Source organism: Octopus sinensis, linkage group LG1 (genome assembly GCF_006345805.1).
Source record: "Octopus sinensis linkage group LG1, ASM634580v1, whole genome shotgun sequence".
Taxonomy (NCBI): domain Eukaryota; kingdom Metazoa; phylum Mollusca; class Cephalopoda; order Octopoda; family Octopodidae; genus Octopus; species Octopus sinensis.
The window spans coordinates 113782305-113854393 of NC_042997.1; the positions used below are offsets into that span (position 1 = coordinate 113782305).

Genomic DNA, 72089 nt, shown 5'->3' on the forward strand with positions numbered 1-72089 from the left:
TTATAATAAATTATTTTTGAAGTTTGTAAATTCAAAAATGAATAGTTATTTTAATTATAAGACATATTTTATGTTTGTGCAAGCATGTGTGTGTTAGGATGAACATAGATTTTGTTGAAGCCAAGTAATTATCCATTAAACAGGGTTTAAGATGCATGCAAATATATATATACATACATACATACTTAAATACAGATTTCCACAGAGTGTATGCTGTTGTGAAGAACATGATAGAAGCAGGAAGTTCATAATGAAGCATCAGCTTCAAATAAATATATATGTCTGAACAAACAGGAGGGAAAAGTACTCAATGCAGTAAAGTTTATCCATTTGAAGGTTGATGGTTCACTTTGTGGTACTTTGAGTTTCCTACATCTATGTGCTGAATAAATACATTTACATAGAAGCATGAAACCTGAAGTGGCAATGAAATGACTCATCCTTGAATGAATACACATAACACACACAGACTTGCACCATCATGACCCATTCAACCCATGCCAGCATAGAAAAACCAATGTAAATGATGATGATGATGTGATAATGATAGTAATATAAAATATAGGAACCATTTAGACATCATTATAAAAATTTGCAACTGAACAGTTTCAAAAGTATATCTCTTAAGAAAAGTAATCATAATTAGATAATTAGTACTAGTTCATCAGGCCTAAATTAAAAATAAATGAAATTTGTTGAGCTATATATCTTTCTATACACACATACACAACTAAACCTATTTTAATGGAGAGAAAAATGAAAATATTTATATTTGGCTGAAGAAATCTATACAGTGATGAAATTTACCATATAGAAGTGCTTGTTCCAATTTCATTCTTGTTTAACCAACCCCACCTCCTGCTCCCTCCCAATTTTTTTTTTTAATTAATAATTGATGCAAATATATTTTAACAGCATATTAAGCTATGCATCACTAAATAAGCATCTTCACCATGGAAACTTTCATCTTTATAATCAGCAGGTTGAACCAAGAAAAGATTTTTTTTTAATATTATTTTGCACTTATTGAAAACTAGCGATGAATACAAGAAAAATGCTTGCTTTCTATTCCACTTGAATATGTCACACTATATAAAACAATTACATTTTTCTTCAAATTCTATATCAATGGATTTAAACTTACTGTTAAAAGTTTTGTTTGTTGTATTTTTGTTTTGTTTTTATATTTTCTTTTTCAAAAATGTGAATTTGTAAAAGCACAATATTTAACTTAAAGAATAAGTGGTACATAAGTCTATTTTTACTTATTTATTTTGAAGGGATTTGGGTAATTTTAAATTTTATAAACACTCTTTTGCAGCAGTTTTCTCAGACCCTTTTTGTATATAAAACTCTTAGCTCAAAAGGGTCAACTAAAGCCAATGTCATTTTCATGCACAACATTCTCTGTCTGTGAATAAAATTTTTATATATATATAAATTAAGATTGTTGTTCTTTATTTGGTATCTTGGAAAAGTGTTTTCTCCAAAGCCTCATGCCAACCAAAGCCTTATGAGTAAATTTGGTAGATGGAAAGTGAAAGAAGCCCCTTGTATGTGTGTGTGTGTTTCTCTCCTTGTTTTGACATCATGTGATGATTGTAAATGAGCACCATTATCGTATGAATAACGCTGTTCATTTCCAGTCTTTCATTATAAAGATCTGGTCATGGGGAAATATTACTTTCTTTGGAAATGGATAAGAGTTGACAACAAGATGGGCATCTGACTAGAAAATCTACCTCAGTGAATTTCATCTAACCTATGGAAAAGTGGATGTTAAATAATGATGATTGCTTACAATATAGAGAACACCTACAAGTAACCAAAGCACATACTTTTTTTTTTTTTACAGTTTCATGAGAACTTCTTTGGATACAGACAATGTGACTGGTGGTTTAGACAATGTAACAAACAACCACAAAGCCATGCATATTCACAATTAAGCAAAAAAAAGACACTGTACTATATCTGTTTCACTATTTTCTCTTTTTCCTATAATTTTTTTACATTTTGATGCCACTTTAAAAAAGCTTTATTTTTTCAAGTGGCAATAAAATTTTTAAAGTATTTTTCTAAATAACATGGCCAATAACTATCTGTTATTGTTTAAGTTCAGTTCAGTCAAAACTGAGTACTTCTATGACCAGAAGTGTTCCCGCCATGACTCTTATGCTGATGATTCTGTATCTAAATGAAGAACACATCACCAACTATGTCCTTTCTGTAAGACAGTAAAGTATTTGAGTTAGTTACAAATCAGGCAAAAGTACAGTACATCCCCATAGATAGGACAACATCACAGAGCAATCCCACCTCCTAGTTGTTGATATTCATTCTCAGTTATGTGGACTGGAGTAACATGAAATGAAATTGCTTACTCAAGAAAATGATGCACCACCTGGTGTGGGAATCAAAACTAAAACTTACGGTTGTGCATCCAACATCTTAAACTCTGTGTCAATCATTTAGGTTTTATTTGAGTGAATTTTGACTGTTATTTCTAGTGAGTCCAACAGAAAGGCTCCTTCATTAGCTCAACCACTAATAAGTTAGTTTAAATCAATAGACCAAAACCGTAGCACCACCTTTAAGTATTATATTGATATGACAGAAAGGCCATTCAAAAGATTTTACAATTACATGGATGGCACATTTAATGCTATTGGCTATCAACTTACCACTAATCCTCCTCTAAGAATTAATCTTTAGAAGTCATGGACAAATGTGTGAGTGTGTGAACAGTATGTAAGAAAGCACTGCTCTTATTTTTTTACCTCATAGAAACATTTAAAAGCTGAATTTCTATTTATATAAGGTCTCTAGATTTGTTAAAATTTTTAATAATATCTGAAAGTAATGGGAAATGGACTCCACTAAAATCTCTACAGTTTTTTTGTTTTGTTTTTTTTTGTATTAATTTAAGTTGCACAGAAGTGAATATTTATCTTTCAGTCTTCCAGCATCAATAAAATCAATGCCAGCTATGTACTGGTGTTTATTCAACCAAATTCCACCAGTCTAATGAATATGTAGCCTTGAACCAACATAATAAATCAATGGAATAAAATAATTAAAATTACATAGGAAAGAATGGCATTCCATAAATAATATCTACTAATATTTATATTGATATGGCAGAAAGGCGATTCACAAGATGATATTACAATTACATGGATGGCACATTTAATGCTATTGGTTATCAATTTAACACTAGTCCTCCTCTTGGAGTAATATATACTAATATTTATTTGCTCAACTTTAGCTGTCATGCATGCAGAATGTGTATTACAAAAAATTTATCTCTGACACAAAACTTACATTGAAGAACTCATGATATAAAATAAGCAACCTTTTGAAAATTCAATGAAAAAAGATTATTAATCAAAAGATTAATGACATTAATTAAATTTCTTTGTATTCCTCATAATGTAAAACTAATCATTATTTATCTTGTGTGCACACACACACACCATGCCATGCGTGCCACACACATGCAGTGACATGACAAGCAACACAACACACGCCACGTGCAACAATGCACATACCACACAACACACAAGCCATGTGACAACACACACCACACAATGCACAAGCCATGTGACAATGTGCACCATCCAACGCACAAGCCACATGTGACAACATGCACCACACAATGCACATGCCACGTGACACATGCACCACACAACGCACATGCCACATGCTACAACATGCACCACACAACGCACACACCACATGCAACAACATGCACCACAATGCACGTGCCACGTGCAACAATGTGCACCACACAATGCACATGCAACATGCACCACACAGCATTTCATGTACAAAAATATGCCATGTGCAACAATGCATACACCACATGCGACACATGCACCACGCAATGCATATGCCATGCGCATAACACGCAATGCATGAGCCGTGCAACACACAACACATAACAGACCTTGCCATGTGCAACATGCCATGCCACACCACACACACATGTATTAGCTATTACTGAAAACACAGATTAAGCTATGGAAGGATACAAGGTAGTATCAAAAGTTCCTGGACTAGTTATGTAGCATGCCAACAGATGGCAGCACGCAGTTGTGTGCACAGTGAGAGCTAGCATGAGGCAGTGTGCAGAGTGACATTGCTATATTCACTTTGCAAGTTGTGAAATTTGTGTTTTTGTGATCATGTGTATGCTGTAGTCCGAGATAGTCATGGACAGGATGTTGGAACAAAGAGCCAATGTGGAATTTTACATAAAACTTGGGAAGTCTGCTACAGAGACATTGAGTATTCTTTGGAAAGCTTACAGTGATGAGGCAATGGGTCATATGCAATGTTTCAAGTGGCATGGGTGCTTCAAAAGTGGAAGAACCTCCCTGGAAGACGAAGAGCAATCTCAGAAGACCTGCTATGAATAACACCTCCAGAAATGTGGAGAAAATTCACCAGCTTCTGCATGAGGATCATCAGAGGACAGTCAATGACATTGCTGACGTTGTTGGTCTGTGGTATAGGTCTATGCAGGAAATCCTAACATCTAGATTGAACATGCAGTGTGTGTCTGCCAAGTTTGTCCCCCACCTGCTGACCACTGAGCAGAAAGAACATCGCATTGAAATCTTTCAAGATCTCCATCAGCATGCCACTGACGACCCATTCTTCATGTCAAAGATCATCACTGGTGATGAGAGTTGGGTCTAAAGGTATGACCCTGAGATGAAGCAGCAGTCATCACAATGGATGAGCCCTTCATCTCCATGACTGAATAAGGCACAACAGAGTCACAGCTCAATCAAGAGCATGCTTATCATTTTTGTTTTGACATCTGCATTATTGTGCATCAAGAATTCACCCCACCCCCACCCACCCCGTTCCAGATCATCAATTGAGAGTTCTACTGCAACATTTTGAAGATGAAAAGACAGGCCAAAGGTCACCATTTTAACACAATTGTTGAAATCCAGAATGAATCGCAGAAGGTCCTCAACTTGCTTATGGAAAACAACTTCCAGGCCAGAATTCAAAAATGGCAGGAATGCTGGGACCAGTGTATTGTTGTGCAAAGTGACTAGTTTGAAGGAGATGATATTAAAACTTAGGTAAATAAATTATTTTTTATTAAACATAACTAGTCCAGGAACTTTTTGATACCACCTCATATAATTCAAACATCAAGATTTTTCAACTTTAGAAGCAGTATTGAGATGAACTTAACAATTTTCTGGATGCCATAAAAGATTTAAGTACTAGCACAAACAAATCCTTTAGAAAAGCTTACTTACAAAAGCACAGGTTTGTGCTACTGCTCTTTTTAAAATTCAATGTTGGTAGAAATATTTTTTACTTTTTATCAATGAGAACTTTGATAAAGGAGGAATTTCCCTAAAACACTATATTGGTATGACAGAAATACCATTCCAAAAAAGACTTTACAATCATACATTTTCCTTCAGAAACATTGAACAAAATATAGCAAAAGTAATGAGTTACATTTGTCTTTAAAAGGAAACACTGCAGATTACATTCCCAACTGGAGGATTGTTGAGAAATGTGATCTACAGAAAAAACTCATTGCAGCCAGAGATATATTCAAATGTCAAATCAAAAGCATTCAGTAAATATAAACATGTCCCATTCAGTATGTACACAGCTGCACTGAATGAGATTCTGTATTCCTGCAGGTCTGGTAAGTGATCGTAGAGATGCAGATTTCTTTTACGGAGTCTTCTCCTTTTAATACTCTTTAGCTGAAATGTTTTTCCTTCATCTTTTTCTATTTTATCTATTTATCTCTTATTTCCTTCTCCGTTTTAAAATGAGACTATCATTAAACTAAACCTTATGCTTTCTGTATCAATCTTATTATTCAATCATTTATTTTTTAAGTAACATTTAACTTCTTTTCAATACAAGTCAACAAAGGCATTATTACAGGAGTTAACACCTTCAGATTTATTCATAAAGGATCTCCTCTTAAACAAACTTGTGGTTTAAAGTTAGTAAGTAAAGGAAAGAAAAATATTTCAAAAACCCTGAGTACAAATGAAACTAAGTCTTATATCCTTTGTACCAAGAAGTAGTTATGCATTCTTCCCAAGAACCCTATTAGCCTGATATACATTGGAGTGCTACCAAGTTACTTGCCAGGGTCATTTAGATTCCCACTACTTGATGTGTGAATGTATGAGTGTGTATGTTTTATGTAGATGTAAATGAAAAACAGTTGGGTATTTAAATACAGGGATCAGTCAATTGTTTTCAGAAGAGTACTCTATATGTTTTACAAAGAAAAATTTCAGAAACTGATGACAGCAAGTAAGTCAAAACTTCAATGTCACTGTTATCTTTGATACCCTTCCTAACATCAACCACTTTGAGAGTGTAGTGGGTACTTTCTATGTACCACCAGCACATAAAAAGCACCCACTACATTCTCAGAGTGGTTGACATTAGGAAGGGCATATATCATCATCATCGTTTAACATCCGTTTTCCATGCTAGCATGGGTTGGACAGTTCAACCGGGGTCTGGGAAGCAAGGAGGCTGCACCAGGCTCCAGTCTGGTCTAGCAGTGTTTCTACAGCTGGATGCCCTTCCTAACACCAACCACTCTGTGAGTGCAGTAGGTGCTTTTTACGTGCCACTCACACAGGTGCCAGGGGAGGCTGGCAGCAGCCACGACCGGTTGGTGCTTTTTACATGCCACCAGCACTATCTATCTATCTATCTATCTATATATATATATTTTATTTTTTTGTTTTTATTTTATCTAGTTTCAGCTCACGAGCTGTGGCCATGCTGGGGCACCGCCATTCGGTGTTGCAACATGATTTTATTTCACAAATGCTTTTTAGCAATTGACATTTGGTGCATGAGAGAGTTTGATGCAGCTGCCCTCATCTGCACCTCCTGCTGTGAAGTTGGTTCATCTGGGACACCTAACAGGAAAAGGTCCAACTTTATTTTAAAGACATCTGCATCCACCCCATGCAGGTCTCTCAGGTCCTTCGGGAGGATATTGAAGAGCTGTGAACCTCTGAAGCCCAGGCTATCACAGTATCTTGTCCTACATCTTGATGGCAAATTTGGAGTCCTTGGCACTATGCAGTGGCATCCAGTTCTAGTATTTGTGCAACTCTCGATGCCAAAGTTTGGGACAAGTCCTTCCAGGATCTTCCCGATGTATATTATGGCATATCTTTCTTGCCTATGCTCTAAGGAATAGAGTCTTAATCTCTTGAGTCTTTCCCAATAGCTTATATGCTGCACAGAGGCTATCTTCTTTGTGTAGCTTCATTGGATCGCCTCCAGTTCTGAGATTAATTTGACACTGGTTGGTGACCATAGCCGAGAGTAATAGTCAAAGTGGCTTAGGACAAGTGTCCTCCAGAGGACCATCATGGTTTCCTGGTTTCTTGTTCTAAAAGCTCTAAGAATCCATCCGGTCAACCGCCAACATTTCATTGCCAATTTAGCAACATGCACATGAAAGGTTGCATCATTACTCATGTAAATACCCAGGTCTCGCACTGATTGTGCCTCTGGGATTGCAATCCCTCCAGGTCCAGTGTATTTATTGGGTATTGCATTTACTTTTGCATGCTGATAGCATAAAGCTTGAAACTTTTCAGCATTGAACTGCATGCTATTCTTTTCAGCCCACTTGTATATTTTGTCCAGGTCACATTGCAGGTGCATAGTATCTTCAGGGTTCTGTATTACCTGTGAAACTTTTGTATCATCTGCATAACTTGTGATCATGGCTCTCTGCGTGGCTGAGGGCATGTCTGAGAGGACCATTATAAACAGCAGTGGTCCCAAAACAGTGCCTTGCGGGACACCCGCTCACTATTTGCATGTTATTTGAGGTGGCCCCATTGGCTACTACCACCTGACTTCTATCCTTCAGAAAGTCATATATATATATATATATATATATATATATATACACATACATATATATATACATACATATATGTGCTAATGACCTGCTTCTTAGAAGTATTTGATCACAGAGTAACAGAAGCTATTCTAATAGCAATAGAAAAGGTAGTAGAGATTACATTGAGTGTACACTCTTCATCAGTCATCTTTATCAATCTTTCATGCACCCCTGCACCATCACTATATAACATGGGACAGTACTATCCATTCTCCCTTCTCTCTTTCTCTCACTAACTCCTGACTGTTCTTTCCTTTCTATTAAAATCAAGTCTCCTCTGTTACTTTCTCCTCAAACATCTCTCACAACAATAAATCTGTTCATTCCATCATACTTTCACTTCTCTCTACACCTCCTCTAAAACCATCACTATTTCATATTCTCTCTCTCGTTCTTGGAACTCTACAAGGTGGCTGGAAAATCAAGCAGAGAAAACGTAATGTTGAGAGGACTCTAGTTTTGCTGAAGGCATGACAACCTCTATAGTACTGGTGCCATGAAAAGTGGTTGATGTTAGGAAGGCCATTCAGATGTAGAAATCAAGCCAAAAATGAAATGCATGAACAAGGCACAGTGTTACTACCCATCTAAGAGGGCAGTAAGTTCAAATAAAACCTGATTTGGACTACGATGACCCATCAAACTGATGCCAACATGGAAAGTGAATATGAATGATGATGATGATATCACTTAAACAAGGAGACATGGAAGTGCTATTACGAAAGGTTACCGAATGAGGAGACTGCTTAAAGGAGATAGGATCCTTGCCAAAGTAGACCCAATACAGAGACTGGCCATTAAAAGTGACATTTGTATTGTTACAAGTACAATTAAGTCTCTGGGAAACCAAATGGTAGATGAGGGATAGTTGCTGAGATGCTTAAAATAATCAGCAAAATAGAGTCACTAACACAGTGACTGGTACAGCAGTATTTTCAACTGTTGTAAAGGAAATGCACTTTAGAGCAGCAGCTTCAAAGGTATTAAACTGATGGGTCAGTTTATGAAAGTTATGGGAAGAGATAGAAGACAACTGATTAGAAGCAAAATTATTTTTAATGAGATGCTTAATACCAAGAAGCGGTACTACCAATATTGTCTTCCTAGTAAGAGAGGTGGCATATTTAGTATTTATATTTTGCATCCATCAACCTAAAGGCAACATTTGAAAGAGTTCTACACACTGTAATTTTATGATCACTAAGGAAAGTAGGGGATCGATGAATGGTTTGTGGGGGCCATGCAAGTCATGTACAGCTGTGCAGTCAGCAAAGTGAAAGTCATCAATGATCCCAATGAGGAATTTAATGTGCAACAGATGTCCATTAGGACTCAGTTCTCTATTTATTATAATCCTCCAGTCCTAACAGAAGAGTTTAAAGACCAGTTGTTTGTAGGAATTGAATCTGTAGAAGAGTTAGATAAAAAAAATTCTAGACATACAACCAAAACCTAGAATCAAGAGGCCTCAAAATAAAGTGAAGACAAAAGTTTTACTTGGTAGGTAATATGTCAGGACTTTACAACTATCAGTAAAACAGATGCGTTCAAAATGCAAAAGTGTTAGTAAAAACTCCATATACAGTAATGCCTCAACTATCACAGGCGTTATGTTCCAAAACGCCCTGTAATAGGTGAAAATCACGAAGTAGAAACAGTACTGTACTGTATATTTTTATTTTTATTTTTATAATTTGTATATATTTATTTTATTATAAATGCAAAACAACACCATGGAGGAATCAACATAAGCTTAAATAAGAAACCATGATATGGCGAGGGATTACTGTAGTGTACTCTATGTACAAGAAGTGTGGCAATGATGTTAGACTTCACATGTAGCAGGTGCATAAGAATAGGTAACAGTAAGAAAATATGAGAAATAAATTCCTTCAAATACTTGGAAGGCTCCTTGAAGTAGTTGATAGTTTTTTTGTTACCTAGGTAACCTAATTATCATTGAAAGAGGCTGTTCCAAAAGCATACTAACCAGAATAAGAAATGAGTGAAGAAAGTCGAGGGAGCTATTACCTCTTCTGTTAGCAAAAAAGTTTCTCAGAGTAAAGGGGAAAATTGTATAATACTAGTGTAAGAAGTGCAATTGTGTAAGGCAGTGAGAATGGGCTTTGAACACAGAAGATGTGCGAAAACTGGAAAGAAATGAAATGAGTATGCTCTACTGAATGAGTATGCTCTACTGAATGCATGAACAATGAAGCACAAATGAACTGAGAGAACAACTGAATCTAAGAGGAATGAGATATAGTGTGCAGAAAAACTACACTGGTACATGTTCTGCATATGGAGGACACCAACTGTTTAAAGATGTGTTATGTATAGAAGAGAGAGGCCAAGAAATATGCAAGTATGTTGTCAGGCACATATACATTTATACAGACTGGTATGTACATTTACATGTATGTATAAACATATGTGTGCATATCACTGCATGTGCCTGTAATACAGACATGTATAGGGAGTTAAGCCTAGTGTGTATATATGTGTGTGCATGTTTTGGAGAGACTGTTAGCGTGAGTAGTAATAATTTGGTCATTCTAACTGATAGTATACTAGATAGTGAATCAGATCACAAGTTGATCAAGACAAGACCCCACTTCCATGTCACATATTACACCCTTTTACCTCTTTTTCCATCCACTATTTAATATTGTGCACATCTTCAGCCACTATGTCACTTCTGGGAAAAAGATATATATTCACATTCACATCAAAACTAATGTAGTAACTGAACATACTCACCAAGGATAAAGATAAGATAATTATCATTATATATACAATTTTCTCATCACTTTTTCAGTAAGGATGGTAGTCTATGCTTTGCTAACGATGTCTAATAAGGCTGAAACATGGTCAGAGTTATTTCCTATACTTAGCCCAAATTATTAAAATAATATTTATCATCAAATAAATGTTATCTTTTCTTCACTGCATTCTTTTACTTGTTTCAGTCATTTCACTGTGGCTATGCTGGAGCACCACCTTAAAGAGTGTTAGTTGAAGAAATCAACCCCAGGGTTTAGTCTTTGTAAGCCTAGTACTTATTTTATCGGTCTCTTTTGCCAAACCACTAAGTTACAGGGACATAAACAACCAGCATATGTTCTCAAGCAATGGCAGAGGAACAAACACACACACACACACATATATATATATATATGTCCGCATGGATAATGGTGCACTTGCTTTTAATGATTCGGAAAAGAAAGATGCTTGGAGGAGCCATTATGAAAGACTGTTGAACGTGGAGAATGAGTGTGAGGAGGAGAGCCTGCCAAATGTTGATCCAGTAGAGGGACCAGCTATCCGAATAGACAGCACCCTGGTAGGTAAAGCAATTAAGGATATGAAGCCAGGAAAAGCCCCCGGCCCATCAAGAATCACTGCTGAGATGCTTAAAATATCTGGTGGTGTGGGCTATGACTTAGTCACTCGTATTGTAAACAAGGTAGTTCATGATGGAGTCATATCCAATGATTGGCGTAGCAGCACCATAGAACTAGAGAAGAAATTTCAGGTTTGGAAGCAAGGTTTAGAACTGAAGGGCCTTAAAGTCAATGTTGCAAAGACCAAAGTTCTAGTAAGAAGGAAGGCGAACACATCACACACCCCTTCAGGTAGGTGGCCCTGCTCAATTTGTAGAAAAGGTGTAAGTAGAAATTCCATAAGATGTACCCAGTGTAATCTACGGACACATGAGAGGTGCAGTGACATCAAAGGAAGATTAACCAGGAAGATAGCTTTCACGTGTAGCAGATGCACAAGGGCAATAAACACTGAAGATGAAAGAAGAAAATAGACTCCATCACATGCAGGGGGAGAAACTAGAAGTAGTTGAAAGCTTCCACTACCTAGGTGACCAAGTCTGTAGTGGGGGTGGTTGCTCAGAGAGTGTTACCACTAAGAATAAGAATAGGCTGGGCAAAGTTCAGAAAGCTTCTACTCCTACTGGTGACAAAAAGCCTCTCGCTCAGAGAGATAGGTAGATTTTATGATACCTGTGTGCAAACTGCCATGCATTACGGCAGTGAAACATGCGCCATGACTGCTGAAGATATGTGTAGGCTCGAAAGAAATGAAGCTAGCATGATCTGCTGGATGTGTAATGTCAGTGTGCACACACAACAGAGTGTAAGCGTCCTGAGAGAAATGGTAGACATAAGAAGCATTGGATGTGGCGTGCAAGAGAGACATGCGTTGGTATGGTCATGTACTGCGGATAGATGAGAAGAGCTGTGTGAAGAAGTGCCACTCCCAGACAGTGGAAGGAATCCGGGGTAGAGGGAGACCCAGGAAGACATGGGATGAGGCAGTGAAGCATGGACATCAAACGTTGGGTCTCACAGAGGCAATGACAAAAGACCAAGACCTCTGGAGGTATGCTGTGACTGAGAAGACCCAGCAAATAAAGTGAGTCCACAGCTGTAACCTACACCAGTGTCGCATAACCAGCCCACTCAAAAGTACCTTGGATTGTAGGGCAACATGCCATGCTTGAGGAGAGCTATTGAGTCAAGTACATCAACACCAAATCAAATGGAAATTGTAGTTGTGAGCCCCATGCTGGTAGCACATAAAAAGCACCATCCGTACATGGCTGATGCCAGTGCCACCTTGACTAGCTTCCATGCTGGTGGCACATAAAAAGCACCATCCGAATGTGGTCGATGCCGAGTCAAGTACATCAACATCAGCAATATCAAAATCAAAACAAATGGAAATTGTAGTTGTGATCCCCGTGCCAGTAGCACGTAAAAAGCATCATCTGAACGTGGTTGATGCTAGCTCCTCTGGCCCCTTGTGCTGGTAGCACGTAAAAGCACCCACTACACTCTCAGAGTGGTTGGCGTTAGGAAGGGCAACCAGCTGCAGAAACACTGCCAGATCAGATTGGGGCCTGGTGCAGCCTTCTGGCTTCCTAGACCCCAGTCGAACTGTCCAACCCATGCCAGCATAGAAAACGGACGTTAAATGATGATGATATATATATATATCATCATCGTTTGACATCCCTTTTTCATACTGGCATGGGTTGGATGGTTTGACTGAGGTCTAGAGAGTCAGCAGCTGCACCAGGCTCCAATCTGATCTAGCAATGTTTCTACAGCTGAATGCCTTTCCTAACACGCCTTCGTTCTAAGGCTTAGGTTTTTGCTAGATTAACCCTAAGGCTTCTCGATTCTAGACCTTGCTTCTACACCCTAAACTTCATCTAGTTCTGGCAGTGACTCGGCTATTAGAGCAAGGTCATCAGCATAGAGGAGCTCCCAGGGGCAGCCTGTCTTGAATTCCTCTGTTATTGCCTGGAGGACTATGATATATATATATATATATATATATATATGAAAAAAATTTGAAAATGCAATTTTAAAAGATGTTTATTTACTTGACCGGTTTCACTTTTTTAGAAAAAGATTGTCAAAAGTAACTTGTAAAAGCCTTTTTGTGTTAGGTACTGGTTGTCACAAAATATTACAATACATATATACATTCTTTGATAATAATAAGAACATTTTAAAAACAGTTTACAAGGGAAAATCTTAGGAAAATATTAAAAAAATTTGATAAGTTCATTAAAATATTGGGTACAAAAGATTACAATACATATATACATTCTTTGATAATAATTAGAGAATGTTAAAAACAGTTTACAGAAAGAATTATTAAAAAGTTCAGAGGAATATTGGTATTGTATCTGTATATATATATACACAGAAAATTATAAGTTCAAAAAGGTTACATTTTGGTAAATATACAATGAGGGTTTGAACTGACCTGATTCACCAACACTGTCCCTTGAAATAGAAAATAGTCTTTTACGATAATATGGTGAATCAGGTCAGTTCAAACCCTCATTGTATATTTACCAAAATGTAACCTTTTTGAACTTATAACTTTCTGTGTATATATATTGATACAATACCAATATTCCTCTGAACTTTTTAATAATTCTTTCTGTAAACTGTTTTTAACATTCTCTAATTATTATCAAAGAATGTATATATGTATTGTAATCTTTTGTACCCAATATTTTAATGAACTTATCAAATTTTTTTAATATTTTCCTAAGATTTTCCCTTGTAAACTGTTTTTAAAATGTTCTTATTATTATCAAAGAATGTATATATGTATTGTAATATTTTGTGACAACCAGTACCTAACACAAAAAGGCTTTTACATGTTACTTTTGACAATCTTTTTCTAAAAAAGTGAAACCGGTCAAGTAAATAAACATCTTTTAAAATTGCATTTTCAAACCTTCTTTCATATATAATTCCACTCGTGCGGTACCTTACAACTCCACTTTGTTATATATATATATATACATACATACACATGCACACACATACACAAAGGGCTTCTTCCAGTTTCTATCTACCAAATCCATTCATAAGGCTTTGGTTGGACCAATGCTATAGTAGAAGTCACTTTCCAAAGGTGCCACATAGTGGGACTGAACCTGGACCCATGCAGTTGAGAAGCAAGCTTCTTACCACTTTTTTTTCATTTTTGGTTAACTGCATTAAATATGTTAACACTACCAAAAACATTCCCTATTTAGTAGTTTCCTCACCAAAGACAGTTGCCCCAAAAAAGCCACTAAAGAATTACTTTATACACCAAACTGACATGTAAAAGTCAATAATCACTTTCAAAGTTAAAAAGAAATATAATTAAGAAATTTGTAAAGTACTTAAAAAAAACTAATGTAAACCAACAAATCTCCCTTAAGGTCTGTAAAAACTAGTTGACAGCTGACTTTCAATAGCACTGTGTCACTCATCTGAATGAACAATGAAACTGACTCTTTATACTTTATAATACTACCAGGAAATAAAACACAATCTAACAGTATATGTGTGTTCTAAACAACTTGCATGACTTCATCCACGATGTAATTGTTTCAGTTTACACTACTTACCAAGCAAGTACAATACTCAAAAGAGTGAGTGAGTGAGTGAGTGTGCCTGTCTGTGTGTGTGTATATATAGACAATTTCAGGTATATCAAGTATCATACGATATATATTCTTGATTTATAAAAATTAACTCCACCACTGGAGGATGCAACATGAAATGGTAATTGAGAACAGTGCCTTATGAGAAGGGAAGACAATCTTCAGACTCAAGAATTCTATAAAATTAGCTTATCATTAACCTGTTGATGGTAGGAAAGGGGCACATGAATGTGCATGCCAAACAAGTAAAAACAAAAAAAATATCACTTTTTCTTAAGGATAATTTTAATACTTATTTTCACTTTAAATAAGAACATTATCTATAATAATTGTTGGTCTTTTGCAGAATAAAATTTTTGAAAACCTCAATTGATGGTGTCAGCTGTTCTCTAATGAAACATCAGTTGATGATAAGGGTTTAAGAAAAGGACAGGTTTAGTGTCTAGAGATGAAAGCACAGTAGTAGACATGTTTCTACCTCAGCATGACAATTGTCCTACTTTATCTTCAGCAGCCAAAGGACATAGACATATACAGAAAGAGTAGATCACATTTATGGTTTAGACAATTTTCATAAATTAAACAAAAATTGGCAGAGAAATAACTCAGAGTGGATAGCGGCATGTACATGAACAACACAGACAATTATAAGAATATCAAAAACCATACAACATAAATTCTTAATTTATTAAAATTATTCTCCATTGAAATATCACATATGTACACAGTCAGCATGTGTGTATGTTTGTTAATTGGTTTAAAGATAATCAAAAATGACTTTGAAAAGTTATTTTTTGTTAGTGGGGGGCAGGGGTTTAAGTTAATCTGAAAATAATAAATAGACTGTGAAAAGCAATAAAAATAACTAAAATTTACCTAAAAATGTTTGAAGTGTTCCTTGCTTTTTAATGATATTCTGAGAAGTTGACTGAGCATTTCTCTTCTGTCTAAAAGCATTTTCCATTTCTCTTTGTGAACGAATAATAAATTTGCTGAAAATTTGAACAGAGAAAGAAACAAAATTTTAATACAATTTTATCAAACCAGACTGCAATTGAATTTTGAATATTCAGCATATATAAGGCAACGAGTTAGCAGAATTGTTAGCACACTGGACAAAATGTCTAGCAGCATTTCATCCATCTTTACATTCTGAGTTCAAATTCTGCTGGGGTTGACTTTGCCATTCATCCTTTCGGAATCAATAAGTACCATTTGAACACTGGGGTCAATGTAATTGACTTATCCCTGCCCACAAAATTGCTGGCCTTGTATCAAAATTTGAAACCAATATATATTATGGGTAAATTAGGCATTAGGTAATCTGTTCTTATGTTTTCAATTCAAATCTGGTGTTGTTTCTAAACCTCAAGAAGTTAGAAATAGTGTCCCTTTGATGCCAGTGCCCCTTGACTGGCTCCCATGCCGGTGACATGTAAAAAGTACCATCCAAAAGTGGTCAATGCCAGTGCCCCAACTGGTTCCCATGCTGGAGGCACATAAAAAGAACCATCCGAATGTGGTCAATGCCAGGTCCGCCTGACTGGTTCCAGTGCCCGTAGCACATAAAAGCACTATCCAAACGTGATCAATGCCAGGGCCCCCTGACTGGCTCCCATGCTAGTGGCATGTAAAGTGGTTGGCATTAGGAAGGGCATCCAGCTGTAGAAACATTGCCAGATCAGATTGGAGCCTGGTGCAGCCACTGGCTTTCCAGACCTCAATCAAATCGTCCAACCCATACCAGCATGGAAAACAGACGTTAAACGATAATGATGAGGAGCCTGATCATAAATGTTATCCTATCCTAACACTGATTACATTCTCATCAATATCTATAAATCTGAAATCTACTTCAAATTATGAAAGATCAAACCAACCCCACACTTCTCACTACACCCAGTTATTGCTTCCCTGAACATTCCCCCTCTCCTTCTAGGATTCCCTACCTACTCTTTGTCTTATCAGAAAATGTTGACAAACGTTTAAGTCAAACGTTAATGACATTAATTTCGCTATTCTGGGAGAGTCTGCAAGAGCAATAGCTACTACCTCTTCCTCCAAACCAAGCAATTTAAAAAAAGTAACAATCTTTAAAATTACCTGAAGGTTTAAAAGTCATAAATTGAGTATTGAATGACATATTACAAACACAAATAAATTGTTAATTGAAGCAGTTTATACTAATTATACAAACTGGTATTGTTGTTGTTTAGCCCCAGGCCTGTTCTGACTGACAGGCTTATAATCAATGGCATTCTTTTGGTGACTATTCTCTTTGTTTTAGATGAAATGTGTCTAACACTACATTATGCAATGTGTCCTTTCCTATTTTAAAGAGCTGTGTGAATATGAGGGATAACCAATCGTGGCCGTTGCCAGCCTCCCCTGGCAAATAAAAAGCACCATCCGTATGTGGTCGATGCCAGCGCCACTATGACTGGCTTCTGTGCCGGTGGCATGTAAAAAGCACCAACCGATCGTGGCCGTTGCCAGCTTCCCCTGGCACCTGTGCCAGTGGCACATAAAAAGCACCCACTACACTCATGGAGTGGTTGGCGTTAAGAAGGGCACCCAGCTGTAGAAACATTGCCAGATCAGACTGGAGCCTGGTGCAGCCATCTGGTTCGCCAGTCCTCAGTCAAACAGTCAAACCCATGCCAGCATGGAAAACAGACATTAAATGATGATGATGATTTCTAGTAGGTTGAATGACCATTTTAAAGACTTCACTGGATCAAACTATAAAAACTACTGATATATAATGTAACCATTGAAAGACTAAGTGAGAAAAAAAAAGAAAGAAAGAAATCAAGTGATTGGTGCATACAAGAGTGTGTTAGCATCATCATGTATTGAGAGAAATTGTATAGGAGCAGATTAGATATGTGCAAGTTTAAGAAAACTATATTATTAGTAAATGACAGCTTGTAAATTAAACTGTGTGAATGAAGTGTTGTTGATTTGAGACATATATTGATGCTATTCAGATCATATTATAACTGCTTCTTCTGTCAACTACAAATTATACATGTGTCAAACATGATGGACCACATATTCTATGACTCATAGAATTTATGTGGCATTGTTCTATCATTAGGTCTTTCAAAGTTAATAATAACTGGGATCACACCAGCTTCTGGGGCTTACACCCTCATCTGTTCTTAAAGCACAAGCAGTACTAAGAAGATTTGTTCAGATTTCTTGACTGCACTGTCTCACTTGAAGAAACTTGGTAGACATTAACATCAATTAACAGAATTGAATCCAATACTTTACTGGTATTTAATTTTATCAAATCTCAGAGGGATTTAAACATTAAGGCACAACTAAATCGTGCAAGGTATTTTGTCCACGACTAATTTACTATCTTATACCATACATAACAATTATGGATATCAAATTAGTCATAAAATCTAGAAGATATTTACAGGTGATTAGTGAGAAATATATTTTCATAGTTGAATTTTTTTAACCAGAAAGATGGAATTTCATCTTAACATCTTTGACACCTTCAAAATCATTCTGAATTCCATTTTTTATATTGATTCCATACACAACTTTAATGTAACAGATTTATAAAAGTAAAAGAAATTCAGTAATGTAAGTGCCTTTTTCAAAAGTGTTAGGAATGTTAGTGCAGTCTTAATTTAAAGTCATGAAAGAAGACAAAACAACTGAATTAAGAGTAATTACACTCAGATAAAATTCATAATATAGCTAGCTCTCCCTTTCGTCAAACATACAACTGACCCTTAATTATAAAGTAAACAGTGGGGTCTGAGTAAATTAGTGGACTGTGTCAGCTTATTATGAAAACAAGAAGTTAAAAAATGGAATAAATTGGTTTGTCCAGAAAAGGTAAAGTCTAACAATTTCAGATAGTATCCTTCATCACAGAGAGATTATAAAAGATTTTCTGATGGTACTGAATAGAAAGAACTCCTGTTCAACAAACAGTGTGACATCCATGAAGATTTCAAGAACAAAACAAGAATGTAACCTATTTCCATGTAAGGTAATAGTTTCCCATTACTGGACATGTTTTTGCAGATTACTGGAAATGAATGACATTCATTTACAACAACCGCACAATGTCAAGACAAGAAGATAAAAAACACACACAACAGGTTCCTATAAGTTTCCATCTACCAAATCCGCTCACAAGGTATTGGTTGACCTAAAGGTTATCATAGCAGTCCAAGCTGCCATACAGTAAGACTGAATCCAAAACTATGTGGTTGGGAAGCAAACTTCTTAACCACACAATCACACCTGCACCTTTTATAAGTATACAGGTAAAGAAGTTCAATGGAGACAATATTACAAGCTTATCATTTCAGTCTCATCTTTCTTTCCTTCATTTCTTTATTTTACCTCTGTCTTCCTCAATTCAAATAATAGTCATCCCCCACCTCAAAGCCACCATTCCCTACATCTATCCTTCAAACCCTACCCAATCTTTACAATTGTTGCCTACCTTCCATTTCTTCATTCTTTGCTCTTCTATGCACCCTTAGCAAACCCTCACCCCAATACTCTTAATAATTCTGTCAACTCACTTCTACTCACCTCATACATTGAGGAGTCACCTGGATAGCTCATCACCATTATTTTTATTTATCTCTTTGCAGTTCCTCCTGGATAATTTCAACCTCTCTTCTAAATGTGAGTAGCCATGCAGTTCCTCTACACCAAGAACCTACTCTTGTACTTTAACCTTCACTCACTCACACAGACACCCCTAACATAAAACTGTTCCACCACCACCTCCTCAGCTTTCATAGTTTTGTGAGCTGCATGGCAACCTTACTAATACTGGTGGTACAAAACAAAATAGAAAGGAAAAAACGCAGTCAGTACATGCAGTTTTAAAGTGGTTGGCATTAGGAAGGACATTCAGCCATAGAAACCATGCTAAAGCAGAGAGTGGAATATGATGCAGCCCTTGGACCTACTGCATTCTATCTAATGGACCCATTCGATTCTAACCCATGCCAGCATGGAACATGGTGATGATGTATGCATATCTACTTTGCTTTTTCCCCTTTTTCTCTGCTATTGAAATCTACTTTTATCTAACCTATTTTGATTACTTAAATATATACAGTTTCTCATTTAGCTTATTTTGTTTAGAATGTTTTGTGTTTTTCTTTGTTTCTTTCTTTGTCACCTTTAATATTTTGCTCTTTCGTAACACTATCATGTGAATACCATATCAGAATTTATCAATATTTAATATTGATCTTCTGATATTTCTATTGAGTTGTCCTAATGACTACAGACATAAATACAAAAAAAAAAAACTTAATTGAAAGCCTAGAGAACAACTTGAGGACAGATATAACTTAAGAATGACATTTAACACAATATTTCTCTCTCGTGTGTATATATATATATATATATATATATATATTATATAATATACATCCATGCACATTAATCTGAACAAAATTTTAAACTGCATTTTTTTTCCAGTAAGAACATCTGAACTTGTGTGACCCCATTAGTGAAAAAAAAAGAAGAAATCATTAAAATTCCTGTTAACAATCCAAATTACAAATCATTTCAGTGGAATATACTTCATAACTTTCAATGAATTTTATCAAATATCTTGATTTGCAGTATTTCCAAAAATAGGCAAATTTAAAAGTATGACCTATAATTATTTAAATTTTTTTAAAAATCTATTCTCACTCAAAGCTGCAGATTTTAATTTGTTTTGCATTATCAAATATAACATTTACATGACCATTATATTTTAATATACATCTGATGATCATCATAAAACATATGACTATCATATCACAAAACCTCTAAGACATTTCATATTTGACAACTCAGCATTTCTGCGTAGAATAATTCTACGGGGAAAGGTGCATTATATAAATATGAGTCAGTTATGAGATTAAGATGTTAGACAAAGTAAAAAAACATAAGACTGAGATTTCAAACCTCTCTACAGCTGGTGTATTGGGTCCCTAGAAATGATACATAATTATACTTATGCCTGTGTGCAAGGCAGCAGACAGCAGGTTTCACTTATGTTTCAGAAATGAATGGTAAGTAATGGAAAAGAAAAAACAAAAGCAAACTCATATATTAACAATACGTAAATCTATATTCTCAAAAATCACTTCACTCCTTCTAACAAAGAAATGGGAGCATGCTTGTGTGTGTGTGTGTGTGCGTTTATGTATATATGAATTATATCTATTTGCATAAAATATGTATATAAAAAAAAAATTTTTTAATAATAAAATCTCGCTCAGTGATTCTCTCCCCTTGATAGAAGTTTCTCCCCGCCCTTCAATTTCTTATCAAACCCTATTTCTCTCTGCCTCTGAGGCTGAAAACAACCACAGGGGACAACAGCAGCAACAAAGGTGGTTACCAGTTACATTTTACACACACACACACATGTATATTTACATATACTCTTATTCTTATATTTGTTTCAGTCATTTGACTGTGGCCACTCTGGAGCACTGCCTTTAGTCGAGCAAATCGACCCAAGAACATTCTTTGTAAGCCTAGTACTTATTCTATCAGTCTCTTTTGCTGAACAGCTATGTTACAGGGACATAAACACACCAACATCGGTTGTCAAGTGATGGTGGCAGGGACAAACACAAGCACACACACACATATATATACACAACAGACTTCTTTCAGTTTCCATCTACCAAATCCACTCACAAGGCTTTGGTTGGCCCAAGGCTATAGTAGAAGACATTTGCCCAAGGTGCCACACAGTGGGCCTGAACCCAGAACCATGTGGTTGGTAAGCAAGCTACTTACCACACAACCACACCTGTACCTATAAACATAGCCATATATGTTATGTGATGACCTGTCAAACCAAGTAATATCATAGTTGTGGTTGACACCAGTGTCGGCTGACTGGCACCTATGCTGGTGACACATAAAAAGCACCATTCAAGTCATTGGGCCTCATGGAGGCAGTGACATCAAGTCAATGAGATCGTAGTCATAGCCAATGCCAGTATTGTGCAACTGGCCTGTTAAAAACATCCTTCAATCATTGGGTAATATGCTATACTTGGGAAGGCTTGTTGAACCAAGTGAAATCATAGTCGTGGCCAATGCCAGTGCCATCTGACTGGTACCCATGAACTGTTCGAGTATTGGGCCTCATGGAGGTAGTGACAGGTGAACAAGACCCTTGGCAATATACCATGCTTATGTAGACCTGTCAAGCCAAGTGAGACCATAGTCGTGGCCAATGCCAGTGTGGGGTCAATGACACCTGTGCTGTGCTGTCAAACATTAAAAAACCCATTACACTCTCAGAGTGGTTGGCATTAGGAAGGGCATCCAGGCAAATCAAATTGGAACCTGGTGCACCCCACCCCAGTTTTCAAACTGTCCAACCCATGCCAGCATGTAAAGCAGACATTAAATGATGATGATGATGATAACTGTGTGTGTATATATATATAGATGAGAAAGTTGGTTTGTGAAAGCACGTAGTTGAATATATAGAAAATAGTAAAAAGTGAAAAAACTACAGAAGGCTTGTTTTAAAAGGTTAAAAAATATATATTTGAGTCAATATGTCTGAAGAATATTATAAATTTTTTTCTTACAATGACATAGTTTAGAAGAAATGACCGGTTTCGCGTTTAGCTTTTCAAATTTCTTACAGCGTTATGTTTATGTTGTGAAGAGTTCTAGATAAGGGGAGGTAATAAGTGATTTCTTCCGGTGTAAGGGAGATAATCGCTTAAAATTTTTTGTCTTTCCTTTGGAGTGAATTTCTCTGTATAAGTATGTTGGAATGGTTAAGTCTGGGCTTGTACTTTTCAATGAAGAATGTTTCCTTGTTTAGTCTAATTTGTGTTGGTGTTCCGATAGCACATTGGTAAAATGGAAAGATTAAAAATTGTGGTAGTAGTTGATTTGCGCATTTCTCAATGTGCTCACTAAAAGGTATCATTCTGTATTCTGGGAATGCAATCTGTTGTCGATGCAGTGTGCATCTACATATACATATATATATATATATATATACACACACACACACACAGTGTACTGGGTGCGTTTTTCATGGTACCAACACTAGTGAGGTTACCAAGACAAAGAAGTTTCTCAACCAAGTGAGGTTGTAGTAATGGAGGTGGTATGTGGATGTTGTAATGCTAAAATATGAGAGAGATAGGCACAGCTATCTTGCAGGGCTATATTACAAGACATGAGAGTGAGTGGGAGTAGCTGGAAGGAAAATAAGGTATTGATGACAAAGTATCTGAGCATGCTCTCAAGGTACATGAAGGCAAGTATAAAAGAGTATACAAATTGAGGATAGGGAGGTTGGATGGATAAGTTCATAGGAATGCAAGGGGACAGTGACAGGTGGCTAGAAATAGGGTAGAGGTTAACACAGTAAATGATGTACAAGGGAAAGGTATGGTTGCTGGTAAATTTCAGTATGGGGGAGAAGGTAAGAGAAATAGCTCAGGAAGGAGATGATAATTAACAATACAAGCAACTGTAGATAGATAAGAAAATAAGGGAGAGTGGGTGAAATACAGAGATATATGGGGACACAGATGAAGGTCAGAGGTACAGAATGGTGGCTCTAGTGAGTTGGTGGGGGGTGGGGGACAAAAGTAGGAGACATTAACAGTTAAGAAGAGAAGGTATTGAGAATGATGGCAGGTATACAAGAATGTTAAAGATGACAAGTGATTCCAAGGAACAGAGGGAAGGGGGGTAACTAGCAGCACAAAGGAGAAAAAATATGTACATCTTCTGCTGTCATGATTACAACAGCTGAATAGTATCACTGTTAGAAGAGTGATAGAGCGATGGGTGTTAGGAAAATGAAAGTAGAGAAAAACTTGATGGGGATAGACTGAACACAGGGGAAGAGACTAATAAGTGTATAGACATAAACCTAATGCTTTTAGGACCTCACTTTTGCTGTGGCACCCAACTGTAGTAACCTATGCTTGTATGAAAAAAAAACAGGCATAATGTACAAATATGTAGATACATATAACAAATATAACATAAGCATTCAAAACAGATATATCACTGTCCTGTAATCTACACATTTTGATCTTTCACCAAACATATTGTAGTTAATATATTATAGAATATTAATGGTGTTATTGGTGATGTCCAACATCAAATACTGAATATTTTAATATAAAGTAGATAGTTTGGCATGGCATACACGCAAAAACAATGTATAGATGCAGATAAAATTTCTAAAATCAATAGTGATGACGTATTTTGAATTTCTGCAGAAATCAATAACAGTGAATAATGTTGTCACGCTAATTGGATCATTATATAAGATAAATTACATCATTATCAAGATAACAACTAGCAATATCACTTTATGTTATTCGTGAAACAAACAAACAAAAAAACACTTTCACCTGTGATATTTCCTTTAAGAAATAAAAATGAATATTTCATTGATTCTTTACCTCATTTATATTTATGAAATAACATATTTGGCATCACTTGTTGATTGATATAGAAGAGAACAATGATGTCCAAAACAAACAATGGTCACTACGGGATTCCATAAAAACCAAACAGGTCAAGTATTGAAACAAACTGATCACTACAAGATACCAGAGAACAATGAGATCCATTATCGGAATAAGTAGTGATCACTACAGGACACTAATGAACAAAGTGCTCAAGTATGAAAAGAAACAGTGGCAGCTACAAAACATTGTAGTCAAATAACACCTAAAGAACATTCTGTTAGACTCAACATAGTTTGGACCACCAAAGATGTCACCACTAAAAGACTTGACTTGTCACTTAACATTACCTCAAGAGGATGACTAAAGAATGTAGCAACAGCTTACAGCTCTTTGGAGATCAATGTGAAGGTGGAAAGAAGCTGACTCATTTAATAACATTGAAATCTAAGACAGAAACAAACGAACAATAAGTAGCATAAATATCATCTTGTAGTTTAATGACATTAATACATCTTGTAACTGCTTTGTATTTATAGAGAGAACATATGTAATCTTTCATCCAGACATTATCAATGTAGTGTAAACAAAACATTTTATATATGGGAATGTCATTCCTGGACTGGGTGGCACATTGTGTCTTGAGAAAGTGAGTTCTTTTCATGTTGCTCAAGTCTGCTAAACCAAAAATGAACACCATCTAGTGCAGCCAAACCCTGCCCCCCCCCCTCTCTCTCTCTCTCTCTCTCTCTCTCTCTCTCTCTCTCTCTCTCTCTCTCTCTCTCCAGTAATCACAGCTGAATGTTTCATAAGATTAAATGCTTAGATCTGCCTGCAACAATGTAGGTACCTAAAACGATTCAGTCATGCTCACTTATGTGTGTAATGATTTGGTTTTAAAATGGAATCAATAGTTTATTTTTATTTATCAAGTTAAAACAAAAATATATTCTTTATATTTGTGTTAATTTCAATATATTGGTTAGAATTGTCCAGATCAACAAATTCAAACATTTATATCAGTGCTTGTTAGGTCAATCAAATAGATCAGTGATATTTAATGAGATTGAATAAAACGCGAAAAATCATAAAATTGATATTTATAAATTCTACACCCATCACCACAAGAGTAAAGTGGTGCATATATTGGCATTCTTGTTGACTTCATGACGAGTCACTCCACACTTTCAAAGATCTGGAGAATAAAGATATCCCTTAACTATAAAAAGAGAAGGCTGGTGACAGGAAGTACATCCAGTCATAAATCCTTTCTTAAATTTCCAGTGTGCATATAATCTGTTGTGTGAGCATGCTGACATTGCACATCCAGCAGAGGACACTAGATTCATTCCTTTCTAGTCTTGACACATCCACTGCATTCAAGGCTCACATTACTGTTTGTACAGAAGTCTCATACAATTTGTTTTTCACTCTGAGAAAGAGAGAGAGAGACCGTTCATTGTTCTACTGAGAATCAAATATGATTTCCAAGAAACTACTAATTACAAAGAAGTAGAGATTATTTTAAAACCAGGGTGAGCATGTGAAAATGAAGCCAGTAATGGATTTGCTCTTTCATCAATTGATGACACGACTAGTGAAAAGAAACTGTCAGTCGGTCAATATGGTAATTGCTAGGAAGAAAGAGGAAAGAGGCGCAGGAGTGGCTGTGTGATAAGTAGCTTGCTAACCAACCACATGGTTCCGGGTTCAGTCCCACTGCGTGGCATCTTGGGCAAGTGTCTTCTGCTATAGCTCCGGGCCGACCAATGCCTTGTGAGTAGATTTGGTAGACGGAAACTGAAGGAAGCTTGTCGTATATATGTATATATATATGTATGTGTGTGTGTTTGTGTGTCTGTGTTTGTCCCCCTAGCATTGCTTGACAACCGATGCTGGTGTGCTTATGTCCCCGTCACTTAGCGGTTCGGCAAAAAGAGACCGATAGAATAAGTACTGGGCTTACAAAGAATAAGTCCCAGGGTCGATTTGCTTGACTAAAGGCGGTGCTCCAGCATGGCCGCAGTCAAATGACTGAAACAAGTAAATGAGTAAATGAGTATATGAACTAATGTAATAAGATGTGACGAATGTTATGATTTACATAAATTAATAAAATTACAGATAACTGATATGAGTCGGTTATCTATAGTTTTAATAAATGTTAAAATATTATTACAAAGAAAAAAAAAACGCCCATGCGGTGCCATGTAAAAGCACCAGCTCACTCTGTGAAGTGATAGGCATTAGTAAGAGCCATAGAAACCATGCCACATTAGACTGGAACCTGGTGCAGCTACCCAGCACCAGTCAAACCGTCCGACCTATGCCAGCATGGTCAATGGATATTGAATGATGATGAAAAAATGTTACTGACATCATCATCAAACTTTAACATGCACTTTTCCATGTTTCCATGGGTCAGATCGAATTTGTTGAGGCAGATTTTCTACAGCCAGATGCCCCTTTTCTAGGCAAGCAAGGTAATATTTTCCTCTAGGCAGACACATTTTTCATGGAATAGAAACGAACATTACTTATATGACAGTGATGCTTGCTTACAACTATCATGTGATGTATAGACAAGAGTATACACAAAAGCACACGATATATATATATATATATATATATGACAAGCTTCTTTTTTCAGTTTCCATCTAACATATCCATTCACAAGGCTTTGGTGGGCATGAAATTGAACCCGAGATCACATGGTTGGGAAGTCAGCTTCTTAACCACTCAGCCACACCTGCATCTGTTACATATCATGCAAAACTAGACTAGCACCAATTTTATATAAACTTCCTTCACAGTCTAATATATGTATAAATTGTGTTATAAAATGTATAATATGAAGGTGTATAATTAATTTGCAAAGTTAATACACTGCCCACTAATTTTATGGGAGAGAGTTTAAGTCTTACTAATAGATATACTGAGTTGTAAAATGTGCATAATTATGTTTGCTCCAATAATGGGCTAATGGTTGTCATGTTAATGAGTGAAGGTTTGGCAATCAGACAGGAGTAAAGAAGAATATCCAATATAAGCCACCCTTTACTTGAAAGTATAGGAAAATGCATGTAAAACAGTATAAAATAAATTACTTCAACCTGTCTACATAATAATCTTAAATAGGTTGTACACACCTGAATGTGCAATAGTAGGCCTGAGTTGATTCTAAAGAGAACTGAACTCACAACAGTCCATTTACAGATCATGTCTTAACTTTGGTTTTAATGTAAAACATTTCAATGCCACATTTCATAATATACAATGTATAATTAATTTAAACACACAATGATGATTAACTTTAATTACAGGAAAACTTACTTCAACTGAGCAAGTTCTTTAATTAAATCTTTTACTATTTTGGTTCCATCATTTTCAATCTCTTTAGTCTGTGGTTGCAGGAATAGCTTTCTGTAAAATAAAAATAATCTTTTTCTTATTTCAAAATGAAAATAAATATTGTAATCATTAATTTAGAAGAAAATGATAAATAATAAGTTTAACATCAGTAAGGCCGATATTTGTAGGTAAAATGTGAGCAGAGAAGTTTCCAGAGGATTGAGGTTCTAGAAAGTGAGTAGTATAAATTTCTGCATGTCAGATACAAAAAGGATAAAGAAAAATGGAAAGGCAGGTACATCAGATGGCCTTGCATGAGGGTTCCACACAGAGGAGTAGAAATGGAAACTGTATAAGTCTAAAGAGACAAAGAACACATCACATTGATAGGATAATGGTTGGTGAGTATATATTTAGCAATTAGACAGGTTTGCCTATATTTTTTAGTTTTTTTTTTTTGTATGAGGCTTAGAAAATCTGATGCAATCTAAAACAAAAGTTGACAGTTGTACTGAATACGTAACCAATAAGGAGACAAGAAGTATGTTATTGTCTTTATCGATGAAATAAACAACAAAAATGTTTTTCACCATCATATACATAAGCGTATGTGTGCACACGGAAGTGTGTTTGTACATGCATGTGTGCACACAAGTGTGCATGTGAGTGCATGTGGAAGTGTGTGTATGTGTGTGTGCATGTAGAAGTGTGTCTATGTGTGTGCATGTAGAAGTGTGTCTATGTGTGTGCATGCAGAAGTGTGTCTATGTGTGCATGCAGAAGTGTGTCTATGTGTGTGCATGCAGAAGTGTGTCTATGTGTATGCATGCAGAAGTGTGTCTATGTGTGTGCATGCCGAAGTGTGTCTATGTGTGTGCATGCAGAAGTGTGTCTATGTGTGTGCATGCAGAAGTGTGTCTATGTGTGTGAGTGTGTGTGTGAGCGTGTGAGTTTGTGCGAGTGAGTGTGTGTGTGAGTGTGTGCAAGTGAGCATGTGTGAGTGTGAGAGCGCGCATGCGCGCCTGGAAGTGGTATATATGCTTGTCCTAAGATTTGTGGTTTTATAGCTAATTGTTATTATTCCTTGAGCTTCCACAGTTTCTGTTTATGACATTCACCTAGCCAAGGTAGAAAGCAGTGGAATTGAACCTGAAACTGCAAAGTTGCAAAGTGAACTTCTTACCCACATATTGGTTCAAAAGTAATTATTGTTGGATTGCTTTGCTAGCTTCTATTTTTTTATTTTTTTTTTTACTTGGAGCTGCAACCATAACTGCAGGGTCTCAGAGACAGGTGGAGAAAAAGAAAGCAACCACAACTAACGGGTTGCAGCAGTAGCAAGCTGCACCTAGATTGGAGATCTGGTCTGAATCTTTGCAATAGAGTGGACTTTGCTAAAGATACACAAGAGGTAGGTCATCATCATGGTCATCATTTAATGTCCATGTTTCATAGTGGCATAGGTTAGATGGTTTGACAGTATCTGATGGGTCCAAGGACTATATTGTGCTCCACTGTCTATGTTATCAAGATGTTTTTCTTATTACCAACCACTTTATAGTGTGTACTGGGTGCTATTTTTCATGTCACTAGTACTAATGAGGTTACCATGCAGCTTGCAAGACTACAAACAACCAGATTTGGTGGGAGGCCTTTATGCTAGGAAATGAGGGATTACGATATGGGAAAAAACCCAGAGTAGAACACATTTCTTGCTGTATTTGAGCAACCTGGTTACTCAGATGTTAGAAGAAATGTGAATAATGGTGATGAGGTGTCTGTATGAACCCTGAAAGTGTGAAGTGGATAGCAAAGAGTGAAGACAGAGAAACCAAAAGTGTGGGTGGATAGAGGTCGCAAGAGAGAGAGTGAGAGATGGGGAATAGGCAAGGGATATGCGAATCTAATGAATGAAGAATAAATGTCGAGGGATGGATGTAATGAATGGTAGATGTGGTTGGGGTTTGTCCAATGATCCATGGGAGTGAAGAGTAGCAGAATAGTAATGTTGGTATAGTAGACAGGAGAAGAAAGATGAGAGAGGGAGATGACATGGTAGGATAGGTTGCCAAAATGTTGGTCGTGGGAAAGAAAAGCAGGCATAGTGTAACAGACAAAGGTTGAGAGGCATATAGTGGTGGAGAAGGAGAGATAATTTGGTAGTTCAGTGGGATGATCAATGTAAAATGTGGTTGAAGAGAACAGTATAAAGTTGTGAACAGCGGTATTAAACTGGATGACAGTTTAAATCTACTATTGAATAAGTTTTTGATAAATACAGTGTAGACTGGGGCTGTTTCATATCACGTTATAAAAAGCAATTAAATCAAATTGAATTTATTGATGGTTAAATTAGAATTTAATAGTGAATACATCTTTACAATTAAATAAAGTATTAGCTTAAATATTAAAAAGGTATACGAAAGAGTACACGGGAAAGGTTATAAATATGGACACACATCACAATATAATCCTCTTTCACAGATCTTTAATATTCGCAAATATTCATAAATGTTAATAAAATTCCATTACCCTTTATCAGAGAATTGTTCATTATCTGACAGCTCAGAAACACAGATCTGGGAATCTGTTAAATCCATATCATCAAATATATTATCTGTAATAACAACAGTAATAAAAACAACACATGACATATCAATACGGTACGGAAATTAGTAGGGTAGGGGTCAGTTATATGACTGATATCGCTTTTATTCACCCTGGAGAAATTGAAGAAGGTCAGAGTGAAATGCTGGCAGCATTTGAATTTAAGGACATAAAGGAGTGTATTGTTGAAACCACAAATCACTACATCTTGTACTCTACCATTTCTAATATTCTAACAGCCTGAGGATGAACATGATATTAATGGCAATTCAATAATGTGTAGCAAAACTGAAATTAGCAATAAATGAAAGCTTAGTGATAATATATGTATGAAAGAAATATAACATTCAATCTCAGTGAGGAGAATATAACATTCAATCTCAGTCCTTAATTTCAATTAAGTAAGTGGGTGCCTTTAGATATTTAGTGCATGGTGCATTAGAAATCTAATGTTGAATGAAATAGGCAGTGTGGAAATTAAAAAATTAATATTAATTTATGACAACTGTTTATACATAAGATTGAAATTTACAGCTGAAGTATTCAGAAAATTAAATTTTCTCAAAAATTTTTGTTGTAAACAGGAGGTAATAAAAAATACTCAAAATTGGATACATTTTTATTAAACATTTTTGTAGTTAAAAAAATGTAAATAGAATATTTGGTAAAATATTTGCAATTTTCAATGACAACTAAAATATTATCAAGATTGAAGTTGAATACTTTATGTAAGTGAAGGTATGTAGCCTTATGGTTAGGGTGTTGCACTCACAACATCAGACCATGGTTTGACTCCCAGACCAGGTGTGTTGTGTTCTTGAGCAAAGCACTTAATTTCAGTTGCTCCAATTCACTCAGCTGTAAATGAGTTCCAGCAATAGTTGTGATCCCATTCAGTGGGGAGTGTCTTATATGCCATGAAAATCGGGTTAAGCTCGAGCATTTTGAGCTCTAAGGCTTATGTCAGACCTAAGCCTAAACCAAGCCAATGTGTGATGGAGAAATCACTTAACAAAGGAATACTTCTCCACATGCCAAATATTTTATAGGGAAAAAATATTGTATTTTCAAATTAGATTGAAACAATATAAACCTAATAGATTTTTGTCTTATATTTCTGGGTCTGTAATTATATTTAAAAAGTTAAAGGTATATAGAAATGTTTTGATACATTTGACTAAATCCATTTCTCACATCATAGTGTATTTCTCTCAACACTACCTTCTCACAACAAATTCTTTCTGCTCAGCATAGTGCAACTTCTTTCAGGACTTCACCTAAAGTCATCATTCACTCTCCTAGTTTCTCTTTCAGTGGTGGGGGCTTTTTCACCCTCTATGTCACATAATGACTTCACTAGTACTGGTGGTAAAAAAAAAAGCATCTAGCACACTCAGTAGTTGGCAAATTGAACTGAGACAAAACAGAATTTGAGAAAAATTTTTAACCTTGCCAATGGCAAGATAACCTCTGTAGTGCTGGTTCCATAAAAATGTGCACCCAGTACACTCTGTAAATTAGTTTCTATAGATGGATACCCCTCCTAACACCAACCAAGTCAGACTGAGACATGTGGAACAAGACATGGTACTCTAACTTGTCAGATCCAGTCCAGCATGGAAAGCAGACTAAAATGCTGATGATTATTTCACAATTGTCTGTGGAGAGAGATAAGATTTTGACTAATTTATCATTTAGTCAAGAAAACATAAAAGCTGTTTCAAGCTCTCATTGGTTGACAAAGGCACATGCATGAGGCTAATAGCATTAATATTAGCGACCTGTTGACTGCTTGCGAAGACCTGTTGAGGCAAGTAAAATCAAAATCAAATTCAATGACTGGCGTCCGTGCTAGTGGTGTGCAAAGAGCACCATAATACAAGTGTGATCATTGACAGAGCGGCTAACCAGCTTCTGTGCCAGTGGCACTTAAAAGGCACCATTCGAGAATGATCATTACCGGTGTCGCCTTACTGGCACTCGAGCCCTGTGCTAGTAGGGTATTAAGAGCACCATCCGAGCATGATCATTGCCAGAGTGCTTATCTAGTCGCCGTGCCAGTGGCACGTAAAAGACACCATTCGAGCATGATTGTTACCAACATCGCCTTACTGGCACCTGTACCGGTGGCATGTGTAAAAGATTCAAGCGAGGTCATTGCCAGTACCGCCTGACTGGCACGTAAAAGCACCTACTACACTTTCAGAGTGGTTGGCGTTAGGAAGGGCATCCAGCTGTAGAAACTCTGCCAGATCAAGATTGAAGCCTGGTGCAGCCATCTGGTTCGCCAGCCCTCAGTCATTTGTCCAACCCATGCCAGCACGGAAAGCGGATGTTAAACGATGATGATGATGATGTATCAACCCCAGTACTTAATTGGGTTGATGACTTATTTTATCAACTCCAGAGGGTATTAAAAGCAAAATTAATCTCAATGAATTTAAATTCAGAATGTAAAAAGTCAAATAAAACATCACAAAGCATTTTCCCCAACTGTCAATCCACCACCCTCTATTAAGAGTTATAAAAATAATGAAAATGGTGTTAGATAAATGTGATATAAAAAGAAAAAAAAATTACAATAGCAGTACAGAAGACATAGGTGTGGTACAATTTGATGATGGACAAATGGTTGAAGAGTGTTTGATAAGAAAGGTTTGCCTTTTGATAAACCAGATCTTATTTATGGATACAGTCCAAAACTGAAGAGGGCATCATGTAGTGCACCTTCTTAGATATATGGACAGCACTTAAGTGCAAAGATCTCCTACCTAGTATATGTGTATCACAGAAAAAAAGCATAGATTGACTGCAATCAATATTGGCTGGAATGTAACCAATGAAATAGTATACTTGAAAGAAAATTGCATAAAATTTCTTGCCAAACAGTTTTGCCAAATGTTCTAAAATGTAACTAAAAGTTATAAGAAGCTGAGATATCAAACTCTAAGACAGAACAACCTCAGGTGCTGCACACAATTCTGTCAGTCAACTCTGGTAAGACATTTTCATTTTTACAACTTATTCTGTCTTTAATAACCATGAATAATTTTCATATAAATAACTAAAATATTTTATACAATGAGGACTTTAACTATCACATTTACTATCTCATGTATAGTGTTTTATTCAAACAATTGTTGTACATAGATAAATACAAATGTACTGGGTAATATAATATATGTAAACTTATATGTGTCGTTATTCTAATCTTCACACAGCCTAATATTATGTACTACCAACAACAAACTAATGACCAAACCTACTAAAAGTTCTAGTGTGAAAATTACAGAAAAATATAACACTATCTGATAAGCAATACTCAAAGTTACAAATAATATTTCATAATAAAAACCTAACCATTTACCTTTCATGTGAAAAGCAGAATTGTTTGATGATGAAGATGACTGTGGAAGTTTCAATGGTAAGGTGGTTGTCATTGTGATTTCACTGTTGCTATTACTTTTCTCAAGAGGTTTTACAATTGATGTAAGACTGGATACAGAATTAGTTTCCTTTACCAAATGGTGTAGCACATTCTTAGGCTGACTTTTAATGTTTTCACTATCAATTACAGGTTTTAATTTAATTTTGTCTTTAGAAATTTGTCTGAAAGAATCAGCTATTTCACTTGTGTCACCAATAAGCTTAGAAAAAGAACTCAATGTTTCTAACTCAAACAATTTTTGACTTGTTTGTTCCTTTGCTTGCTGCTCAGCTAATTGTTCTTTTGCTTTCATCTCTGGTTGATTTTCCTTCACTTTTACCCCAAAGAATTTTTCAGATGTCTTTTGCACATCCAATTGTTTCAGTGTCTCTAGCTCAGAGAAATGTTTTTCTGTTTGAATATCTGGCAATTGTTTCTTTACCTCTACTGCAAACAACTTGTTTCTTACTGATGGATCAGATACAGGCACTCTTTGTTGATTTGGTAAATATGCTATTTCTAGATCTGGTTTCTTTCCTTGCTGTAAATCTGTCAGGTGTTCCACTTGTTGACTACACATATGATCAGTGTTCTGTTGATGTAGCAAATATTCTGTTCTCTTCAAATCAAGTAGATGGTTTGTTTCTTGTGGTTGTGGAAGACAGTCTGTGGTCTGTAGATCAAGCATGGAGTCCACACCCTTGAGACCCGATGGATGATCTACTTTCTGTAAATTAGGCAGGTGATCTACTCTTGGTAGATCAAGAAAGAGGTCCTTTGTCTTTAGATCTGGGTGGTACTCATCTGTTGATGCCTCTGGATGGTGCTTGACCTTCAGTGCCTCTAGGTGCTGAACATCTGTTGGTGCCTCTGGGTGCCGCTCAGCTGTCAATGGATCTAGACAATGCTTGGCTGTCAATGGATCTGAGCAATGCTTGGCTGTCAATGGATCTGAGCAATGCTTGGCTGTCAATGGATCTGGGCGGCACATGACTGTTGGTGGATTTGGGCAGCGCTCAGCTGTTGGTGCTTCTGGCCAGTGCTTGGCTGTCGATGGATTTGGGTGGTACTCAGCTTCTGGGTGGCATTCAGCTGTCAATGCCTCTGCCCAGCACTCAGTTGGTGGTGCTTCAGCCTGGTGCTCAGCTGCCGGTGTCTCTGCCTGTTGTTCAGCCATTGATGTTTCTGCTTGGTGCTCAGCTGTCAATGGATCTGGCCAGCAGTCAGCTGTTGGTGGATCTGGTTGATGCTCAGATTTCAGTGGATCAGGCCAGCAATCAGCAGCCGGTGGATTTGGAACATGTTCAGCTGATGGTGGACCTAGAAGGTGCTTTATTATCTGAAGATCTGGCATTTTCTCTCCTGTCTGAAGACCTAATAATTGACCTTTTGCCTGTAGATCTGAAAGTGCATCCTTTGCTCGTAAACCTGGAAAATTTTCTTTTGTCTGTAAATTTAATTGTTGTGTTTCAATACGCAAAGGTAATAGCTGTTTTCCTGACTGAATTTCTGACATTTTCCCAACTGTCTTAATATCAGGTAAATGCTCATTATACAAATTACAGTTTAATCCTTTAGATAAATTCAGAGTAACTTCCTTATTTACATTAATATTAGTTTGAAAGCTTTCTTTCGCAGATAAAATAATTTGATTATCATTGCTATTAGGAAAATTACTTTCCAGTTTCTCACTTTGAAGTGGTAACTTACTCTCACATTCTATTTCTGATATGGAAGAACTAGGAATATTAGAAATGTCAATGTTGGGATTATTCTCACTACAAATTGATATTGCACACTTATCTTTTGGAATAGTTTCTAGAAAGCTGATAACTCCATCTCTGTTTTTAATATCTTCATTTAGAATGTCAGATTTCAGAGCACACAGTTCTAAACCTGAAGACATGGCCAAATAAGCCTCAGATTGTTTCACACTTACATCTTCCATAGAAGAAATCAATTTTTCACAATTAGGTGATTTGTATTCCATTTCTATCTTTCTTATACAATCAACAGTGTTAGAATTCTCAGACAGTTCCAAATGGCTTCCATCTTTGCAGTTTAGTCTGTCTTCATTAAGAATCTCCGCTGAAGTTTGATTATCAGATTTAGAATCGTTATTCTTTTTAACCTCAGTCATTTCAAGCTTCTGTAGTTTACTTTCCTTCAAATCAGCAGCTTGTGATTCTACACAGATCTTTTCTATGTCAGCATTATCTGTACTTATTTGCAGTATTTGCTCAGACACATCACAAGAAGCTTTATTATTTCTATTTTCTGGTGCCATATTTATTTGTGTTATTTGTTCTACAGCAGGAGTATCATGAGTTGCTTTATCCTTTATTTTACTATGCTTTGGTTCATCTTGTTGCTCATGAAATATGCTTTCGGGATTTCTGGACAGAATTTGAAACAGAAAATATAAATCAGTTAATTTTCTTTCTTTTTTTATCTTTCAAAATATAATAAAACAAAGAAAATTTTAGGACTAAAAAGACCTAAGCATTTTGTATAATAAATTTAACATTTTTCATAACTATATTGATAAGAAATTGAGATGACAAGGAAATAAACAATTAACTTATGAACTTCATTAGCTTACAGCTGTTTCTGCTGTAAGATGCAGTGGACCCATAGTTGAGTGCCTTACTATCATCTTACAGCTTCACTGGAAGCTCAAACATGAAGTGCAATTTATTTTGAAAAACAATTACTCTGTGTGTGTGTGTGTGTGGTGTGTGTGTAAAACCCTACTGGTGCTGGCCCCATATAAAAAGCATCAGTACTGGTCTTGCATAAAAAGCACCCTGTACACAGTGTAAAGTGATCAGCATTAGGAAGAGTATCTAGCCATCAAAACAATGTCAAAACAGACAATGGAGCCTAGTATATTTCCCAGCCCAACCCATGACAGCATGGAAAACAGATGTTAAATGATGAGGTTGATGAATATATATATATATGTATGTATGTTGGGTTATGTTACTGGTACCATGTAACCCAGTACTACTTGTTACATGGTAGGGTCGTCAGCAACTAAACTGGCCCACTCCACCAATTTCACTTGAGGAGGAGGGTGTGTACTGGACACCCGGCAGGGTTAAAAACAAAACCTGTAAAAGGGTAGAAGAACTGCCAAACCACCTGAGGTGATGGAAGGAGGAGCTGCACTGGGACTCAAGCTACAGAGTGACAAGGCCAGCATGTTGGTGTTTCAGAGAGGGAATGAGATCCCAGAACTGGGCTCAAATACGAGTAGGCAGGAACTGTTTTCTGTGTGTGGGAAACTGCTGGGACACTACCCGATTGCATGATGGCACCGGACAGCATGCAGCTTCATCAAGAGGCGAGCTGAAGGAGTGAGGTGGAGTGATAACATGGGTGAGAAGACAACTGCCATGATGCAAGAAGTCTTGGAGAGTGTGACTGCAGAGGACCCAGTAAGAGGGAACTGTTATGTGCCCAAATTGAAGAAGGGGATCATGTGGTGTGATGCCAGCAGCATAGCAACGGAAGTTGTCCTGGAAATTGGAGGTGTTGTGGTGGAGGATACAGCCTGGCTTAAGAAGAAGGACAACTGCAACCACATCAATGTGGCGGAGCTGGATGCCATGTTGAAAGGGCTGAAACTGGCCCTGAGGTAGGGGCTGCATACCATCGAGATCCAGACCAATTTGGCCACTGTACTTAGATGGGTGGGATCAGTGATCATTGGCAAGCGGAGTGTGCAAACCAAAAGGGGTGCAGAGATGCTGATAAAATGCCATTTGGGAATTCTGGGCAAGCTAGCTGCCAAGTTTAACCTGAGGTTGAGTGTGGTTTTTGTACCCTCTGAGAGGAATAGAGCAGATGTCCTAACCAGAGTAAAGAAAGCCTGGCTGCAGGTGCCAGAGGATCTGGAGCAAGGAGTGGCTGCAGTGTATCGACTGAGTGACTCGGAGCTGAGGAGATTGCATGCCATGCATCACGTGGGGGTGGACAGGACTCTGTTCCTTGCCAGGAAAGTTGACTCTGATGTGACTAAGCAGAGTGTGCAAAGAGTAGTTGGGAGCTGTGACAGGTGCCAGTCCATTGACCCCACTCTGGTGTGCATGAGGCAGGAAGCATTCCAGTGGAACACAACTGGAAACGACTGGCAGTGGACGTCACACACTACGGGCAGGGGACACACCTCTCGATGGTCGACTACGGACTGGGGTGTTTGGCCATATGGAGAGAAATGAAGACAGATATTCCTAGAATGAGGCCCTGTGGATGAGCTGCTTGTAGACAATGGCACTGCATTTCGCTTGGAGGTGCTGGGGAAATGCTTGACAAGTGGCATGTCAGCCGTTTCTTCAGGGCAGCATACCGGCCAAGTGGTAATGGGGTTGTGGAGAGGCATCATTGTACCATCAAGACCATAGCAGAGAAGGACAACATCTCACTGGTCGAGGCCATTTTTTGGTATAATATGTTACCCAAGACGAAACAGGCTGAGGTGTCAGTGCCACACAGGGCAATAGTCAAGTAGAAGTGGAGACATCCATGTACCACATCGCCACATCTCGCAGAAGAGAAGGTGCATGCCTTTGTGCAGGTTGCGGAAGAAGTCTGGGTTAAACCCCCAAATGCATAGTGCACATCACAATGGAAAAAGAGGACAATAACCTCTGGGAATTCGAGGAACAATGTGTCTGTAGATGACGTGCCATGACATTTTTTGGATGTGTGCAGGATCATCACTGCGACAGAGGATGGGGCCAACAGTAATGGACAAGAGGACGAAGCTGGCAGCAACATACCAGGAACTGAAACCAGTCCTGAAGTCTCACAGTAGTAACAGAGGGAGCAGTGCCCTCCTCACTGGTTGGCTGATTAGGTGTCAATTTAAGGCATGTGGTCAGGGTTGAAAAGAGGGTGTGGGCAGGTTGGTTGAATGATCTTAAGATCAGGGGGCATGCGAAATTATGAGCCAGGCTGTGTTGTAGGGAAGGCTCGGAAGTGAGGGAGTATGCATGTCCTGTCGGAAGTGGGGCCTGTGGGTCCCACTGGAAGTACCGCAGTAGGCATGTGACATCGGGGAAGCATGAGGAGTCAGTTGGTGGCGGACAGCACATCAGAGCAAATGTGTGAGACTGTACAGCAATGGATAGTGCATGTGAACATAGAGTGAACCTTGCAGATCAAGACAGCATGTGGATACTGAAAGTGATCCTTTTTCCGGACCGACAGGTAAGACTACTGTAATTCTCTCTTCGCTTCCATCTTTTACTTCCTTTACATCACAAGAATGATAGTAGAAACATAATTATTGAGTTGAGAGAGAATGGTGGATAGTAATGGAAATGGACAATGATAAGAGATAGTGACTGATGTTGCCGATGGATGGCCTGAAGAATAAGTGACGACTAGCAGTGTAGAAAGGCCAATGTTAGAGGGTGACAAAATATTTCAAATATAAAACTCATTTAGTGTTACATATAATTGTCATGAATTGTATGTAACAATATGTTTTTACTCCCATTTAAGTATTCATTAAAATATTCAATAGCAATCAGTTAATTATGAAAAATTTATATTTAAAACATGGGAGAATTAAGTTAATTAATCTATTCATGCAAGTGTGTCATTATTGTTTTCAGCTTCAAAAGACTAGGTAAACACACACACTAAACACACATACACCAAACACACATACACCAAACACACACACCACCACACCATGTACACATATACCACACACACAAGATGCACACCCACCCACCCAATTTGTAATATGGACCATTAATGAGCTAGGAGTGTTTTCTCACAATCAGACTGACAATATAATTGATTCTTTAATGTAACTCTCTTTCCACAGAAAGTCATAGTTCTTCATATACAATATACAATAGTTATGCAAAAATCCACATGTCAGAAAAAACAGGCACTCATATACTGGTTAATAGAGTGAGTATATTATTGTTAATTAAATACAATATTATAGATTAATAATGGCCAATTTACCAACTGATTTTGTACCAGGAATTGAGAAAACTATCATCAGAAAAAGCTAAAAGGAATAATATTATGTGGGCTGTTTGTTTCACTGGTTGGTGAATTGGTTGTTATTAGATGATATTGTATTTTATTAATAATATGGGATATATGTTCTTTCTTATTTACTCATCCATGTTTGTCATCAGAACAAAATTAGTATAGTTCCTTGCTTTATGAGAATATTACCAATGATGTGATGCAATGTTATCAATAAATATACTTTCTAATAATTTGTGCACAAAAAAGCACCCAGTACACACTGTATAATGGCTGGTGCTAGGAAGGGTATCCATCCATAGAAACTATGTCAAAGATGACACTGGAGCTTGATACAGCCCTGCAGCTCACCAGTTCCCTGTCAAACCATCCTAACCATACCAGTATGGAAACAGACAAATAATGATATATATAGAGAGAGAGATATCATCAGCACTTCTCTACATGGTAGTGAGACATGAGCCCCAAATGCAGAGGACATGCAATGGCTGGAGAGGAATGAGGCTTGTATGCTCTGCTGGATGTTTAATGTAAGTGTACATGTTCAACAGAATGCTGATGTATTCTGAGAGGGAAATTAAGCGTACGCGAAATTAATGTGCAAGAGAGAAAATTGCACTGGTTTGGTTATATGATGCAGATGGATGCCAACAGCTCCATAAAGAAGTGCCAATCTCTCAAAGTGAATGGAACACATAGAAGAGGGAGTCACAGGAAGACATGGGACAAAGTTCTGAAGGACAACCTTTTAGACGAGATAACAAAGAACCAAGAGACCTGGCACTTTGCTGTACTCAAGAAGACCCATCCTCTGCAGCAGACATGTTAAGGCCACACCCCTTGGGGAAGAGGATTGGCCTGCAAGAGCTGTGTGCCTGTTCCACATGGAAAGCACTTGTGCCAGTTCCACATGGAAAGCACTTGTGCCAGTTCCACATAAAAGTGTTTGTATGGTGCCATGTTAAAAGTCCCTTATACACACTGTAATGTGGTTGGCATTAAGAAGGGAATTCAGCCATAGAAACCAAGCCAAATCAGACTAGAACTTGGTGTAGTTCTCCAGCTTGCCAGCTCTGATCAAACTGTCCAACCCATGCCAGCATGGAAAACATACATTAAAAAGGATGATGATTATATATATCGTATATCTTTTACTTGTTTCAGTCATTTGACTGCGGCCATCATACAAGCGTCACCATCATACAAGCAATATTGTTAGTTTCCAGTCTTTCATGAAATATGTCTAGCTATGAGGAAATATTACCTTGCTTGATAACAGATAATGGTCAGTGACAGGAAAAATATCTGACCATAGAAAATCTGCCTCACCAAATTCCGTTTGACCCATGCAGGAATAGCATTATATTGTACTATAGAACAGACCAAGATTTTAGCCAACACCATATAATACAGAGATGTTAACACCTTGTCTTTGGACAGGAAAAGAAGGATAAACCAGTCTAATTTCAACCCAGGATTTCATCAAAGAATGAATACTCTCCTTAACAGTCCACACAACTCACCATTTCTAAACAAAATATGACTGAGGGCTTAAGTAAATTGAACAGATCATTTTGCATATTTAATGCATTCTTGACAATTTGATTATCTGGTACATGAATAATGTTTGGTTTCAAAACTATACTATAGAATATGTACATCTATAGATATTTAGCTAACACAATGTGACAAATGTAAACACTTTGTTTCTGCATACAATATATTCATGGACAAAAAAAGAGGAATCAGCTAGACTAGTTTCAATCCTGTGAGGATTTCATCGGTGACTGAATGCCCTCCTCCTCAACTCTCCAACAAAAGACTGCTTATAAACGTAGTATTTCTGAGGGTTTCAAGCAAGCCAGAGAGCAATTTGCAAATTCAACACATTCTTGACAGCTAGTCCAATAAATATATTATTACTACATTAAATGTAACAAATCAATATTTCTGAATAAATGAAATATGCAAATTGGTCTGATAAATCCTCAGTGATGTTTGGACAGTTAAAGAAGGTATTCAGTTACTGATGAGATCCCAACACAAGACTGAAACTAGTTCAGTTGATCCCGCCTTTGATATCTATGAAGTTTCTGTATATAAAGACAAAGTATTTATTACTGTATTCTATACTACAGCATAGCATAATACTTATATTTACTTAAAATAAAATATAATTCATAACTGGATTAACACTTCATCCAAATAAACTTTTTCTTGTTTTAAATATTCTTCAATATTTAATTACTCTAATAAAGCACTAACAATTATACTGTTCCAAAATTAGATTTCATTTTTAAAATATAAAAGACCAAAAATTAAACAAAATATTTTAATTGACAATAAAATACTCACAGTAATTGAAAATAAATCAAGGAAAGAAAAAGATTGCAAAATATAAAACTGATGCTGACAAAGTTTTACTCACTTTCTTATTTTTCTACTGTTAATATCTTTAACACTTTTGTTTCGAGAAGAAAATGCAGGAATAATCTTTTGACTACAATAAATGAATATAAAACTAGTTACTTAATATTTATGCTCAAAAAAATATGCAATAAAGTCTTTACAAAATATTTTAGTACATTATACTATGTGTGATCATAGAGAGTTATAAATATAATTATCGAAAATAAACCAATAAAAAGTATCTGAAATAGTTGATATAGCTAAGTGCTTTGACAATAATTATTTAAGTAAATTAAATTGAAACCTGAACTACAAAGAGCATAATACAAAGTATTTAGTTTTACAACCTTCACTATGATTTCATGTGATTTGTTAACTAAAATATTACTACACTTTTATGGCATTTGTACTAATGTGTACTAGTTTTATAGCATTTGTTGATAAACTTCAGAGTTAGCCAGAGGAAGATACAAAAATAGATAATAGAGAAGGAAGATATATATGGAAACTAAGACTCATAACTGAGAATAGCTTTTGACAAATTCTAATTCAGGGGTTCTCAACCACTTTTTACCCTTTGATTCCTATTTTTACTTGGATAGGCCCTCATAGCCATTTGTTTGAAAAATCTTATTAAATTTTTATAATCAAATATCAAGAATTCTATAAAAGAAATTGTTAAAATATTTTGTGAATTGTAGAAGTGTGCCCAATTTAATGCACATGAATCTTAATAAAAAATCTTATATGCACTCCCAAGAGTCATGTGGACCCCAGTTGAAAACCATTGCTTTAAGTGACACATATGACTGTAAAGAGAAGGATTTAGGTGCTTGTAGCATAAATGACAACTGGGAATCTATGAAACAAACTGCTTAGTGCAAATGATAAGACATGTAAACTAAGACAAAGTCCTAGCCAAGCCAAAAATAACATGGTAATGGAATGATACAGTTGATACAGCAACTGGTACTGTAGTTCTTTTTTGCTATTTATCTTTCTCACTACCTGAAATTTTTCCACTTCTTATCCATCTTTCATGTATGAATACTGTTCTCTCTATCCACACACTGCATTGACCTCACTACCACCAAGCCACCAAATTTTCTCTCCTTCTTCATTACTTGATTTCTCTCCTCTCCTCATACAACTACACCAGCCTCTCCCCCACTACATACCATCTCTCACATCCTTTTCCTATCTACTGCATCATACTTACTATTCTACTGTTCTCCTACCCAGCTTTTTTCTGTACTGTCAGTTATCGCCCAGTTATCCCCCAAATTCACTCCTTATCCACCATTCACTACATCTGCTCTTCGACCCTACTCAATCTTTACTGCATTTGCATACCACCCCCTCAGCAATTTTCCACTCTCACCCTAGTGTAGCTCTTTGGCTAGCCAACTCCTGTCAAACCAAGCAACTCATGCCAGCATGAAAGATGGATGTTAAATGATGATAGTGATGACAGTGATGATGAACCTTCCATGCACTCTTGCATCCTCCACCCTCACTCTCAGTTCCTCTATCCCTACTCAGTTCTACTCACTTTGTACCTTGAAGGCTCACCCAAACACCTCATTACAACTATTTCCATCACGTTCCAGCTCCACTTGACCATTCCCACCCTCTCTTCTAGAATATAAGTAATTCATCTACAGCAAGAAACGTTTTCATGCTCTGGCTTCTCTCATACTTTAACCCCTCATCTCCGAGCATGAAGCACCCCTACACCCCTGAGGTTTGTAGTCATACAAGCTGCATGGTGACCTCATTAGTTCTGATATGACAAAAAAGCACCTAGTATACACTGTAGAGTATTTGGCATTAGGAAGGGGCATCCAGCCATAGAGGCTATGCCAAAGTAAACTCTGGAGCATAATGAAGTCTTTGGATCCATCAGATCCGGGCAAACCACCCATCACAAACCAACAGGGAACATGGGCATTAAATCATTATAATGATATACAAATCTGACCAAAACCTAAGTACAGAAAACAAATCTAAATATAGAAAACAGATAATTAAGAATATGATGTGGTTATCTGAACATTAGAAAAATAGCTAGAATAATTATTTATTTTCAAACCTGCTAAGAAATTGTTAAAATATGGTGTGTAAACACATTATTTCTCAACATAATTTAAACTATGTAAATACTACTATAACAAATAAGAATGTTTGAGGAAAAGAAATGCGACAAAATCCAATTAAAAAGAAACTATAGTCTCAAAATGTCGATCAAAGATTTCTGATATTGATAACAATTTACCAAGCATAGAAATGGTATATGCATTGAAGAAATAACAGATCCTTCTAGTTTATGATATATGTAGCATGGTCAGGGCAACATGCCAAACAGGACATAAACTAGACTGTGTGCCAATAGTTCTTGAGGATAGTGAGTGTATTTTTCTGGAAACAAATAAGTTATTGATGATTTTCGTGTGTTTTTGATCATTGAACTGGTTATAAATATACTTACAGAAATAAATAGACACATAGTTGTTGCTTGATAGAAATAAGACCAAATGTTATATAACAAGTTAAAATGATACAGTAGATCAATACCATACGCATCATTAACAGAAGTAAACATTAAAATTGAAATAAATTAAACTATGTTTTGATCTAAGTACAGAATATTGGAACCGAAACTTTGCTAATTCTGTGAAATGGATGTTTGGTGAAATATTTATCAAAAGTAACTTGTTTTTAATCTCAAAACTTTTGCTTGTATCAATCTGGATTTTTAATAAATTCTTTCGAAATAAATTTTCAAATGCTCACAAGGATCCCTAAAAGTAGTCGACAGATTCCACTATCTAGCGATTTAATTAACAATGGAGACAAGTATTCCAAAAGTATAGTAGCCATGGTAATAATGGAGTGGAAAAAGTTAGGGAGCTCTTATCTCTTCTGACAATAAAGAAACTTGCATACAAAGGGCACTGATACATGTTAGCATGATATGGATACTGAATGAGAAGGATGATTGAGGGCTGGAAAGAAATAAACCCCTTCTGGATGTATATTGTTACTGTGTGCATGAATGAGAGTACAAATGAAATGAAAGAATAAATAATAGGTATAAGAGGTCTGATCAAAAAGTATTGGAACTGGTACTACAAAAAGAAAACTACTGATCATCAATTCAGCATTTAATCTCCTTCAAAGTAGTCCCCTTCGGAAGCCACACACTTAATCCAGTGTTGTTGTCAGTGTGCATACTCGACAGAGTGTAAGTACCTTGAGAGAAAAGTTGGACCTAAGAAGCATCAGATGTAGTCTGCAAGAGAGACGACTGCGCTGATATGGCCATGTAGTGAAAATGGATGAGGATAGCTGTGTGAAAAAGTGTCACACCCTAGCAGTTGAGGGAACCTGCAGAAGAGGTAGACCCAGGAAGACCTGGGATGAAGTGGTGAAGCACGACCTTTTAAACATTAGGCCTCACCGAGGCAATGACTAGTGACCAAGACTTTTGGAAATATGCTGTGCTTGAGAAGACCCGGCAAGCCAAGTGAGACCGTAACCAGCCCACTTATGCATACCTTTCCTTCATTGGACACTAAACTCTGCTTGCAAAGACCTGTTGAGGCACGTGAAATCAAAATCAAATTCGATGACTGGCATCTGTGCTAGTGGAGCGCTAAGAGCACCATCCAAGCGTGATCGTTGCTAGAGCAGTTAACCGGCTTTCATGCTGGTGGCATGTAAAAAGCACCATTCAAGTGTGATCGTTACCAGCGTCGCCTTACTGGCACTTCTGCCGGTGGCACATGAAAAAACATTCAAGCGAGATCGTTGCCAATGCCACTGGACTGGCTCCTGTGCAGGTGGCACATAAAAAATACCATTTGAGCATGGCCATTGCCAGTACTGCCTGACTGGCCCTTGTGCCAGTGGAACATAAAAGCACCCACTACACTCTCAGAGTGGTTGGCATTAGGAAGGGCATTCAGCTGTAGAAACTTTGCCAGATCAAGACTGGAGCCTGGTGCAGGGCATCTGGTTCATCAGTCCACGGTCAAATTGTCCAACCTGTGCTAGCATGGAAAGCAGATGTTAAACAATGATGATGATGATGTTTCCATTGATGAAAGCATTCCTGGAATTCCATTTTTATAACATTCTCTTAGATTTCCTTAATGTCTTGAAATCTTGCTGAGGTCTTTGACTATGAAGACTGAGCTTTGGTTTCAGAGTCATAGCCATAGACCCATGATTTGTCATCTGTTATAACTGTTTTCAAAAAGTTCTCATCTTCCTTGATGCAATCAAAGAGATCCTGCAAAGCTGAAACTCAATCCCTTTGAGATGATCACACTCTAAACACCAAACTTTCAAGCACTGCTATAAACAAAAGAAGTGAGCAAGAACATTATAACTTAGTATGCATGTGCAATAGAGTCTAACATTGGTCTGTGCCAAGCAACTTCATTTCTGCATACTTTAGCTCTGATACCATAGCAAAAGTCCGAATACTTTCTGATCAGACCTTATATGTATAACATGCAAGAAAAAGACTGATTGTCTGGACAGAAGATGAGAAAGACATGGGAAGAAGTAGTGAAAGCTAATCTCAAGAGACTTAATTTCTATAAGAAGACAAAGGTCCACAACAAATAGCAACATGCTTTGCTAGAGAAAACCCAACATACACAAGCATGAAGCAGATAATAATGATAACAATGATAACATTCTACACTTTTCTGTAATTCTCTTCTCTCTCTTCATGTGCCATACCTACAGGTATAAGTGATCATGGACCTACAAGCCAAAGTCATAATATTTCTTGTGAAAGATACAATGGTTTCCAGTCACTTTCATCACATCTTTGGCGCTGTGTGATAGACACTTAGAGACCAGCCCTTCTCCAAGCCTGTATGACATTGCCACAAGACTGTCTTGTCATTTTAGCCATAACTGAGACCCACGTCACGTACTACCATCCCAAGTAAGAGTGAATTTGGGAGGAGTGGTGACTAAGAGAATGTCATACTCCTTAAAACTATTGAACCCATAAGCTGGGGCTTCGTCACCAGATGCAGTTTAATGTCTTGCCAGGACATTCTGTTATTCACTCCACACAGAGAAGCTTGCTTCCCAACCACATGGTTCTGGATTCAGTCCCACTGCATCGCACTTTGACAAGTGTCTTCCACTATAGCCCCAGGCCAACCAAAGCCTTGAGTGAATTTGGTAGACAGAAACTGAAAGAATCCTACCGTGTGTTTGTGTTCAGCTCCTACCACCACTTGATAACCAGTGTTGGTTTGCTTACATCCCTGTATTTTAGGTGTTCAGCATAAGAGATTGATGGAATGAGTACCAGGCTTAAAAAATACTGAGGTCAATTTGTTTGACTAAAACCCTTTAAGGCAGTGCCCAGGCTTGCCATAGTCCAATGACTGAAACATGTAAAAAAACAAGACAAAAGATAAAGAAATAAAATAAAATGAAAATACAATTATACTCTCTATATTTAATATATACAATTAATAGTGTTGCTCTTTGAATCCATCTGGCATTTTAATATGTATAAAGAAAAAAAAAGTAAAAATAACAAACAAGGAATTCTATCAAAATCATTTTTAAAACTATGCAAAAGCTACCTTTTTGGAATCATTTCATCTTCGTTGCTCTCAGTAATATTTTCTGTACCTTATGAAAATAAAACAAGAATTGACAATAAATATCAGTTAAGAAAGAATCATTTAAAACAGTGGTTCCCAAAGCAGGCAGTATTGCCCCACACCACTAGGGGCAGTGGAAAGTTTCAAGGGGTTGGCGAAAAAAAGTAAGGTGATAATGGAGTAGTAATTCATATAAAAACAACAAAATAATGGATTCGTTAGGTTAAGTTTTATTTGTGAAATACAGTTACTTTGAATTGGTTTCAGAAAGAGGTCTAGGTCTGTGATGGTTAGCTGGGGTGGGGGTGCTAGGAATGTGGCCTGGGTGTCAAGGGGCAGCAGCCTGGAAAAGTTTGGGAATTACTGATTTAAAGAATAGAATCAAAAATACCAACAAAACATCTTTTATTTATTTAAGTACAGTTGGAAGTGAATCATGTTTACAGTTGGATAGCGTCAGAAAAATAAAAGGTTATAGTAGTAATAAAAAAAATATTAATTGGAAGTCAGAAAGTCGTAGGGATCAGGAAAATAGAGGTTATTGGAAAGTAATAGATAAAGGAAAATTATTTATTGCATTTTGGAGAGATAATTTTTATTGATTAGTTCAGAAGGTAAAGTTTTGTGCTTATTGCCTTTAAAGGCACCCCCAATGCAGTTTTAGAAAATAGGCAGTGGAAAAAAGTCCAGTATGTCAAATATTGAGAGAAAGGGCTGAGTGTTGTGATTAGCGTAGAACCTGAAGGGTGCACATAATATGGAAGGGACAAGTAAAATAGGAGTACTTGAGTGGAGGTGATATGAGATCAATCAGTATCAAGAAGCTGAAGACACTATTGTGGTAATAAAAAAAAAGGTGGGGATAGAGAGGTTAGAGAGGTACCAACAAACCTATGGGCCACAAATTGAAGTGTTGTTGGGGAGTGACTTTATGTCAATTTGGTAGATGGCCTTTTGGGGGGAATATGATCTACAATGAGCTAGAACATTACTGCCTTACAAGTCTTACTTGAGCTTTATAGAAGGCTAGTAGTTTGGGACTGAGGTTTATTCTCTGGACCCAAAGCGGAAGACCAGTCTTTTGTGATGCAATCCTTGCTACGTTATGAATGCACACTTACCAGAAGAGATATATCAGAAAGTAATCTAATTACGGCATATGCTAGATTAAAATCTATTGTAGAAAATGCTAACATAGGGAATTAGGTCGATGGTAGACTATAGAGTAGCTTCCACCAAGTTTACCAAGCCAACTTTACTCAATATTTACATGAAACTGTCTATTCAATGAAGTTTTCTATGAAGAACGTTTCAGTCTCTCCTCATTGTTGATCTCTGGCAAGAATGAAGGTTCTAGCCATTGTAGGAGACCATCTGCATGATATCTTAAGAATCTTGAATATAGGAGCAGGCATAACTGTGTGGCTAAAAAGCTTGCTTTGCGACCATGTGGCTTCATGTTTAGTTCTACTGTGCAACACTTTGGGCAAGTGTCTTATACCATAGCCCTGAGTTAACCAAAGCCTTGTGAGTGAATTTGATAGATGGAAACTCTGTGGAAGCCTGTCATGTGTGTGTGTGTGCTTGTATCCTTATGCCCATATTTGTCTCCCCCACCCTACACCTTAATGACTAATGTTGGTTTGTGCCCCTGTAACTTAGTGGTTCGGCATAAGAGACAGATAGCATAAGTCTCAAACTTAAAAAATAAGTACTGGGGTTGATTTGCTTGACTAAAACCCTTCAAGGTGGTGCCCTAGCATGGTTACATTTCAATGACTGAAACAAGCAAAAGATAAAAGATATTTTAAACAAGTTTAGCTGATTGGTGACTGGAGTTAAAATATATATAGTATATAATATATTTTAATAAATTTGAGATAAATGTTTTTGAAAGAGAGTATAGGAACAGTAGCAGAGAAGGATAATCGAGAATATGCTATTGGGACATCATCATGGCCTGAAGTTTAATTAGAGACATAGATAGATCAAGATAATTTATCAAAGGGGAACAGAACTGTAAATGATTTGTTAAAGTTTTTATGCGTAAAAAGGATAAACTAGAGCAAAATGTTTATATTTACTATCTGCAAAGCCCTGATAAAGCAGAACTATGGTCAATGGTGTTCCAGCTATTACCATCAGATCATTTAACATTAACTTATCTATTTTTTTGTTCCATGCTACATTTTGTCTTTAGGTGCCATATATTTACATGCATACAATACCTGAAACAGAAGTTACCTCAAATAAGATAAAGCAATATGCATTGTTTCTTTTTCAGATAATGTAGTACAGGTCAAAGATTAAAGATTAATATGGCTTTAAATCACTAAGAGAAATCGGTTTTAGATAACAATGCTTCCTTGTTCATCATCATTATCATTATTTAACATCCGTTTTCCATGTTGGCTTGGGTTGGACAATTTGACCAGAGCTGCACCAGGTTCCAGTCTGATTTGGCTGGATGTCCTTCCTAACACCAACCACTTTACAGTGTGTGCCAGGTGCTCTTAATGTGAAACTAGCATGAGCACTTATACATGGCATCGGCACAAGTGCTTTTTACATGGTACTGACACTCTACTCCAATCCTTCTTCCCCGGGGAGGAGCAGCATGAACAATTCTGCTGTGGAGTATAGGTCTTCTTGAGTACAGCAAGGCAACAGGTATCTCAGTCCTTTGTCATCTCGTCCGAAAAAAATTATGCATGTGTGTGTGTGTGTGTGTGTGTGTGTGTATGTGTATTCTGTACGAAATGCAGAAGCAGTCCATGATCTTCTGACACCTCTACAAGGGCAGCAACTCCAGACGAAAATTAACCTCAACAACGCCAACCTATCCAACCCACGCTAACATGAAAAACGGATATAAAATAATGACAACAATGAGGAGGATATAAAAACTATCATTGGCAGAATGCCACAACTTTGCAAAGGATTACAATAAATCGATTACTATAGATTTTTACTTTTACATATTTTATCAATCCTCTTACAGGGTTGATATCTTAAGGCATTTTCTTCACACAAGAGTGAATCTAACAGGAATTTATTACCGCAATAACAACATTAACAGTTTAACAGATGCATGTACACCCACCCCAACCCCCGTAAACAAGATACAGAAAGACAAGAAAGGGGACTGGTTGGACTACATTAAAGAATGGATATGGAAGATATTGGAAAACATGAAATTGGCTGATAACAGCGAAAGGTTGAGAGAAGACATTGCATCTGTTGCTGCGCAACTACTACCAGCTTAGCTATGGATTTTGATTGACAACAGGGGAGACTACTTAATGACAACAAGTTCAAAGTGATCTTTCTTGTATTTTTTAGCCGTGGGCCTTGTCATAATAATCAGAAGCTAATTCCCAACTATAATCCAAAATGTTTAATCGGATAACAAAAACAGTAAAAAGAAAAAAAAAAAGAAATTTCATAAGTTATTTAACTCATTATTTTCTCAGTTGTTTATGCTGATGTAGGGCGCAAGTAAAAATGTCATAATTCTATTTTAATTTCTAATTATAAACAATTCTGTTCGTTTATGCTATCAATGTTGTCAAGAACAAAATGAATATTTCCCATTATATTTACCGACTTTAAATCTAGTAATATATATATAAATATATATATATATATAACAGTTTCATTTTTAAGTCTAGTAATATATACATATAAGTTTAAGTCTCTATCTTTCTCCTGAATTTATATTAAAATTCCACAAGCACAAATGCTACAGCATCTTTAATTTTCCTGTTACTTGTTTTCCTCCTTATGATTTCATTTGTGCAATTTTTTTTTTAACAGTTAGCATTTTCATACATTTGACAAAAAATTCAACACTCCCATACACTTTAGACACTGGCCATTAATTTGTGTTTAGATTATTATTATTATATTATTATTATTATTATTATTGAGTGAGAGAGCAGTGCATAACATCAAAGTGACACTGGGGTAAAATATACAAAGCCCAGTATACCCATCATAACTACCTGTCTGATAAGGATACACTAGGCACATGCATCACAACCATATGTGCGCGACATGGTGATCTCATATCAAGATAAACAGCACATGACCTTGCAGATGGGGCCCAGTTAGAATTTTCTTCTGATCGAGTAAACCATCCTGCTCAAAAGGTCCCTGAATAAGGGTTGCTTAAGGATGTTGAATGAAACACCCATGTTTCCAGAGGTAAATAATTCAAACCCCAAAGAATCCCTCTCAACAAATGGCTATGATGCTCCCCCACTACTGCTCGTGATCAGAGATGCACATATCGTCAGCCACTAAGGGACATGCTCAACTGATTAAGGTCAAACAACTGACAAGCAAATCTGTGGTATTGAGCAAAATATTTGCTGTAGCCCATCTTTTATACCAAGACAAAACAATGTACATGATAACACTTCCAATCAGTTAAGATCAAAAGCCATGAGAGCCACTGCCTGGTACTGCATCAGAGCATTTATTATTATTATTATTAGATTATATTAATGTTTGGATAATAGGTATTTTCAATATTGCTTTCAGATTTTGGCATAATGCTAGCAATTTGGGGGGAATGTAAGTCGATTACATCAACACCAGTGATCAACTGGCATTTATTTTACCGACCCTGAAAGGGATGAACAGACAAAGTCGACCTTTGCAGAATTTGAACTCAGAAAATAAAGACAGACGAAATGATGCTAAGCATTTTGCTTGGCATGCTAACAATTCTGCTCGCTCACCACCTTTGAGGTATTTTCAAGATTAAAGGACTCACCTACCCACCCACTCCACACACACAAACATAAACATGGCTGTATGATTAAGAATTTTGCTTCCCAACCATGAGTAACATGTTAGGCAAGTGTCTCCTACTGTTGCTTTGGGTTGACCAAAAACTTATGAGTGGACATATTTCCCTATAGCCATTATATATCTATGCTATCTCACACATACACACACATGTATATATGGATACACATGTCTATGTACCTATGTGTCTAGTTACCTGTGTGGGTTTTGTCATCACATTGGATGGTAATTGTAAACAAGCCTCACTGTCATACAGGTGGTGTTTGTAATAGTGAAATATTACCTTGCTTGGAAACAAGACTGGTGACAAGAAGGGCATCTAGACATATAAAATCTACCTCTACAATTTCCATCTGACCCACAATGATTATATATGTATACACACACACACACACACACACACACACACACACACACACACACACACACACACACACACACACACACACACACACACACAGAGTAATCACTCAACTATCATGGGTGTTACATTCCAAAACACCCTGTGATAGGTGAAAATCTGAAGTAGAAACAGTGCTGTACGGTATATTTGTATATATTTTATTATAAATGCAAAACACCATGGAGGAATCAACATAAGCTTAAATAATAAGCCACAATAGGTGAATCGCAATATGGTAAGGGATTACTGTATATATACACACACACATACATACATTCATACACACCAACACATATTATTCATTTGTACTTTTAACAAGCTTTTCCATGCTAGCATGTCTTGGAGGGGGTGGTAGTTGCAGGACAGTTTTTAAGGCCAGATGCTTTTCTGGGTGCCAAGCCTTGCCTGCTTTTTTAAATAGGGAATTTTTATTATTTTAGATGAAATTGAAAGTGCAGAAAATGTCAAAAGGTAACCAGTTATAGCCCAGCTATGAGGATGCCACTGTTTACAGCAGCAACTCAGTGCAGATTGTAAGCATTCATATAGACATATACATAAATATATTCAATGGGCTTCTTTCAGCTTCCATCTACAAAATTCCCTGGTAAGTCACTAGTCACCCCAGGGCTATAGAATACACTTGCCCAAGATGCAATGCAATGGGGCAAAACTTGAAGTTATGTAGCTGAGAAGCAAACTAGTCAATCACGTGGCTTCAGCCAACTACTACCCCTAACTTTGCATGTAACATTGCTACTTGTAACTTGACTAAATTTTACCCAACTAATAACATTACCAGCTACAGTTGGAATTGTAATACTTCCAAATAATGCCCATTTAATTCTATTCTTTTAACTAATATCATTTATAAGTGTATCATTACACCTCCTGTGGAGGTGCACTGGTCCAGTGGTTAGGGCAGCGGACTCGTGGTTGTAAGATCGCGGTTTCGATTCCCAGACTGGGCATTGTGAGTATTTATTGAGTGAAAACATCTAAAGCTCCACGAGGCTCCAGCAGGGGTTGGTGGCGAACCCTGCTGTACTCTTTCACTACAACTGTCTCACTCTTTCTTCCTGTTTCTGTTGTATCTGTATTTCAAAGGGCCAGCCTTATCACACTGTGTTACGCTGAAACTCCAAGAACTACGTTAAGGGTACACATGTCTGTGGAGTGCTCAGCCACTTGCACGTTAATTTCATGAGCAGACTGTTCCATTGATCGGATCAACTGGAAGCCTCGTTATTGTAACCAATGGAGTACCACTAAAGATTACACCTAGCATCACTAAATTTCATATCTAATTCATTTAAAACAATATTTTATTTACAGACGTGACTGTGTGGTAAGTTTGCTTCCCAACCGCATAGTTCTGGGTTCAGTCCCACTACATGCTACCTTGGGCAAGTGTCTTCTCTATTATAACCCTGGGCCAAACACAGAAAGAAGCCCGTTGTATATCTGTGTTGTTGTTGTTGTTTGTTCCCCACCACCACATAACCAGTGCTGGTTTATTTGTCCTCATAACTTAGTGGTTCAGCAAAAAAGACCAATAGAATAAGTACCAGGCTTAAAAAGGGAAAAAAATGTACTGGGGTTAATTCAGTTTGCTCAACTAAACCCTTCAATGCAGTGCCCCAGCATGGCTGCAGTCTTATGACAAACAAAATAGAAGATTCTTTTAGGAATCCAAATAGAATATTTTTAACTTAAAGAAATAGAGCTTATATCTGGAAATGAAACGACAATGATATTCCTTTTAACATTAAAAGGAAAAAGACAAACAAATATTTTATAAAGATGTTTTATTAAATAAACATGTTGCTACACAACCACATGGTTCAGAGTTCAGCCCTACTGTGTGGCACCTCGGGCAAGTGTCTTCCTCTACAGCCATGTCAACCAAAGCCTTGTGAGTTGGTCTGGTAAAGGAAAATTGGAAGAAACCAGTCATATGTGTGCATGTGTGAGAGAGAGAATGTGTTCCTGTCTTCTGGCCACAAAGCCTTGTGAGTGAATTTAATAGATGAAAATTGTGCGAATGTATGTGACAGTTGTAAATGAGTATCACCATCATGCAAGCAATATCCTTTGTTTTCAACTTTCTGTGAAAACATGTCCGGCTATGGGAAAATATTACCTTTTTTGGAAACAGGTAAGGATGGGCTGACAGGAAGAGCATTTGACCATACAAAATCTGCCTCAACAAATTCTGTCTAACCCATGCAAGTATGGAAAACTAGACATTAAAAGTAATGATGATGTGCATCTTAAAGACTAATAATCTTCAATAAGAGGTGATACCATGAAGATTTTTTCTTTTAAAGTAAAAGCCATGTACAACTCAGCAATTCATCAAATTTGGTATATAATATGTCATTATTACTCAAGGAAACTCAATCAATTGAAAGTGCTAAATTTAAATGGATCAGATAATTATTATTTCTGCTCTTTACTATTATTGAGAGAATTACTATCTAGTAGAAACGGTATATATGTACTTTCTGGTCACATAGGGTTTTACTCTCTCTTAGATAAAGTTGTGAGTATTTAAAATGTTGATTCAGTTCCACATTAAAGTTCTGTAGGAACTGTTTCAAAAACAACTGAGAACATGTTTTAATTATATATCCCATATATTTAGTTTAAATCTATAACAATAAGCCTGGTTATTATTTTACTTACATGCATCGTTCTTTCTTTTCCTTATATCCATTTTCTTGTTTCTAAAATTCAGTATGAAAGATCACTAAAATGGAAACATTTATTTAACTTATTGATATCCATTTGTAACAAAAACGAGTAAATAATTACATTTTATTTACTAAATCTCTGAATATAGTCAAATAACTACAAAGAAATATCAAATATGTTAGAACAAAAGTAAAATCTTGGAAGATATAGTTCAGTTTATATGATTTCACTTTAGTAGTTTTGGGACAGTGTTTCTTTTATTGTTTTTTAGGGTTTTTTCTATGTACACAATCACGATTGTCTCCATTTTCCTTTCATATTCCTTCTATTTTTCTTTCATGCCACTTCTTTCATAGTGAGGTAGACCACACTCTAAACACACACTTTAGTTAGAATTACTCTTACTGTAGATTGGTTATCCTTCAACTTCAAGACACAAAGGTACTAGTGATCAGCTGCTATCATTCAATTTAGAGTAACAATATTTCTCAACAACATTTCCTCTTGCACCATGGAAAGAAATATTTAATTATTTAGAAAACAGAAATGAGCTATTTTAATTAGAAAAAGTGCTGCGAAAAATGTTGCTATGATAGAGAGAGGGAAAGTGAGAGAATATTATTGTTCCATTCTACTTTCTTCAATTAAAAATATTCTTTCCTACATTTCAAACAATTAAAATTTTTAAAACTTCCAGAATTCCAATTTTATTTCTCATACATCTACTTGTGTAAGTCTATTATTTTTAGCAGCTCCAGCAACCATGAGCAGTTTAATAAAGTCATTTAATAAGGAGATAGAGAAAGGGATGAGAAATATGAAAAGAAAAATGGATTTTTTTAACATGGATAAAAAGAAAACATCAAAACAAAAAGTTAAAATCAAGGAAACTATTTTGAAGGATGAATGGTGGGAGAGGGGCAGGAATTTTGAAAATTTGCATTTAAATTTTTTTTTAATGCTCACTACAAGATTCAGAAGGTGAGATATTATAGAAATACCAAAGTAATTCATTTTATTCATGACAGCTATTCTGAAAGTTAGCCTTTTATTTAAATTCTTTCAGAAGGATGGAAAGTAAACTTGACCAACGAGCAAAGATCTCAATTATGGCTCAGTAGTTACAGCGTTGGGCTCACAATAATGAGATATTGAGTTTGATTCCCAGACCAGGCTGTGTAGCGTGTTCTTGAGCCAGACGCTTTATTTTACATTGTCCCAATTCATTCAGCTGTAGAAATGACTTGTGATGTCACTGGTGCCAAGCAGTATCGGCCCCTTTGCCTTTCCCTTGAAAAACATTGGTGGTGTGGAGAGGGGAGGCTGGTATGCATGGGCGACTACTGGTCTTCCATAAAACAACTTTGCCTGGACTTGTGCCTTGGCGGGTAACTTACTAGGTGCAATCCCATGCTCATTCATGAGCAATGAGGATCTTTATCACAATCTTTCATCCAAAATATTATCATTGATTATAGGCATAGGAGTGGCTGTGTGGTAAGTAGCTTGCTTACAAATCACATGGTTCCAGGTTCAGTCCCACTGTGTGGTACCTTAGGCAAGTGTCTTCTACTATAGCCTCAGGCCTTGTGAGTGGATTTGGTAGAGGGAAACTGAAAGAAGCCCGTTGTATATATATGTGTGTGTGTGTGTGTGTGTGTGTGTATGTATATATATATATATATATATATATATATATATATGTGTGTGTGTGTGTGTGTGTATGTATGTATGTATGTGTGTGTGTGTATACATTTGTTTGTCTGTGTTTGTCCCTCCCAACATCACTTGACAACCGATGCTGGTGTGTTTATGTCCCCGTAACTTATCTGTTCGGCAAAAGAGACCGATAGAATAAGTACTAGGCTTACAAAGAATAAGTCCTGGGGTCGATTTGCTCGACTAAATGCGGTGCTCCAGCATGGCCACAGTCACATGACTGAAACAAGTAAAAGAGATATTATTATTTCAAACTAAAAATATGTTACAGTAAATGTCTAATGCTATCCTTTTGATAAATATCAACTAACTATGAATAATTATAAAACAAAATGTAATTATTTGTACATTTTTCTTCAAAGTTCAATGAAATTATTAAATAATTATTGATGAACAATCACTTCTAAGTTAGTTTACTTTCAAAATAACAACCACACGGAGTTTCTCCATACAGTAAGTTAAGCTACCAAAAATAACGCCTAGATCTCCCTAAAATTATTTCTTGCTATTTTAGTAAAGATATTGTGTAATGTCCTAAATAAACTATTTGCCAAAAAATAATTTTTAAAAAATAAAATAGAGAGAGGCAGAGAGATGATCTTCGCTCACAGGTCTGCCGGAGAGTGGAGCTAAACTACTTTCTAAAGAAAAATTAATGAGCTTACGACTGCATGCAGTGCTCAGGTGCGCTTTAACTCGTCAGGAAAGGTTAAATGACAAGACAGAAAGCAGATGTATTAATCATGTATAGAAAGAGATCAACAAAACTAAGAAATACATATGCAATACACAGAAAAAAAAGACAAAGGTACTACTTGAGAACAGTGGTCCTGGTGCGCGCACTCGTGTACTCGGGCATCCGTGCTAGCTAGTTGTGACTCGTCGATCCTACAACGACTACCTAGCAAAGTAATAACTCACAAAATAAATAATTTTTTCACACAAAGTAAATAATTTTTGTTAGACAAAGTAAATAAAACATAAAAACACAAAGTAAATAACTTTTTAAACAAAGTAAAGGATCTTTTCCTTTTGAACGGCACTTTGTAACATAATTTCTAGGTAACTAAAAAGTCTTAAACTTCGTATACTGGTAGAATGTGTTTATAAAACATCATTTTCTCTTGGCTTTGAGAAAATTCTCTAGGTTGTAACATATTTCGTCTTTAATTTCGACAATTTTAACCAATTGCTGACCTCCATTTAGGTAAATAACATTCTGTGCATAATGAATATGTCCCTCCTTTAAGAAACAGATTGGGTTTATTTACATTGTGAAGAAAAAAAGATACCCTTCCCCAACCCCTAACTAATCCTAACCCTAAATCTAAAATAGATTGAAATGCAATAGATCGATACTAGGACCATAATTATGGGTGACATTTTCATTTGACACCGCTAGAAAAAAATCCCATTTTCCGTAGCGGTGTTGTATGAAATTGTCACCCATAATTATAACCCTAGTATCGATCTATTGCATTTCAATTTATTTTAGATTTAGAGTTAGGGGTGGGGGAAGGGTATCTTTTTTCTTCGCAAATGTAAATAAACCCAATCTGTTTCTTAAAGGAGGGACATATTCATTATGCACAGAATGTTATTTACCTAAATGGATGTCAGCGATTGGTTAAAATTGCCAAAATGCTCGAAATTAAAGACGAAATATGTTACAACATATAGAATTTTCTCAATAAAGCCAAGAAAAAATGTTTTATAAACACATTCTACCTACCAGTATACGAAGTTTAAAAGTGTTTAGTTAACTAGAAATTGTGTTCAAAAGTGCCGTTCAAAAGGAAAAGATCCAAAGTAAATAACACACAAAAACACAAAGTAAGGATCGACTAGTCAGGACTAGCTAGCGCGGATGCACGAGTGCGCGCACCGGACCACTGTTCTCAAGTAGTACCCAAGACAAAAAGGTTAATATAGGGCGTTACGATTATCAGAAAATCAAAAATAAAATGTGTGTAATAGGTGTAAAACAACTTCCTATGAACGAATATGAAAAAAAAAATTCGCGCACGCGAAAGGGGGGTGGGGGAGAGGCCTCGGAAAATTCACATCGGGAAGTTCCGAAAGCGTCTGAGGAGCTGACCCGGGCACCAAAACAAAAAAAAAAATAGTGTAATATGTGTAAAACAACTTGCTCTAAACGAATATGACAAAAAAAATGCGCTCTCGCGAAAGAGGGGTGGGGGAGAGGCCTCGGAAAATTTATATCGGGAATTTCCGAAAGCGTCTGAACCGGGCACAAAAACAAAAACAAAAACAGCGTAATAGGTGTAAAACAACTTGCTCTAAACGACTATCATGAAAAAAATGCGCGCTCGCGAAAGGGGGGTGGGGGAGAGGCTTCGGAAATTTCACATCTTCAGTCCACGGCCTTTAAACTAAGAAAAAATAGTGTAATTGGTGTAAAACTACTTGTTCTAAACGAGTATCAAGAACACACACTCACACATGAATCATAAACTCCGTATTTTTGTACATATTTCGCAAAAAAAAAAAAATAAATAAAGAGAAGAAATTCCTCGTTTAGAACAAGTAGTTTTACACCAATTACACTATTTTTTCTTAGTTTAAAGGCCGTGGACTGAAGATGTGAAATTTCCGAAGCCTCTCCCTCACCCCCCTTCCGCGAGCGCGCATTTTTTTCATGATAGTCGTTTAGAGCAAGTTGTTTTACACCTATTACGCTGGTTTTGTTTTTGTGCCCGGTTCAGACGCTTTCGGAAATTCCCGATATAAATTTTCCGAGGCCTCTCCCCCACCCCTCTTTCGCGAGAGCGCATTTTTTTTTTGTCATATTCGTTTAGAGCAAGTTGTTTTACACATATTACACTATTTTCTTTTTGTTTTGGTGCCAAGGTCAGCTCCTCAGACGCTTTCGGAACTTCCCGATGTGAATTTTCCGAGGCCTCTCCCCCACCCCCCTTTCGCGTGCGCGAATTTGTTTTTTTCATATTCGTTCATAGGAAGTTGTTTTACACCTATTACACACATTTTTTTTTTGATTTTCTGATAATCGTAACGCCCTATATTAACCGACAAAAAGTGAACATGAAAATAATCTTATGAGAAAAAAGGTGAGCAGGCAGGTCAGGAATAATGTTAATGAATTTTGGGAAACATGAGGTTTTTGAAGGATGCAACATCCTAACTGATTAAGAACTGATGTGGGTTATTTGTTCCTGGATCTGACAATTCTGAACGTTAAAACACGTTTCCTAAAGTCAAGGATACTACATTGTTTTTATTTTACTTTACAAGTATGTGATAGAGATACACAATTAAAAATATGACCATAGGTGTTGGAACGATAGTGGATAATCTTGGGGGCACAAAGTCAGTTCCTTGACGTCCAAACTTTGAAAATATAATATTCAAGAAAGAAAGCAAATAAAATATATTTTTTGACTCTAACTGAATCCAAGTTCGATATCATTCATTTTAATGAGACGGTTTTAAACAAAAAACGAAGGTAATTAAGATTTAAGCAGTAAAACTGTTGTTTCAACTTACGCAGAGATGAACCTGTCGTCTGATAATGAATGGAAACCAAAGTATTGATTTAAATAGTCAAAATATTAATTATATATATCTATCAAATAAACTGCTAAGTGAAGATTATCTGTAATTGGGTTTAAAAAGTAAAATAATTTGATGTTAAGATTAATATTAGTTAAATAGTAAAAAGTTGAAAAAGAAAATGTTTTTCATGAAACGTACTTCGATAATAATCGTAAAAATAGATAATTTCGGTAAATAAATCGTAAAAATAATTAATCCTCATTAAATAAGATGAAGTGAATAAATAGAATCTTTCTAAAATTCTTCCAACCACCTAAATTATTTCAGTTGTTCACCATATTCTTTGAAATAGTTGGAAGAAATTTAAAAGATCTCAATCATTATTTGGTTCGATCTCATTAAGTCTGGATTAAAATCCATCCAAACAAGATCAACTTAGCCTTACCAAGATGCGTTTCCCATAGAATTCGGGGTTATGTAAATGTTATTCTCTTATCTCTCCCAAATTTCCTTTCTGTTCATAATTGCTCCTCTTCTTTGCTGAGCACGAACTCACATTTTCAATGTAGATTAGCTCCAAATGGATGAAGCTCTAATCCTGTGAAGGTGCTTGATTTTTTTTTTTAATTCTAGAGAAAGGGTAGATTGATTCTAAGAGTTTGGAACTATTTACTGTTGAAACAGTCTGATCGATCTGATCAATTATTCTAAGTCTCACTTTACTTTGTGAGTGCTAATATATTCTGGAGGTAAGGTTTCCAAGTCCCTATTCTAAGATACAATTAAGAAAGTGTACGTTTGTAATATGTAGTCTTCATAAAACAGGGGTATTTTTTGTTGCTATCAAAGTTTTCCATTTTTTAAAATTTCTAAAACTGTGACAGCAATAGAAAGATTCAAATAATTAAACATAAGTATAGCTGTTTAATTTTCGGAATTTTTTTCAATTCGGTTGAAATAAATATATTTTATATCATTATGTTTTATTCTCTATCATATTTCTGAGCTACAAGACCATACCATAACCTTCTGGAGTCGGGGTAAAATGGAATATGTTTACCTCAGTACATAACTGGTACTTTATTTTAGCCCCACCGCTCAGGAGGAGAGGTAAACTTATCCAACGATTATTATCACAACTGTCTCTACTACATTTTATCAAATATTATTAAAATTTCTCAATCTTTAATCAAAAATATTGCTATTAATATATCATTTCCAAATAAAAGTAACGTTACCGTCAATGTCTGACTCTACCCCTTGTTTTTGTTTTATATATATATATATATATATATATATATATATATATATATATATATAAACTAAATATGCATGGATATAAAATAAAATACAATTATTTGTATTTTTTCTTCAAAGTTCAATGAAATTATTAAAGAATTATCGGAGAATAATCACTTTTAAGACTTTATTTTCAAAACTACACGAGCCGCTAGAAATAACTAAATTTTCCTAAAATTATACATTACTATTTTAGAAAATAAGATATGTATAAGGTTGTTCTAACTTAAATATTCGCAAAAAGAGAGAGAGGGATAAAGAAAAAAAAGGGGATGACCACGGCTGGAACGTCTTTACTCATACATAGTTCTGCTGGAGAAGGAGCTTAAATAACACTTTCCAAAGAATATAATGAGCTTTTTGTATAGTATTCAAAAAAGCGGGTAGAAAGACATCAACGGAGGCTAAAAGGTATATACACAATACATAAAAAGAGGGGAAAGTGAGCATTAAGGGTCATGAAGATGAAAGAATGGTTAAGTCAGGGGCAATGTCGGTGAATTATGGGAGGCATGGAATCTTTTAACAGCGCAATGTCCTAACAGACTAAGAACTGATATGGGTTATTTAGTCCAGGATTTAAGAATTCTGATCATAAAAATAATGTTTCCTAAAGTCATGAGTGTCACACTATTTTAATTTTATTTTACAAAGCATGTCTACGATTGGAAGAGATATTGAACTGAAACAGATGGCCAAACAGCTTGCTGTAAAAATGGTGGATAATTTTTGGGGCTTCTGTCCATTCAATATCTTGACGTCCAAACTACGATAATTATATAAATATTCAATAAAGAATGCAAATAAAATATATTTTTTTATAGTAATTGAATAAATGTTCGATGTCATTAATTTAAATGCGACGGTTTTAAACAAAAAATACAAAGATATTTAAGAAGTAAAACCGTTGTCCAAACTTACACAGAGATGAACCTGTCGTCTGATTAGGAATGGAAACCGAAGTAATGATTTAAATAGTCAAAAGGATTATTACATATCTATCTAATAAATTGTTAAATGAAGATTATCTGTAAATTTTTTGCGAAAATAAAATAATAATTATTAATGAAAAAGCAAAAAGTTGAAAAAAAATGTATTTCGTGAAACATACTTCGGTAATAATCGTAAAAGTAAATGATTTCGGTAAATAAATCGTAAAAAGAAATAATTTTCAGTAAATGGAATAAACGAATAATAAATCAATAGAAAATAAAACAAAATTAAATAAATCTTTATATATAAAAGTCAAGTTGTGTGTCTGTCTCCTACCATTTAGATTCCTAACTACTCCCACATTTTGCGGTGCAGTTTAACCAAAACCGGGTATCTTATAGTCGTGATTCATATCGAGCCCTTCTGGGTATTAGCACGCGTCAACGATGAGTCTACGATTTAAAAAAAAATTTACCATCATTTTTTCCATTTTAATGCATTTTTTCGCTATTATATAAGGGAAGTAACTCTCTAAAAATGTCTACGATGAGTCAACGATTTAAAAAAAAATTACCATCATTTTTTTTTCCCATTTTTAATGCATTTTTTGCTATTTTTTGGCTATAACACTCTAAAAATGCTTATATAGTTATTTCCCTTACAAACCCGAGCAACGCCGGGCGATACTGCTAGTTTGTTATAAAACTGAATTGAGACCACCATAATGCCTTATATATATTTTTGTTAATATAATTTACAGATATAAATAATAATAATAATAATAATAATATCATCAATAATAATAATAATAATAAAATAATTCTTTATTGGCCACCAGGGCCGAACACAAAACAAAGAGGACGTTACACAGACGAGAGACAGTGAGGTTAAACGTGTAGGCAACCAACAAACAACAAATATAAAAGAGATTAAATTAACAATATGCTTCCCCAATTGTGGGTGAGTTCCACAATAAGGTAACCAAAGAGACCTTACGCCCTTTAGACCCCTTAACATAAGGGCCCGGGGACAGGGGGTGCAACGGGTGCACTTGCAGCCCCTAAAATTTTGTAGGGGTACAAAATTCAATATTGCACCCCCTACTTACCTTTCCCTGACTTAGAAAATAATGTTTAAAAATTGACCTGTAAAAAGTTGCTTAAAGATAGGTTACTTCACAAAATAAGAAGAAAGAAGTAAAATATATAAAGAAGCCCCCCAAAAAAATCCCTGGAAAGATATATTACTGAACTAAAGCAACCTCAACATTAAAATCAAAATTATATATACTAGCAGAGATACCTGGCCTTGCTTGGGATTAAAATGGCATAGATTTTTATTGCTTTACTTGTTTCAGTCATATGACTGCAGCCATGCTGGAACACCGCCGTTGGTTGAAGAAATCGACCACAGGATTTATTCTTTGTAAGCCTAGTACTCATTCTGTCAGTGTCTTTTACCAAACTGCTAAGTTACAGGAATGTAAACTCAGCAACATCAGTTGTCAAGCAATGGTGGGGGTACAAACACAAGACACGCACACACATACACAAATATACACATATACGACAGTTTTCTTTCCGTTTCTTTCCATTTCCATGTACGAAATCCACTCACAAGGTTTTGGTTTTAGCCCGAGGCTATAATAAGCATATATATATAGGTTATGAGAGGTAATGGTGTCAAGAAGACCCAAAGGTGTCAGGTAATGCTGAGTAAGTGCTATGGACCGACTACAATTAAGCTCCAAGTTTGGTGATTATGCGAATGAGGAATCCAACGTAGGTCATATATTAGCATGCATATATATAAAAAATTAACAGAATGAGATAAAAATCCAAGGCTGTGAAAGATTTCAGAACATTTATAAAGAGGTCTTACAGCTGTTTCTGGGATATTTTATATATCCCTTCATTGGAGACAGTGCGAGAAAATGGTTAAGCAATAGTTATTCTAAAGAACTATTGCTTAACCATTTTCTCGCACTGATGAAGGAATATATGAAATATCCTGGAAACAACTGTAAGACCTTCCCTTTATAAATGTTCTGAAATCTTTCACAACCTTGGATTTTTATCTCATTCTGTTAGGGCAGCGGTCTCACGGTTTCAATTCCCAGACTGGGTGTTGTGAGTGTTTATTAAGCGAAAACACCTAAAGCTCCACGAGGTTCCGGCAGGGGGTGGTGGTGATCCCTGCTGTACTCTTTCGCCACAACTTTCTTTCACTCTTTCTTCTGTTGGCCTGCTCACTTAGCCAGCGGGGTGGCATCATCTGAAGGCTAAAACAATGCGAAGAGCATTGTGACCAGCGATGTGTAGAAACATCTGATAGCCTGGTCGGTCACGGTGACGATGATATATATCTATAAATGTAATATGTGACAATTATTCGGTAGCCATGATAAAACTCCAAGTTTCGGATACCAAGGTGGAAAAATGCTATGAAAAGTGCATTTTTCTGGTGGCCGGATAACTGAAGAGATGGCGGCGTGGTTTACCACCTTGGTATCCGAAATTTTGGAGTTTGATCATGGCTACCGAATAATTGTCACATATTACAATATATATATATATATATATACATATATTCTTTCGGTGCGAATGGCTTTATTATACGATGCTGCATTTTACAATCCTGTAAATAATAATAATGGTATTTTTACATAACCTTAAAGCTTATGCTGTTCACCATGCAATGACTAAGGAAAATAGTCTAATAATGGGGCATATAAGCCCTTGACAAGAAAAAGAAGGCTTTCCCATCCACATGGGAAGTGAACCCACTTCCCTTTGTTAACATGACTAAGTGTGCTACCTTTACACACGGATGGGAAAGCCTTCTTTTTTCTATAGAGGGCTTATATGCCCCATTATTAGACTATTTTCCTTAGTCATTGCACAGTGAATGCTATAAACTTTAAGCTTATATAAATACCATTATTATTATTTACAGGATTGTAAAATATGGTGTCGTATAACAAAACCATTTGCACCAAAATCATATATATATAAATATATACACTCACACACACATATATATATATCTGTATATATAGGGTGACATGCCCAGTAATTCCCGAGAAAGTGGCACATTAAAGCACCCCAGTGTCATGCAAATGGCACCTGTGCCATTGGCACATAAAAGCACCCCAGTGTCATGCAAATGACACCCATGCCAGTGGAACGTAAAAGCACCCCCAGTGTCATGCAAATGGCACCCTTGCTGGTGACATGTAAAAGCACCCATTATACTCTTGGAGTGGTTGGCATTAGGAAGGGCATCCAGCCATAGAAAACCATGCCAAATCAGACTGGAGTCTGATGCAGCCTTCCAGCATGCTAGCCCAGTCATACCATCCAACCCATGCCAGCATGGACAATGGACATTAAATGATGATGATGATGATGATTTGAAGCATTACTTTTCCATATATAATAATAATAAATCATTATTACACCTGTGTTGGTTTTATTCCCCATGACACTGATTCTTCCAGCTTGTTGCCTAGAGTTAGTAATAATAATTAAATTATTGTGTACGGTGCTCAGGTGCACTACAACTCATCAAAGGTGCATGTACAGTACATAGAATTATGTACAAAAGACAGGAAAGTGAACAGTGTATGAGTCATGATATACATGTGTATGGAGGGGGGGATATCAGGTGTAGAGTTGGTGAATTTCAGGAAGCTTGAAGTTGGTGAATTTCAGGATGTAATGTCTCAACAACTAACAACCGATGCAAATAATTTGTTCCATGCTTCAGCAACTAAACTATATTTCCGGGATGAAGTGGTGAAGCACGACCTTCAAACATTAGGCCTCACCAAGGAAATGACTAGCGATCGAGACTTTTGGAAATATGCTGTGCTTGAGAAGACCCAGCAAGCCAAATGAGACCATAACCTGTGGCCTATGCAAGGAGCGTAACCAGCCCACTTATGCGTACCTTTTCCTTCTTTGGTCACTAAACTCTGCTTGCGAAGACCGGTTGAGTCAAGTGAAATCAAAACCAAAATCAATTCGATGACTGGCATCCATGCTAGCAGGGTGCAAAGAGCACCATACAAGTGTGATCGTTGACAGAGCGACTAACTGGCTTCCATGCCAGTGGCACATAAAAGGGCACCATTCAAGTATGATCGTTACCAGCATCGCCTTACTGGCACTTGTGCATGTACTAGTAGGGTGCCAAGAGCACCATCCGAGCGTGATCGTTGCCAGAGCAGCCAACTGGCTTCCGTACCCGTGGTACGTAAAAGGGCACCATTCAAGTGTGATCGTTACCAACGTCACTTCAGTGGCACGTGTAAAAAGATTCGAGCGAGGTCATTGCCAGTACCACCTGACTGACACCTGTGCCGATGGCATGTAAAAAGCACCCACTACACTCTCGGAGTGGTTGGCGTTAGGAAGGGCATCCAGCTGTAGAAACTCTGCCAAATCAAGATTGGAGACTGGTGCAACAATCTGGTTCGCCAGCCCTCAGTCAAAATTGTCCAACCCATGCTAGCATGGAAAGCGGACGTTAAACGATGATGTGTGTATGGTAGTGTCATTTTCATAAAATGTGCTTGACATTCCATTCTATGTACGTGCAAATCCTAGTGCTTTATGGGTTGATGTTCAATACTAGGTTACCAAAATCCACGTGTTATCTTACAAACCAGAAACAACATTGCAGATTCCTTTCAAGCTGTGGATATAAAAGGGAGCAAACTCTTCCAAACTTTTCACAGTTTAAATACAAAGGAGGATCGAAAATCTCCAATATCTTAAACGATCAAAGTTGTGACCAGGTGAGGTCATTCAGTATCTCTTATTATAAAAGTCTTATTATAAAAGGCAGATTTTATCTGCCTCCCTTTGGGAGTTATACAAATCTACAATATAGGATTTCTTCAATTACAATTTACCTAGCAATTTTAAGAGTACAATGCATCGCGTCATGCCAGGTCCAGTTTTTTAAATTTAAACTCCAATTAAGCAAAATTTACAGAAAACTCACATTCTGGTGTGTGTGTCAAATGCTTTTCTTAGTCTGGTTTACACCACACGCAAACGCACACACACAGTGGGCAACGAATAAAGTGAAACTAGATGTAATATTTGTTTCTCTCTATCACACTGATAGATACATGAGTAAAATGTATGGGAAGCTAACACATAAGTGTGAGTGAAAATGTTCTTGGAAGAGAGTAAATAGCCAGAGATAGTGATTTGAGGAACACTCATACATACATACATACATACACACACACACACACACACATACATACATACACACATACATACATACATATACATACATACATACACACACACACACATACACACACACACAGTATTGAAGCTTGAGAACAATCAGATACATTTGCAACACATCTGTTGAAAATATTATTGTTCACACACATACATATACATATATACATACAGACAGACAGACAGATAGACACACACACACACACACATGATCCAGCATGGCCACAATCTCAAGGCTGAAACATATAAAAGAATAACAGAATATAAATGTGTGCATGTGTGTGAGAGAGAGAGTGTGTGTGTATATGTATGTATGTATGTATATATATATAATAATGCGGTTTTTTCAACAGCTTGAACTAAAAGTCAGAGGGGAATGGGATAAACTACTTATATTAACTTGCTATAAAAGCAGGTAGTAATTTTATCTTGTCCTTATTCATAGTGCAAGTTTTGAAGAGTGCATTTCGATTTTAACAGCTATTTTTTTCAAAGCTATATTGGAACAGCCTAGAAGACGAGCCTCATCCTGAAAGATCTGTAGAACTCGACAAGGACATCCTGAAAACCCTGGTGGAACAAAATCTCATCGTAACTGTTGAGGAACTAGCAGAGAAGCTTGGATTTGGTCATTCAACCATTCATTGAGACCTGTGTGCTATCGGAAAAGTCAGCAAATTGGGTCAATGGGTTCCTCACGAACTTTCCGAGTCTAATTGCATGCAGAGAGTGAATGTATGCTTTTCTTTGCTGTCACATCTCACCACTACTGCGCTATGTATATCTATATATATAAAACTGTAGTTGTGTGAGTGTCTGTCCCCTTCGATTTAGATTCCTAACTACTCCCACATTTTGCGGTGCAGTTTAACCAAATTCGGGTAGCTTATAGTCGTGATTCATATCGAGCCCGTCTGAGTATTAGCGCGCGTCTACGATGAGTCTACGATTTTAAAAATAATTTAACATCATTTTTTATTCCATTTTAATGCATAATTTTTCGTGTCGATGGCGGCGGAGTTGGCGTCCACGCTCACACCTGCACCTGTGGGGAAGGGAGTGTAAGGAAATCAACGTCGTAATGCGTTGTCAAGGAGACCAGCGTTCTTTTAGAACAACGACTTCATGGCTTGAAGACACCAAAACAGAAATGGCTAAGAAAGCGTCTACATGAGTCTACGATTTAAAAAAAAATTTACCATCGTTTTTTTTCCATTTTAATGCATTTTTTCGCTATTATATAAGGGAAGTAACTCTCTAAAAATGTCTACGATGAGTCAACGATTTTTCAAAAAATTTACCATCATATTTTTTCCATTTTTAATGCATTTTTGGCTATTTTTTGGCTATAACTCTCTAAAAATGCTTATATAGTTATTTCCCTTACAAACCCGAGCAACGCCGGGTGATACTGCTAGTGTTACATATTTAATTGATAGTTAAACAATATTGTTATTGTTAAATTTATATTTATTGTAAACAAATCAAAGAAAAAGATCCCAACAGAACCCTGGACAAATTTCTTCAAAGGATAAAAAATAAATATCAAATGGAAATTGCAGTTGTGATCCCTGTGCCAGTGGCACGTAAAAAGCACCATCCGAACGTGGCTGATGCCAGCGCCGCCTTGACTGGCTTCTGTGCTGGTGGCATGTAAAAAGCACCAACCGATCGTGACCGCTGCCAGCCTCCCCTGGCACCTGTGATGGTGGCACATAAAAAGCACCCACTACACTCACGGAGTGGTTGGCGTTAGGAAGGGCATCCAGCTGTAAAAACTGCCAGATCAGACTGGAGCCTGGTGCAGCCTCCTGGCTTCCCAGACCCCGGTCGAACCGTCCGACGCATGCTAGCACAGAAAACGGACGTTAAACGATGATGATACCAGATAAGCCACCTACATACACCTGGATACATCTCAGTAAACAACAACTCCCTATTTGAATGGGCCGTGATACCACAAAACTTAGCAGGTCTTATTAGATGATGCTATCAAATTAGACATGGCCTGGGCCAATCTTAGGCTGAAACATATCTAAGTGCAAAATTTGTTTTCTTTAATTTTCATTGTCAGTTTGTGTCAACTTTTCATTGGTGGAAATGAAGACACTTGGCCTAGTTTGGGTTCTGCTCATATGATTGCAAGATGGTGGCTTCAATTCCTAGAGAGGTTAGTGTATTGTGTTCTTGAGCAATACATACATACTTGCATGCATACACATACATATGAAAGTCTATCAAATTCATTCACAAAGCATTGGTTGGCCTCTCAGGTTAAAGCCAAAGACACTTGTGCAAGTGGGACTGAACCCAAAGTCATGTAGTTGGGAAGCAAATTTCTTGACCACACAGCTGTGCCTGCACCTCTACATCATCATCATCGTTTAACGTGTTTTCCATGCTAGCATGGGTTGGATGGTTCGACCAGGGTCTGGGAAGCCAGAAGGCTGCACCAGGCTCCAGTCTGATCTGGCAATGTTTCTACTGCTGGATGCCCTTCCAAACGCCAACCACTCCGTGAGTGTAGTGGGCGATTTATACGTGCCACCTGCACAGGTGCCAGGCGAGGCTGGCAACGGTCACGATCGGTTGGTGCGTTTTACATGCCACCGGCACAGGGATCACAACTACAATTTCCATTTGATATTTATTTTTTATCCTTTGAAGAAATTTGTCCAGGGTTCTGTTGGGATCTTTTTTTTTTATTTGTTTACAATAAATATAAATTTAACAATAACAATATTGTTTAACTATCAATCAAATATGTAACACTGAATGACCTCACCTGGTCACAACTTTGATCGTTTAAGATATTGGAGATTTTCGATCCTCCTTTGTATTTAAACTGTGAAAAGTTTGGAAGAGTTTGCTCCCTTTTATATCCACAGCTTGAAAGGAATCTGCAATGTTGTTTCTGGTTTGTAAGATAACACGTGGATTTTGGTAACCTAGTATTGAACATCAACCCATAAAGCACTAGGATTTGCACGTACATAGAATGGAATGTCAAGCACATTTTATGAAAATGACACTACCATACACACATCATCGTTTAACGTCCGCTTTCCATGCTAGCATGGGTTGGACAATTTTGACTGAGGGCTGGCGAACCAGATTGTTGCACCAGTCTCCAATCTTGATTTGGCAGAGTTTCTACAGCTGGATGCCCTTCCTAACGCCAACCACTCCGAGAGTGTAGTGGGTGCTTTTTACGTGCCAAAACAAAAAAATAGTTTTAAAATCTTAGTATATAATGGTGGCAAGTTTTACCTCAACTAGAAAGTCATTAATGGAACTATTAGTCCTCTTGCATTCTGGGGGGTATCGGAGCGTTTGAGTGACATTAGACCCCCAACAAACACTCATAAATTAAATGCATCTATCTGGGCCATGATCGGGGCCTGTTGACCTTGCCTGACGGCCACAATCGTGGCCCGTTATGCTTTATGTGTTAAAAAGGGTGAGTATTTAAGTTTTAGCTCTGTGGCAGAATTTCTCTCTACAGCAATTGTTGTCTGGCTATTAATTGAAACTAAAGAGAGAGAGCCATCCCTACACATGAATAGGGTTTGGTAACAAGAACTAT

The 72089-nt window shown here is 36.7% G+C and overlaps 1 protein-coding gene across 1 annotated transcript; it reads right to left on the bottom strand.

The window, feature by feature from the left end:
- Positions 1 to 15588: 15588 nt before the first annotated feature.
- LOC118763642 lies at positions 15589 to 55791 on the bottom strand. Its single transcript, XM_036503353.1, has 8 exons — positions 55746 to 55791; positions 47819 to 47867; positions 42217 to 42288; positions 34832 to 36166; positions 33711 to 34669; positions 30269 to 30353; positions 27719 to 27808; positions 15589 to 15910 (listed from the first exon to the last, which is right to left on the bottom strand). The coding sequence occupies exons 1-8, from the start codon at positions 55774 to 55776 to the stop codon at positions 15784 to 15786; spliced, it is 2748 nt and encodes a 915-aa protein (XP_036359246.1). The 5' UTR covers positions 55777 to 55791; the 3' UTR covers positions 15589 to 15783.
- Between the last annotated feature and the right edge of the window lie 16298 nt (positions 55792 to 72089).

Bases quoted from the DNA above. Each gene is read 5' to 3' on its own strand.
- LOC118763642 (XM_036503353.1), bottom strand. From the start codon at position 55,776: ATGGATATAAGGAAAAGAAAGAACGATGCAT. The intron at 30,354-33,710 runs GTAAATGGTTAG...TTGTTATTACAG, and splicing joins TTCTGCTTTTCACATGAAAG to ATAATATATTTGATGATATG. The intron at 27,809-30,268 runs GTAATGGAATTT...TTTATTTTACAG, and splicing joins GAACAATTCTCTGATAAAGG to AAAGCTATTCCTGCAACCAC.